The sequence below is a fragment of the Aegilops tauschii genome, chromosome 1, assembly GCF_002575655.3.
Source record: "Aegilops tauschii subsp. strangulata cultivar AL8/78 chromosome 1, Aet v6.0, whole genome shotgun sequence".
NCBI lineage: Eukaryota > Viridiplantae > Streptophyta > Magnoliopsida > Poales > Poaceae > Aegilops > Aegilops tauschii.
The window spans coordinates 266596327-266667820 of record NC_053035.3 but is presented as its reverse complement, the minus strand read 5'-3'; the positions used below and the strand labels follow the sequence as shown (position 1 = coordinate 266667820).

Below are 71494 nucleotides of genomic sequence, written 5' to 3'. Positions count from 1 at the left end.
GCCAAGTAATTGGGATCATCCTCAGCTCCTGAGCCGGCATATGAGCCCGTCGCGAGAACCTTTGGCAACCATCACATTTACTGACCAAGTCCTCCGCATCAGCATGAGCCGTCAGCCAATAAAAACCATGACGAAAAGCCTTGGCCACAAGAGACTTTGAGCCGGCGTGATGGCCACAATCCCCTTCATGAATCTCGCGCAAGATCTCTTGACCCTCCTCAGGAGAGACACAACGCTGGAACGCTCCCGTAACACTGCGGCGATGCAACTCACCATTGATGACCACCATTGACTTAGACCGCCGGGTTATTTGTCTGGCCAACTTTTCATCCTCAGGCAACTCTCCCCGGGTCATGTAAGCCAAATAGGGCGCTGTCCAGTCCGGTATGATATGGAGAGCCGCCACCAGTCGTGCCTCCGGGTCAGGGACAGCCAAATCTTCCTCTGTAGGCAACTTAACAAAAGGGTTATACAGGACGTCCAGAAAAGTATTAGGCGGCACCGGTTTTCGCTGAGAGCCCAGCCGGCTTAAAGCATCAGCTGCCTCGTTCTTCCTGCGATCGATGTGCTCTACTTGGTAACCCTGAAAGTGCCCAGCAATGGCATCAACTTCGCGGCGATAAGCCGCCATGAGAGGGTCCTTGGAATCCCACTTTCCTGATACTTGTTGAGCCACCAAGTCTGAATCGCCGAAGCACCTTACCCGGCTCAAGCTCATCTCTTTAGCCATCCGAAGACCATGGAGCAAGGTCTCGTACTCAGCCGCATTGTTAGTGCAAGGAAACATCAACTCAAGCACATAATGGAACTTGTCACCTTTAGGGGAAGCCAACACGACTCCAGCCCCCGAGCCCTCCAACTGCCTGGACCCATCAAAGTGAATAGTCCAGTATGTGTTATCCGGCTTTTGCTCGGGCACTTGTGACTCTATCCAATCGTTGATGAAATCCACCAAGGCCTGAGATTTAACAGCAGTGCGTGGCATGTATTTCAGACCATGAGGTCCAAGCTCTATAGCCCACTTAGCCACTCTCCATGTGGCCTCTCTGTTTTGAATGATATCACCAAGAGGGGCAGAACTGACCACAGTGATGGGGTGACCCTGGAAATAATGCTTAAGCTTCCGGCATGCCATGAACACCCCATAAACAAGCTTCTGCCAATGCGGGTACCGCTGCTTGGACTCAATGAGCACTTCGCTGACATAATAAACCGGCCGCTGAACCAGATGCTCCTTACCCTCTTCCTTGCGCTCCACCACCACGGCCACACTGACGGCTCGTGTATTAGCAGCCACATACAGCAATAAAGGCTCCTTGTCAACTGGAGCAGCAAGGACTGGGGGCTCGGCCAGCTGCTTCTTCAAATCCTCAAAAGCAGTATTGGCTGCATCATTCCAGACAAAGTTATCAGTTTTCTTCATCAACTGATATAATGGCATGGCCCTCTCACCCAAACGGCTTATAAACCGGCTCAAAGCAGCGATGCGACCCGCCAAGCGCTGAACGTCATTTATACACGCCGGCTTAGCCAGGGAGGTGATGGCCTTGATCTTCTCTGGGTTAGCTTCAATGCCTCTGTCAGAAACCAAGAAACCCAAGAGTTTGCCTGCAGGAACACCAAAAACACACTTGGCCGGGTTAAGCATCATCTTGCAAACCCGGAGATTATCAAAGGTTTCCCTTAAATCATCTATCAGGGTTTCCTCCTTTATGGACTTAACCACAATATCGTCCACATAAGCATGAACATTGCGCCCAATCTGGTTATGAAGACAGTTCTGCACACAACGCTGATAAGTCGCCTGTGCACACTTGAGTCCAAAGGGCATAGACACATAGCAGAAGGCTCCAAAGGGAGTGATGAATGCCGTCTTCTCCTGGTCCTTAACTGCCATTTTAATCTGATGATATCCGGAATAAGCATCCAAGAAACTTAAGCGCGCACAACCTGCCGTAGCATCAATAATTTGATCAATACGGGGAAGGGCAAAAGGATCAGCCGGACACGCCTTGTTTAAGTCCGTGTAGTCCACACACATCCGCCAGGTGCCGTTCTTCTTGAGTACGAGCACCGGGTTAGCTAACCACTCTGGGTGAAAAACTTCAACAATAAACCCGGCCGCCAAGAGCCGGGCCACCTCTTCGCCAATAGCTTTCCGTCTCTCTTCATTAAACCGCCGAAGGAACTGCCTGACCGGCTTGAATTTCGGGTCAACATTGAGAGTGTGCTCGGCGAGTTCTCTAGGTACACCTAGCATGTCAGACGGCTTCCATGCAAAAATGTCCCTATTCTCACGGATGAACTCGATGAGCGCGCTTTCCTATTTTGGATCCAGATTGGCACTGATGCTAAACTGCTGAGATGAATCTCCTGGAACGAAATCAACAAGTTTAGTCTCATCAGCCGACTTAAATTTCATTGCCGGTTCATGCTCCGTAGTTGGCTTTTTCAGAGAGGTCATATCTGTTGGGTCGACGTTGTCTTTGTAAAACTTCAACTCCTCTGTTGCACAAACAGATTCTGCATAAGCTGCATCGCCTTCCTCACACTCTAGAGCCACCTTCCGGCTACCATGAACGGTAATGGTCCCATTGTGACCCGGCATCTTGAGCTGTAAGTACACATAACACGGCCGTGCCATGAACTTGGAGTAAGCCGGCCGCCCAAATATGGCATGGTACGGACTTCTTATTTTGACCACCTCAAAGGTCAATTTTTCCACCCTGTAGTTGTGCTCATCTCCAAAGGCCACTTCCAACTCGATCTTGCCGACTGGATAAGCCGACTTACCAGGTACCACACCATGGAAAATAGTGTTTGACTGGCTGAGGTTCTTATCAACCAACCCCATACGACAGAAAGTCTCATAGTAGAGGATGTTGATGTTGCTGCCTCCATCCATGAGCACCTTAGTGAACTTATATCCTCCCACCTGAGGAGCCACCATCAAGGCCAAGTGACCCGGATTATCCACCCGGGGAGGGTGATCCTCCCTACTCCACACTATAGGCTGCTCAGACCACCGCAAGTAGCGTGGAACCGCTGGCTCAACAGCATTCACAGCCCTCTTATGAAGCTTCTGATCTCGTTTACACAGACTGGTGGTAAACACATGATACTGCCCACCGCTAAGCTGCTTTGGATTGGTCTGATAACCCCCCTGCTGTTGTTGATGACCCTGGCCAGACTGCTGATTAAAGCCCCCTTGATCGTTCTGAGGATTAGAATTTGAGCCGCCGCTCGGGCCATGAAAGCCGCCGGCGCCTGAGCCACCGCCCGGGCCATTGTAATTCTTAAAGGCCTTCATGATTGCACAATCCTTCCATAGATGGGTAGCTGGCTTCTCTCTAGAGCCATGCCTCGGACAAGGCTCATTCAACAGCTGCTCCAGCGTCGGGCCTGACCCGCCGGCTCGGGGAGGGGGCCTCCCCTTGCGTCGCTGGTTATTACCTTGTGAGCTGGCGTTGGCTACAAACTCTAGGCTGCCATCGGCCTTGCGCTTGCCTCCTCCTTGGTTTTCCGGGTTATGCTGAGGACCCTTGCCATTGTCGTTCTTCTTTCCCTTCCCTGTCCTTTCATCATCTGAAGCGGGGTCCTTGGTACCATCAGAATCGGCGTACTTGACAAGAGCCGCCATCAGTGTACCCATATCATTGCAGTCGCGCTTAAGCCGCCCGAGTTTCATCTTCAGGGGCACAAAACGACAATTCTGCTCCAACATTAAGACTGCAGAGCCGGCATCCATCTTATCCGAGGAATGTATTATCTCCTTAACCCGGCGAACCCAATGTGTCGTAGACTCACCCTCCTGCTGCTTGCAGTTAGTCAAATCCACAATTGACATAGACTGCCTACAGGTATCCTTGAAGTTTTGGATGAACCGGGCCTTCAGCTCAGCCAAGACCCAATGGAATTCGGTGGTAGCCCTTTCAACCAAGTGCGGGCAGTCCCATCTAACATCATGGTGAAGTACTTAGCCATGGCCGCTTCACTGACCTCCAGCAGTTCCATGGCCATCTCATAACTCTCGATCCAGGCTGTGGGTTGTAAGTCTGCCGTGTAATTAGGCACCTTCCTAGGGCCTTTGAAGTCCTTGGGTAGACGTTCATTGCGGATAGCTGGCACTAAACAAGGGACACCCCCAGTCCTGGTAGGGATACCCACGTCGACGGAAGTCATCGGATAAGCCGGGGGAGTCTGGTAAGCCGTGAATTGAGGCACCTGCCCCGCCTCTTGCCGCGCTCTGTCTTGGTCTGCTGCGTGAAAGGCTCCGTTATGAGCCGGGCCATGGCCAGGGGGCGGGTCATGGCGTCGGACGTTACTTGAGCCGGTCGCTGAGACCATGTGTCTGCTGTAACTCGGGCTCCGGCCTGGACGAGGGGTCGAGTGGATCCTGTCTCGGCTGTAGGAGTACGCCTCTTGCTGCGCCAGTGCTGTCTGAAGGAGTTCCCTGACCCGGCGGGTTTCAATAGCCGTCGGAGAGTCGCCGTCAATTGGGAGAGCCGCCAGCCGTGCTGCCGCGGCGACCATGTTCTCCAGCGGGTTAGCATAATGACCCGGTGGTATTGGCACGTGCTGAGGCGGGGCAGGGTGCACCTGGGGAGGCCCCATTACTTGCGGCTGAATAGGGGTCCCAGACCCGGGCACTATGATCCCTGGCGGGTTACTAGACCCTGCACCTGGCGTGTTGAAGAGGTTTCGTGGATCGTAAACCGGTGGGAGTCGAGATTGGGCCTTTTGATGCCTCCTTCTCAGGACCTCATTGGACGCGTTTTGATCCATCGTGAGCCGGAAGGACTGCGCCTGAATCAACTAGGTTTGGGCGTCGAGAGCCGCCCTCTCCGCAGCCATTCTGATCCCTTCCGCTGCCAGATCCTCCTTAGCTTTCACTAGATCTAACCTTAACTGTGCCACCTCCGCATCATGCTGAGCTTGATCCGCCGGGTCAACCGCGGCGGTTAACAGGGCCGTCATCTTGTCCGTGAGATCCATTAGCACCTGAGCTGGCGAGGGCACCGGGTTTCCCGCTCCAGCAGCAGGGTTCTGAACAGGCTGCGCACCGGCCATGAAGATTCCAACCCGGCTTGGCGGCTCAAACGGGTCCGGAATACTGTCACCATCGGAACAACCCATGAGCCTGCCATCTTAAATTTGATACAACGAGTTTGACTCATCGGTGGACGACTCGCCGTCAGAGCCGGCGGCCGTCTCATCACCAGATCCAGATCGACCAGAGAGCTCTCCATGGATACATCCCACAAAAGCATGCTTTAAGGCAGGCCGGGCCCGGGCGGGTTGTGCACGCTGAGCCGTCTTGATGAGATCGGCACAGAGATCCGGCTCGGGGCCCGGCTCACCAATCTTGCCGATGAAAACATGAATTCCGCCGAAGGGGACCCGGTACCCGTACTCAATTGAGCCGGCGTCGGGGCCCCAGTTTGCATCGTCGATGTAGAGCTTGCCGCGACGACTCTTGGTCATCCGGCCCACAGCGTATCCCTTGAGCCCTTTGAAGCTGCCCTTCAAGAACTCAAATCCACCGTGCGCTGGCCCCACGGTGGGCGCCAACTGTCGTGGAATTGTCACGGCAGATGTCCTCAAGCTAGGACTTAGTCGTGGAGCCATCGCCGCTAGGAAGCTTAAAGGGGTTAATGGGACAAGGAACACGAGGGTTTATACTGGTTCGGCCCGTTACGGAGAAGGTAAAAGCCTACGTCCAGTTGAGGTGATATTGATTAGGGTTTCGATGACCAGGGAGCTTAACTGCTATGCCTGGCTCTCGATGAGATCTTTTCTGTCCCTAAACCGCTGCCGGGTCGTCCCTTTATATAGGGAGGCTGACGCCCAGCAGCTCTCAGAGTCCCGGCCGGCTCATAAGAGTGTCGGGCTCGGACTCTCAACTATTCTTGCCTTACACTACAAGTTCTACCATAATAATGATTGTAACTACGGGCCTTAAGACATATCCGGGTCTTAAGCCCATCTTTGGTCCACCGTCTTCAAGCTTGGCGCCGGGCTTCTAGCAATGACCATTATGAGTAACCCGGACCCTCCTGGCAGGTGACTCTAAGGTCCATATCCTCAACAGGACGGGTGGACGACGGACCACAAGGAGATGGCAGCCATTGCTGCCGACCGGCTGGCCGGCAGGCAGCCGGAGGACGACGACGTCCTAATGGAGAACATGGTAGTCGACGATCCGGCGCCAACCCCCTCCACCGCGCCATCCTCGCCGGTGCATTGCACCATGACCATCGGCGAGGCCCGTGCCCAATATATGGACAGGGTGAGGCATATGCGTGAGGAGCAGTTCCGGGAGGCGCAGGCCGACGCCGCCTACAACCACCATCTCCTCTAGGAGCACCTGCAGGCGGAGGAGCAGATCGCCGCGGAGCGGGCAGAGCAGGAGGCGCTGCTCGACTCGTACCGCTCCGCCTGCAAGGGCCGCCTCGAGCGCTGGCGGTACCGCATGCGGGTGGCGGACGCTGCGGCCGCCTACAAAGAGGCTAGCAAAGAGGGCGATGAAGCGGGTGAGGTGCTGTTTGGCGAGACCGAGGACGAGGCAGAGGACAATGCCGGCTCCGACGAGTCCCCGCTCCGCTGGCGTCGACGAGGCCCTGCTCCGCCGAGGCCCCGCGGCGCCAACAACGAGGCAGAGGACACCGCCGGCTCCGCCGAGGCCCCGCCCCGCCAACAACGAGGCAGAGGACATCGCCGGCTCAGCCGAGGCCCCACCCTGCCGGCAACGTGGGGGAGGATTTCCACCGCTCTGCTGAGGCGCCGCCCGCCGGCAACGAGACAGAGGACATCGCCGGCTCCGCCGAGGCCCCGCCCCGCTACGGCTAGTTCACAACATAACAAGCTCAAACAAGCATGGCAAAAATGCAAAAGATAACAGGTTCACAGACTTGGTGAAATTACTGGACATGTCTGAAACAGCATCAGGTAGCAATGTTCAGAGTACGAAATCAACATGCTACAGGAACTTAACATGGCAAAACAAGGCATGGCAGTGTTCTACTTAATGCATATGACAAAAGTCCCTTACTGACCATAATCCAAAAAGGACCAGAAGATATGATGGCAAGCATGTAAACATAGCAAGTTTCGTTATCAGGTTTCAGACTTGGCAGAAAACAGAGCATGGCAGAAACAATAATATGAAGGCATGTTGGTGAGCTTGATGCACTCACCACAAAGAAATGCATGACAAAACAATCATACCTACAGCAAGATGGCATGTTTATGAAGCTATCCATGGCAAGAACAAAAGCATAGCATGTATGGATCAACTACAACAAGCTTGGCAAAATTGCATATCATGTTGAGAATCTGCCAGAAATATTTTATAGCAAAAGTAGAGCAAGATTGAGTCATGCTATGGCACACCATAATTGCAAACAAGGGCAGGAATGGATCAACTACAACAATAGCTACAAAACAACCTTAATTAACATCTCCAAAATATGCATGGATCTCTCTGTAGCATCAAGTTTACATGGCAACAAAATAACAGCAGACAAGGACTTAGAGAAATCACCAAGTCCCTGAAATCAGAAACATTACGGGGCCTAGATTGCATGCTTGTGCTAGTCACCACAGAGATCACAAAAATACATGGCATACACCACTGGAAAGATGGTATGGCATACAACAAAACACATGTAGAGCTCATGCCTATAAGATGCACAGATTAAATGATACAAAAATGACAAATCTCCAAGTTCTGTTAAGAACCAGCAGATAACAGCAACTAGCCCTCTTGCAACAGAGATTTGGGCATCAAGATGACCTCTAATGAACATGGTGCAATTTAACAAAATGTAGAGCATCACGAGACGAACAATTTGACATATTACACGCATGAAACGGAGCTATGCACAATGAGTTATGCAATGATGAACAGGGGCATATCATTTGAAAATGCAAAGACTTAGGAATTTTTGGGGGCTCGGGAAAAGTCAACCTGCTACAGTATACCAGATCCAGATCGAGGGAGAGAGCTCGGGCTCGGCTCCGGCCTCGATGGAGGTCACCGGCGACGGGAGGGAAGGAGGAGGCCGGCGACGGGGCACGGGGCGGAGGAGTCGACGGCGGCGGCGGTGGAGGAGGGCGGCGGCGGCGTGGGCGAGCGCGGCGCGAGGCGGCGGCGATGGCCGGCGGCGGGCACGGCGGCGGCGCGGCGAGGAGGCGGGGCAGGCACGGCGCGGAGCGGCGAGGGCAGGCGGCGGCGCACGGGAGCGGGGGAAGCGGCGCGGCGGCGAACGGGCTCGCGGGCCCGCGGCGGGCCTGGCGGGCCGGCGGCGCGGTGGGACGGCGGCGGGGTGACGTGTCGGCGCAGGATTCGTCGGAGGGCGGCGGTGGACGCGTCCGGATCCACCCGGACGTGTCCGGCGGCGGAGAGGGAGCGGCTCTAGGATTTGGTCTGCGTGCGTTTTCGGGAGGGCTCACAATAAATAGGTAGAGGGAGCTAGGAGGCTTCAAATGAGGTGCGGTTTTCGCCCACACGATCGTGATCGAACGACCTACAGCATGGAAGAGAGTTTGGTGGGTTTTGGGCTGTTTTTTAGGGGGTTTTGCTGCAACACACAAATAGACTTTGCGGATGCCCGGTTAACCGTTGGAGTACCAAACGACCTCCAAATGGAACGAAACTTGACCGGTGGTCTCCCGGTGGTATATTAGGGCCACTTGATAAGCCTCGGTCCATTCCGAGAATGTTTGACATCCGCACACGAAAGAAATCAAGAGGGGTGCACCGGAGGAGATGGGAGCGCCGGATTGCAAAACGGACAACGGGGAAAATGCTCGGATGCAAGAGACGAACACGTATGCAAATGCAATGCACATGATGACATGATATGATATGCAAGACATGGACAAAATGCAAAACGAAAAACAAAACCCGACCACGAAGGGAATATCATAACACATAGCCGAAAATGGCAAGAGTCGGAGTTACAAATATGGCAAGTTACATGCGGGGTGTTACACATTACAAGTGTTGTTATTGCTCTATATTTACCCACACTTATATTCTGTCTATTCTGCTTTGTCTTGAACAAATATTATTTGAACTGTGTCTCTATCTTGATTTGGCAACAAAAACTAGAATGATATAGACCATAAAGTGACCATGGTACATAGATATATGTTTGTTTCATGCTATTATCCTGTCCACTTTACTACTGAACTCATTTACCAAAATGAGTTTCATATACAACATGGTAAACATGTGATGTGTCTGCTTGTTTCTCTTTTAGAATGCGGACAAAATATTGGAGAACAGTACCGCATTATCCAATGGTAAAGGAAGTAATGCAGATAAGGTTCAAGATAGTGAGACATCCCTGTTGGTCTCCAAGAAAGCTGATAAAAACTATCTTGACGACAGTGAGGGAACCCAAAAGTCCTGTCTTGATGTAGTGTTCGAGTTACTGGCCACTACTGCTGGCACAAGCTCTGAACTCGCTGCCTGAATCAGTTCGTCTTCTTGAGTCTCAACTTCAAGTTGAAAGACATCGATCAGATGTGCTGCGACAGGAAGCTGAAGGACTGAGGAAGTCCCTGCAGAATTCAGATGCATATTTTCTGGTGTAACAGCAAGCGCTGGAGGATTTAAGCGCCAAACAAGAGAAAGTTAATAAGCTTGCTAAGCATCTTGCTAGCATTATGGGTACCCAGGATATTGTTTCTTGAGATCTTCTGAAGTGGTTTCAGTTCTGGATTTGTTTTGCTGCGGCGTTTATTTGCGCTGGTCACCAACTTTGACAACCAGTGTATATGATATGCTGCTTTGTTCCCTGTATTTGCACTGGTGGCGAACTTTGATGCCCAGTGGATGTAATATGTGTAATAGCCGTGATAGCCTAGCATTAGTTGCTTGCTTATTATTTCCTTGTTGTCTTGTTTATTTGTTTGCTTGTAGTCATTGCAGTTCTTTTTCCGCGGTTAGCTAGTGGCTGCAATAACCTATTTTTTAAAACTAGGCCACAATAACCATGGGATAATATTTACTGTAGTGACACTGGGCCTCCTACTGGCCGTAGAAACAGTGGGCCTTCTACGGGCCGTAGAAACAATGGGCCTTCTACGGGCCGTAGAAACAATGGGCCTTCTGCGGGCCGTATCATCAATGGGCCTTATACGGGCCGTATGATCGATTGGCCAAACATGGGCCAAACAGACCGCATTATGGCCGTAAACGGGCTAGAGTTGGAATCGTCCGTTCATGGGCCGACCATAACGGGCCATCGTTAATAGGCCGTATTTGATGACGCTATGAAAACGGCCCAACGTATTAACGGACCACAAACGGGCCGACTGTAACCACGGGCTGAATTTGGCCCACAAGCAGAAAATGACAGTAACGGGCCGTAAGTAAACGAATGCTGGAAATGAGTCCAAGAATAAATGGGCTCTGAGAAGGCCGAAAGATAACATGGGCTGGAAACGGCCCAACGGAATAACGGGCCGTTAATGGGAATAAAGTGATACACTGTTCATTACGGGCCAGTTTCACCACGGGCCGTTAATAGGCCAAGAGTTACATAGGGCCTCATATGGGCCGAAAGACGTCATGGGCCATACATGGGCCAGAAGTGAAAACGGGCTGGAATCATATTGGATGGCCCAGATGACGCTACTGGGCCTAATTCGGATAGGGCGTAACGGGCCTTGGGTTAGCGGGCTGTAAATGGGCTATATGCGAACAAGCCGTTAACAGGCTTTCCATGGGCCGGCCCGCCACCTTTTGACCAAGTCAAACGGTGCGGCCTTTTCACAGGAATGGGCCTCTCTTGGGCCGTACCACGTGTCGACGTATCATAGGCGCCTTCTGTCCAATGAGTGGATGACATCTGTCCCAACGATGAGCCGACACGTGTTTCCTCCAGCCAATGATGATTTTACACGTGGAAAATCCCCATTGGTCGGGGCTGTTAACGGGTTATCGGATCCAAAACCCGACCCGATAGCTTAACGGCGTTCCGTTACGGTGGATGCCACGTGTCGGTCACCCTTGACGAAAGCACTTATGTGGCACGCAATTTATCGTCATGGAAGTGCACACTTTCGTGATGATAATTTTGGTAATGTCATGGAACACTTCTACGACAGCACAGGTATGACTATCTTGATTCTGTCATAAAATCGTCATGGATGTACATGCATGACAAAAAACGCGGCCTACTGTGACAAACACGTATCATCACGGAAGTGTATTTTTTTACTAGTGAGGGCTTGTGGCCGAACTTGGTGTTCCGATGCTTGAATCGTTCTTGGATGTAGGGGCCATACTCCACCACTTGCACACCACTCGGTGGTGCATGATTCACTTGGGTGATGCAACCGGACCATCAGTTGCATTGGTCATGAATGGTGCTCCAATGATGCCCAAGAGAGCCTCGCGTACGGCTTGATCACACGTCCATGGATTTGTTGTAGTGGTCGGTAATTCTCTCCCAAAACATGGTCTTGGTTTGATCCGTTCCAATCGTTACATCCATGGAAATCACGCATCAAGCATCGCGAGCAATATCCACTATGTTCATCATCAAACCTTCTTCACTATCAATTCCATGATGCTCACCACCAGGAGTGAATAATCCCTTTGTAGGCTTGCTGGACGGTGCTGGAGATGGATGAGATTTGTCATGTAATCCAATCAATTTGGTAGGGCTTGATCCCTAGTATCCACTGTGTTTTGATGTTGCTATGATTTTGCTATGCTTAATGCTTGTCACTAGGGCCCGAGTGCCATGATTTCGTATCTGAACCCTTTATGTTTTCATCAATATATTTGACTTCTCGATCCTATCTACCAGTTGCATGCACTTGTTATTGTTTTGAACCGTAGACTCCAAGGTGACAATAACTGGGATACTCTCCGGGGATGAGCGTAATTCGAGGAGTTGACGTATTCACCATATGTTGATGCTTTGATCTGGTTCTCTGATAAAAGGAGGCCTTAATTACCCTTATATTTCCTTATGGACCCCACGACCACGGGAGGGTAGGACAAAAGATGTCATACAAGTTCTTATTATAAGCACGTATGACTATATACGAAATACATGCCTACATTGAATTGTGAATTGGAGCTATTATGTGTCGCTCTAGGTTGTGACTGTTCATGATGAATGTCATCCATACAAATATCCATAGGTGATCCAATGCCTAGGCTTTGCTCATATTGTCTTTGCTAAGTTACTATTGTTGCTGCTATTGTTACAATCACTACAAAACTGCTACGGTCGGTGCTACTAATACTCTTGCTAATGTTATCACTACTATCAAACTATCACACTACTGTGCTACTAAATACTTTGCTGCAGAGAAATAACTTTCCAGGTGTGGTTGAATTGATAACTCAACTGCTAAGGCTCATAAATATTCTTTGGCCCCCTTGTGTTGAATCAATAAATTTGGGTGAAATACTAACCTCGAAGACTGTTGTGATCCCCTATACTTGTCGGTCATCAAGATGCAATCTGAGTTAGATGTCCGATCGGTGCAACCCGTGCCTGGCATGCCAACATGACAACACTGAAAATTGGCAGTAGTCCTGATCGGTAGGTGCACGAGACCTAAACTACCAGAAGGTATCACACATGGGGGGTCTACCCAGGTCCGTGCCCTATTCATTGAGTAACACCCTACTCCTACTTTGGACTTGATTAATGGGGGAGAAACACCTCACATGAGGGGGTTACAATGTATGTGGAGATGATACTATCAAGACTATGACTATGATGTCAAATGCCTCGAACTACCCATGGCCTCGCCTTAGAAAGGATAAAGAGGCCTTGGGTTACACGGTTTGCTAACCGACCAAAGGTCCAGATTGGACGAGGAGTTCGTGACTTGCACTCCAAGATGAGAACCTTCCAGGAGGAGGGCTTCCTGCGGAATGAGGGTCCCTGGCCACGCCATGGCCTGTTGGGCCCTAAGGTTGGCCCATTGACCGGCTTCTCGACTGACATGCCACCCCCGATATAATACGCAGTCAAACATGTCTATGTTTTCTTCATCGGCATTGTTTGGCGGAGTGGACGACGATGGTTTGTGCTTTGGTATTTTAGCTTCTTTTCTTGTTTAGTGAAGCGCGTCTGTATTCAACTTACTCAGGAAGCCAGTGAAGTTAGGCCTCCCCGCTTATGTGTAGATGGATATAAGATGGTTGTCGAGCCATCCTTGTTGATTTCTTCTTCGAGGGCAACGATCTAATCCTCTATTCATCGTTGTTTGCATCTTCTGGTTTTGACCAACGAATTCCCGCTTGCAGCATGAAAAACGTTACACTAGCTTTGTGTTTTGGAGATTGGGAAGCGACATCGAGCTTTGTGCATGGCGCGTCACCGCCGAGTGCACAAAGAAGATGAAGTTGATATACCCAATCATTTATGTTTTTTTAAGATGGTCTTGTAAGGATTGGGCATTTTTAATACTCCATATGGAATTGACCTTCTCGCAAAAAGAGGACATCACAAGAACTTGATAATCACTTCTTGCAAGAAATGGGGAAGTAGTTATCATAGTGAAAAAATTAACAGAGTCTGCAACAGAGAGCCATTAGCTTATTAAGACCAACTACAGAACATATTATTCATGTTCTTTTTCATAAATAACATGAAATATATTGTTTCGAGAGGCAACACCACTCACTTAAATTGCACATGTTTTTGGGTGTATGACAGTTGGCTGGCCCATATGTCATACACCCAAAGGCAAGTACAATAAGTCACTGAAGCTTGGTCCGTGACCGCAAAAAAAAAAGAAGCTTGGTTCATTGTTTTGATGTCCAAGGAAATTTCTTTTCCTTTAGAGAACTAGTAAATGCGTACGTGCAATGCATGTTGATATCAGGCAGAAAATTAATTGCACATTGATTTCAGGCAGAAAAGTAATTACGCGTTTGATATTAGGTAGGATATGAGTTAGGCGTTAATCATGCTGATAGCCCATATTTGATATGTTATTAATTACACATTAAACATGTTGATCGCTCGTCATTGAAATAATATAGGTCGTTGAATTGACATTGTTTAATAGCTGAGATTTATTTAATCTCACTTTTTTTGAAAGATAGGGGTTTCCCCCCGCCCCAACTTTTATTAAAAAGCAAAGGCGAAACCAACACGACCGGGACAATGTACAGCGCTCGGCAACAGCCAAAGTAGCTGTCACAGAAAGGACATAGCGAACTACCCTATTACAAGGCAAAATAGATGAGTCCAGCCAACGCCTGGAGAACCAAAACAGGTGGACTAAGTTCAGGTAGTTCAGATCATTTCACATCTCCCAAGCTATTCTAAGCAATTCCCCTCTTCGCTGATCCAAAAGCCTTAAGCACCGGAGAAGAAGCGCACCCTGGGCGTCGGAGCACAAGATCTTCCATTGTCTCATCAGCCCACCCACCAGGTCCATGATGCAGCGAATGCTTCGCCATTTTCGCCCCTGAAACACAAATTCATTGCGCAGAAGCCATAAGCCCCACAAGGTAGCAGATGTGGCAATATTGATAGCTTCATATTTCGTTTTCTCTTTCCACAAAGTAGACAAGGACAGAAAAGAAGATGGGGCAGAGATTCCTTCAGCAATTATATTCCAGATTTGACTGGCTACCACACAATCAAAAAATAGATGATTAATCGATCCATTTTCCCCACAGAAAACACAAGTAGGATCTTCCACATGTCTTCTCTTGGCTAGATTATCTCTAGTCAAGCACTTATTTATATGCTAGCCAGGGAAAAACATGGATATTAGGGGGGACTTTGATTTTTCAAATAGCATCTTTAATATCAGAAGATATCCCTCCAAAGTTAATCATTTTGTATAAAGATTTAATTGTGTAAATCCCAGAAGGTTCAAGATTCCATCTAGGAGAGTCTGGAGCAACCCCATGGGTAAAATTACTAACTATCTCACACAACTCATACCATTTTTCCATAATGCTATCATCTACACATCTCCTGAAAGTCAACTGTAGAGTATTGCCATCTCAAACCTGGGCAATGGTGGCATCTTGTTGTTGACAAATGTCAAACAGCTCCCAGAAGCTAGTTTTAAGGGAGTATCCCCCAATCCAGGAATCATGCCAGAAGGCAATGTTCTCACCATTTCCAGGGATCCAATTAATAAAAGTTTTAGCTCCATCAAAAGCCCAGGTTAGGCTTTTCCAAAAAGGAGAGCCTAATCCAGGTTTTCCCCAATAGATATTGGGTTTGTCAGTAGCATATTTGAAGTTAATGATTTTCTTCCAATCACTGTCCCTCCTATCATAGAATCTCCTTCCCCATGAGGCAAGGAGGGCCATGTTGTACTCTCTAAGATTAGGAACCCCTAGACCCCCAAATTCTTTTTTCTGAGCAATCAACCCCCAACTAGCCAGATGGTATTTATGATTGTCACCCACATTGCCCCAAAAGAAGTGAGACATATGTGAGGTAATGACATCAATGGCCCACTTAGGGAACTTCATAACAGACATCAGGTAGGCAGGAATGCTGGCTATGCATATCTGACTTTTTCAATAGATGATGTCCAAGGAAGTGATTATCACAAAGAACACCACTCGGGGATGAATGGGCACAAGCCAGACTTGCTTTCAAGCTTGTTGTGACGTCCATGGTATCTACCACCAGAGCAAAGCATCTTGCAGGGTAGTAGCAGAAGAATGTTTCTTTTGCAACCAGACGGATGTAAAAGCAACATACTAGATGGAATTTGACTTCCATTAATTGTTTCCCTGTCGGCATTTGACTTTAGAATCGGAGTCCCCAAAAGGCAAGCTCGAGAGGTTGAAAGTGAGAGACCGTGATGAAAATTACTTTGACGGTGGCAAACTTGCATGAGATGGAGGGAGACGTGGATTCATTCGCGTGTGCTGTTGAGTATACGGTGCCCACACTACAAACTACAGTTGGCTAGGCACCGAGTATACGGTTAACTATCCAATACAGTACTGGTATTACTATCTGCTCGTTCATATGCTACGACAGAAACCATGCTGCTAATCATCATGCTAGGCCAGGCGACAACCTAGAGATGAATGAAACAAGCTGTTTCGTTCAAAAAACAACTAAATAAAGCAACTGTTTCGTTCGAAAATAAATAAATAAAACAAGCTGTTTATGGAAGCTCATGAAACGCGGCGCGTACGCGTCCTGATCAGTAGCGTCCCATAGACGCCCTTCCAAAAGGGCTTCTGGGCCAGCTACGGAACATTCTCCTCATCTTCATCTGGTTGTTTTTTTTTTTTTTTGCGGGGAATCATCTGGTTGTTGCCAATACACTCAACCGTATCATATCGATGGATCGACCATATCACCCGTCGTCGTGTCTGTCGGTTTTGTCCAGGCACCGTGTTGATTTGGGTATCTTGATCAGTACTTTTATTTTGAAATAATTTGAGTATCATTGAATCTGGGCAATTTCACATCCCGACGAAGAGCATTTAAGGAGGAGATAAGAAACGGATGAGATCCAGCAACCGCATCAGAAATTCGAGTAACAACTAGTGATCCGTCAACCACGTACCTGCTCCAATCACCTCAGCCACACCAGCACGCCAGAATTCTCACCTCACGAAACAAGATAAACCCGGCGAGTCCGAACAGTTTCAAACCACAATACCATTCAAAAAAATCAGCAACAAATAAAATTAAAAAAAAAATCATATCCGCGACTCGTACGCAGCGGCGGCCATCCGAGACGGCCCCGCCTTTCTCCTTTGACCCGCGCGCGCGCCACAGCGATCCCGACCGAATCCCCCCTCCCTCCCGTCCCGCCCCCCACCTTAAAACCCCACGACAATCCACCATCCGATCTCTCTCCCTCTCTCCTACCCTTCTCGCCCACACGCACGAACCAACCGGCGCGACCGAATCAAACCGCGCAACCGTGCGCGCGACTCCTCGTGGGGGCCGGGCGGGCGCGATGCCCCTGGACGGCGGCGGCGGCGGGGCGGCGGTCATGTTCCTGGCGTACGCGGCCCTGGCCGTGGCGGCGCTGCGGGCCGTGCTGTCCTACAAGTCGGCGGCGCACGCGGCCCGCCGGCTGTGGCGGTGGGCGGACGAGTGGGCGCAGGCCTACCAGTACTACGAGGTGCCGCGCTTCGTCGCTGGCGGCAACGACGGGGCCGAGAACCCGCTCTTCCGCAAGGCGGCGGCCTACGTGGCGTCGCTGCCGTCGCTCGAGGACGCGGACGCCGCCTGCGTGCTCTCCTCCGCCAGCAAGAGCAACGACTTCTCGCTGCAGCTCGGCCCGGGCCACACCGCGCACGACGCCTTCCTCGGCGCGCGCCTCGCGTGGACCAACGGCGGGGAGTGCCTGGTCCTCCGCGTGCGCCGCCATGACCGCACGCGCGTGCTGCGCCCCTACCTGCAGCACGTCGAGTCCGTCGCCGACGAGATGGAGCTGCGCCGCCGCGAGCTGCGGTTCTACGCCAACACCGGCGCCGTCGCTCCGCGCTGGGCGTCCGCGCCCTTCACCCACCCGGCCACGCTTGACACGGTGGCCATGGACCCGGAGCTCAAGACCCGCGTCCGCTCCGACCTGGAGAGCTTCGTCAAGGGCCGCGCCTACTACCACCGCCTGGGCCGCGTCTGGCGCCGGAGCTACCTGCTCTATGGACCGCCCGGCACGGGCAAGTCCACGTTCGCCGCGGCGATGGCGAGGTTCCTCGGCTACGACGTCTACGACATCGACCTCTCCCGCGCCGGCACCGACGACCTCCGCGCGCTGCTCCTGGACACCGCCCCGCGGTCGCTCATCCTCGTGGAGGACCTCGACCGGTACCTGCGCGGCGGCGACGGGGAGACGTCGGCGGCGAGGGCCGCCAGGGTGCTGGGCTTCATGGACGGGCTGTCGTCGTGCTGCGGCGAGGAGCGCGTCATGGTGTTCACCATGAGCGGCGGCAAGGAGGGCGTGGACCCGGCCGTGCTGCGGCCCGGGAGGCTGGACGTGCACATCCACTTCACCATGTGCGACTTCGACGGCTTCAAGGCGCTGGCCAGCAACTACCTGGGCCTCAAGGACCACAAGCTTTACCCTCAGGTGGAGGAGGGCTTCCACGCCGGCGCCCGCCTGAGCCCGGCCGAGCTCGGCGAGATCATGCTCGCCAACCGCGGGTCACCGAGCCGCGCGCTCCGCACCGTCATCAGCGCGCTGCAGCACGTGGTGGCGCCGCGGACGAGCTCCGCCGCGCGGCCGCCCAGGCTGACCTCAAGAACGTCCGGGCACCTCGACGAGTCCAACCCGGCGGCGGAAGAGAGCCAGTCGCCGGGGGCCGGGGGCGGCGGGGGGTTCGGGAAGGACGCGCCGATGAGGGAGTTCAAGAAGCTGTACGGGCTGATCAAGATCAGGAGCCGCAAGGAGGGCGGCGTGGTGCCGGTGGACGACACGGCGTCGGCGAACGGGCGGGGCAGCGACGCCAGCACCGAGAAGGACCGGTGATTGATTAATCAAATGGACATTTTTTGGTTTTGCTTTCTGCGTCTTTCACACCTGATCGTGATCTCTTAACTTTTAAGCAATTTTTTTTTCTGTTCTCGATTGTAATTTGGGGGTTGTACATTGTAGTCTAGCTAGTGTAAGGCAATTGCAAAGGATGGCTCAAGTTGGTTGTGCACTCCGAACAAAATTATCAAAAAATAATCCAAAGAAGAAGTTGTACATAGAAGAGAACTGGCTATATATCTCAGTGCACAAATCCCAAATGTACAGAGTCTTAGTATGCTTGTTTTGATGGTCCTACTGTAATACTGTAAGGTCTTGTACTAGCAGAACTCTACGCGCGTTTCCTTTACATTCCAAGCAATGACCTCGAAACCGCCATGAATTCGTAGCCGGGTAGGTTGCCCACCCTAGATCTCTTGCGCGGCCTCAGCCCACATGCGGAAAATTACACGTGAGATACTAATGCCATTCTATAGCATCTCTGAAGGATTTCATAAAAGTATGTGCTCAACAATCAGCACTAGGGTTCTCCAAAAGTTGCTGAATTTCATCAGAGAAAAACAAAGCCTAAACAATGCTCAATTGTGCTCTATTTTCCTTAACCGGGTTGCATATTCGTGAAATCTTACGTGAAGATCCTTGCTTTATTTGTTATGTAACTGACTGAGATTTTGTTATGTCTCAATCAACTGAAATCTATTCATACCTTCTTTTTTAATTTTACTGATCACTGTTTGCATATGAGCCCCTACTAATACAGTCTCAGTTAAGCAGATTTGGTACATAGTACTCACTCAGTTGAATTGCCGTCTGAGCTGGCATGGATAGTATAGTACTCCTCTCTAAATAAATGTAAGACCGTTTAGAGCATCTATTGTCACGCGCCTCAAATCCTCCACATACGTTCGAACGGATGATCCGGTCAGTAACCAATCAAAAAATACCGATTCTGCCGGCCGCCTCAAACTCCCTCAGACTTCCGGGCTGACCGGCACCCCTCATATCCATTTCAAATATGGGACGGATATGGGGAGGCCCGGGCACGTTCGCTACATCGGTCCCGGCCCATGCAGGCTCACCCGACCCCACATATATTCCTTCCCATCCGCTCTTCAGACGAAACCCTAGTCACTTCCCTCCATTCCCCTTCACTCTCCTCCACCACCCAAGCTTTCGTCCGACGATTTTCGGCCTTCTCCGGCATGGCGGGCAGCGGGATCCGACGACCAGTACAGATCCGTCGACCGGGGTGTCGTCCCGTCCGGTTTGGAGGGGACAATGGCCGCTCCCGGGAGGACAACACCCGACTGACGGTGGGATATGTCCGGTACGAGTCCATTGTGTCGACGCATCATGCGCTCGGGTCCTCCGGCGCTGGATCGTTGCGGTCCTCTCGAGAGCCTTCCAATATCCCTTTTCCCATCACCGGTCCGCCGGAGTATGAGTCCTTTCGGGACCGGTGTCCCTACAGTGGGAAGGATAGGATGAGGGTCGTTGGGGCCCGAGTCGCTGCCGAGATGGCGGCAGCGGAGGCGGCTTTATGCGGCGACGCGGGCTACGACAGAAGGAAGCCATCTGCATCTGCATTGTAAAGAAGCGATAGCAGAGGAACACGAGCGCCCTCGCCTCGTGAGCATAATCCGACGGTTTGTGCCATGGCCGGACTGCCCCCAACGAGGATGGCGCGAGTTGGTTGTGCACTCCGAACAAAATTATCAAAAATAATCGAAAGAAGAAGAAGAAGAAGTTGTACACAGAAGAGAACTGGCTACATACACATGCTTATATATCTCAGTGCACAAATCCCAAATGTACAGAGTGTTAGTATGCTTGTGTCGAGTGCGGCATTTCTGCTCACGAGCTCATCTGCACCTCCTAATAAAAAAAATATTTTTTTTTAAAAAAATCCATTTTTTTTGTGGTAGATAAGTTTATGTGTGAGGTTCGCCCCAACTTTCAACTTATTTGGACATCTGGGCAACTCTCAGCAAAAAAGACAAATTTAGGATCGGTAAAAAAGTTTACTGTTCACACATTGTTCTGACCCGATTTGTATTTTTTGAGAGAGCTTCTAAAATGTCCAAATAAGTTGAAACTTGAAACAAACCTCACGTGTAGAATTATCTTATCACACAAAAAAAATTGGATTTTTTGAATTTTTTTAGCATTTGTTTTAAAAAAAATTCTGATCAGGTGCAGATGAGCCTGGGCACCGAATTGGTTTTCGTGTTTCGAGGGTCTAGTGTGTAATACGTACTGTAAAGTCTTGTAGTAGAACCCTACACGTGTTTCCTTTACATTCCAAACAATGACCTCGAAACCGCCATGAATTCGTACGTAGCCCTGGTAGGTTGCCCACCCTAGATCTCATGCTTGGCCTCAGCCCACATGTGGAAACGCGTCCTAATTGCACACTTGGCACTTGGATCGCAGTCGCAGGTGAGATACCAGTGCCACAGCCAGTCCATAGCATGCCTGAAGGATTTCAGGCAAATATGTGCTCGACAATCAGCAGTAGGCTCTCCAGTAGTTGCTGAATTTCATCATCAGAGAAGGAAAAAGATGCTCAATTGTACCATCAATTTAACTAAACAAATCCGCTATGCCCAGCTGGGTTTGCACTATGCGATCCAGCACCAACCAAGGCTTGCCATCAATCCCGCCTTTACGGTTTGTCAGGCCAGGACGAATGGACCACCGTGGATGGTCCCGGGCCTCGCCGGCAGTCCGGCCGGCCGGCCGGCCGGCGGCACCCCCGAGGCAGGGAGGCACTCGCCGCCGATTACGTTGGCAGCTTTTGTGACGCTGAATGTGGCCCCATGGGCTTTGTTTTATGTACCTCGGCATGATTAGACAAGCGAAAAGAAGTGCTGGCCGCAACCAAATCGTCCACTGTGCTTTGATTAGTAGGTCATTTGTATCGGCTGTGGTTGCGACTTTGCCGTCTCGCTGTCTGCTTTCAGTTTCAGGCGTATATAAGAGCAGCTGGTGTCTGTCTCCAGCTTAATCTACTAGAGTGATACCGTATATGCTTACGTATATGTGTGCCGCCCCTCCTGAACGTATGAATACAGTAGCTACGTAGTTGGTACGTATGATTCATGCGAGAAGTACAGTGGTACACTGTTCCCTGAGAAGGAGGAGCCTTTTGTGCGCCGAGCACTGTTCCATCGAGCATCATGCTCAGACGTCTTTATTATGTCAGTGCTGTGTATAGCTGGGAAGCTTTAAACAATGCGTCCAAATAATAAGCCACGAAATAGTAGTGGTAGTAGTATACTCGTGGGAGGCCTTTGATATGGCATCTGGTGATGATTGGGACCTACCGCCGTCTCGTCTCGCAAACCGCGGGATTTCGATGATGATTGCGTTTGGCACGGCCGTGCTGCCTGCCTCCCTTTTTCGGTTTTGTATTTGTATATTGTATTGTGCGGCAGCAAATCCAGCCGGTAGGTTGATGCGTTTGAGGAGGTAGAGGAATTGTATTGATTTCCTTCACAGGATTTGTGCACGGCACAGCTAAGCTCTGGCTAGTTGTGTGGAGTCAGGACCAGCCGCCGCTCGCTGCACAGCACAGGTGTCCTCGTTGCTGTTCCAGCTTTCTTTTCTGCTGGTACGAGTATCCCTGTCCGATGAACTGTGTGGAGGTTGGCAAACGGCTGAGCTGACAGACAGACTCACAAGATGCACGCACGGCGCCATCGGCCAGTTGGACGGCATCCATCGGTGCACCGCATGATGGCAACGTCCCCATTTCTTTTCTCGGTTTATACAGCTTTGTTTTTTGCGGATACGATTTATACAGCTTTCGGAGCATTATCTCTGTGTGCTGGGCTTGAACATTATTGTAGAAGTATATCATAGGATTAATTATGTTTTATAATAAAATCAAATGCAGAAAACTACCACTAGCTGGACGCGTGCCTCCCTCCATCAAGGAAAGAGTTTTGTGCCGCCAAAACTGGAGATCGGCGGCACGGCACTTGATCGCACTCGTCGTCTCGAAGCCGGCATTGTCTGTGCCGTAAAACGCAAGGATTAGACAGAGGGAGTGCTTATCTTTTTAATTAAGAAGAAGAAGAAGAACAGGAGGCTTCTGATGCCGGCCTTTCGGGGAACCCTTCGACATGATGAGCAAACAAAGCCCGATGTCGAAACTCGGAGCACGTGTTCGGTTCATGCATGCTTCCGGTTGGTCTGCGAAAGCGGCCGGACAGCGTCATTAGTTTTGTCTGACGTGATGACGTTTTATTAGAGTGGCTCTTTCTTTGGACTTCTGGATTATCAGAGATCATCATTTTGCTGCTTCCGTGTTCCCTGGTCAAAAGGGAACAAAATATTCCGGGCTCAAGTACTCCCTCTGTCTCAAAATAAATGTCTCAACTTTGTACTAACTTTAAAATTATACTACTTCCTCTGTCTAGGTGAATAAGTCATTCGCGTAGTTCTAGGTCATCAATTTAAGAAATTAAATATGTGTTATATGTCATGAAAATTATATCACTAGATTTCTACATGGATGTAGTTTCTAAATATATTTTTGTCACATATAATACATATTTAGATAGTTAAATCGTCGACCTAGAACTACGTGAACGACATATTCGCCGAGACGGAGGTAGTAAGGTTGAGACACTTATTTTAGGACGGAGGGAGTATTTTTGTGAGTTTCAGGAAAACTGCTCCTTTTTTTCGTGTGAAATTCAATCAAGTCCTACGCAAGTAGGGACATAATGTGGATCCCTACTCAATACAAGATTTGAATGACCAAATTACGTGTATTAATAAACTTTCAAAGGGAACAAACTATTCTAGGCTTCCTTGAGAAGGCAAGTATTTCCGTGGGTCTCATGAAAACTGCTCTTCTTTTGTCGTGTGAAACTCAATTGAGTACTACGCAAGTAGGGGCATATACTGTGGGCCCCTAGTCAACACAAGATTGAAATGACCAAGTTACGCGATTAACATAGCGAAAGATCTGGTTAGAGAATAACCTAATCGTCTAGTAATTCCCCGCGTCGCCCTCCCGCTAGGGCAGCTCAGATGGAAACCCTAGCACCCGCCGCCGGGCACGTCCATCCTCCCCCTCCCCTCCGCTGCCGCTAGAGGAGGTCGCCGGGCGAAGCCCCAGGCGGCTGATGGCGGCGGCGGAGGCTCTCTTCCCTCCCGCGCCTGATCAGGTGAGGCGGGTCACCCATAGCGTCGGGGCGCTCTCCCCCGATCTGCGTCGCGGCGGCACGACGGCATGGTGCTGGGCGGGGGCGGCGGAGCTGCTAGGCTCCGAGGAAGATCTGGTGGCGCCGGTCGTTCGATGGGCTCGCGGGGTCATGGCGGCCTTGGTCGCGGTACCAGCGGCTCGGCCTGTCGGCGGCGACTGGATCCCGGGGCGGCGGCCCTGGAAGGTGGCGGCAGGTGAAGCTCAGGCTTCCCGCGGCGGCATGGTGTGGTGTTGTCCCTATCCAAGGCGGATCTGCATCGCCGATCTCGTGGTTTTGCCGCGGATTGGTTCAGATCAGAGACGGTGATGAGTATGCGGGATCATCTCGGTGGCTCTCGCGGTTTGGCGAGGTGGGGTGAGAGCCTGAAGGAAATATGCCCTAGAGGCAATAATAAAGTTATTATTTATTTCCTTATATCATGATAAATGTTTATTATTCATGTTAGAATTGTATCAACCGAAAACATAATACTTGTGTGAATATATAGACAAACAGAGTGTCACTAGTATGCCTCTACTTGACTAGCTCGTTGATCAAAGATGGTTATGTTTCCTTGCCATTGACATGAGTTGTCATTTGATTAACGGGATCACATCATTAGGAGAATGATGTGATTGACTTGACCCATTCCGTTAGCTTAGCACTCAATCGTTTAGTATGTTGCTATTGCTTTTTTCATGACTTATACATGTTCCTATGACTATGAGATTATGCAACTCCCGTTTACCGGAGGAACACTTTGTGTGCTACCAAACGTCACAACGTAACTGGGTGATTATAAAGGTGCTCTACAGGTGTCTCCGAAGGTACTTGTTGGGTTGGCATATTTCGAGATTACGATTTGTCACTCCGATTGTCGGAGAGGTATCTCTGGGCCCACTTGGTAATGCACATCACTATAAGCCTTGCAAGCATTGTAACTAATGAGTTAGTTGCGGGATGATGTATTACGGAACGAGTAAAGAGACTTGCCGGTAACGAGATTGAACTAGGTATTGAGATACCGACGATCGAATCTCGGGCAAGTAACATACCGATGACAAAGGGAACAACGTATGTTGTTATGTGGTCTGACCGATAAAGATCTTCGTAGAATATGTGGGAGCCAATATGAGCATCCAGGTTCCGCTATTGGTTATTGACCGGAGACGTGTCTCGGTCATGTCTACATAGTTCTCGAACCCGTAGGGTCCGCACGCTTAAAGTTTCGATGACAGTTATAGTATGAGTTTATGAGTTTTGATGTACCAAAGGTTGTTCGGAGTCCCGGATGTGATCACGGACATAACGAGGAGTCTCAAAATGGTCGAGACATGAAGATTGATATATTGGATGACTATATTCGGACACCGGAATGGTTCCGGGGTTATCGGATATATACCAGAGTACCGGGGGGTTACCGGACCCCCCCCCCCGAGGCTATTGGGTCTCATGGGCCCAATTGGTGGAAGAGGAGAGGCGGCCAAGGGGCAGCCGCGCGCCCCTTCCCCCCAAGTCCGAATTGGACAAGGAGGGGGGCGGCGCCCCCCTTTCCTTTCCCCCTCTCTCCTTCCCTCTCCTCTCCTAGTCCAACAAGGAAAAGGGAGGGAGTCCTACTCCCGGTGGGAGTAGGACTCCTCCTGGCGCACCTCCTCCTGGCCGGCCGCACCTCCCCCCTTGCTCCTTTATATACGGGGGCAGGGGGTACCCTAGAGACACTACAATTGATTTGATCTTTTAGCCGTGTGCGGTGCCCCCCTCCACCATAGTCCACCTCGATAATACTGTAGCGTTGCTTAGGCGAAGCCCTGCGTAGGTAGAACATCATCATCGTCACCACGCCGTCGTGCTGACGAAACTCTCCCTCAACACTCGGCTGGATCGGAGTTCGAGGGACGTCATCGGGCTGAACGTGTGCTGAACTCGGAGGTGCCTTGCGTTCGGTACTTGATTGGTCGGATCATGAAGACGTACGATTACATCAACCGCGTTGTGCTAACGTTTCCGCTTTCGGTCTACGAGGGTACGTGGACAACACTCTCCCCTCTCGTTGCTATGCATCACCATGATCTTGCGTGTGCGTAGGAATTTTTTTTGAAATTACTACGTTCCCCAACAGTGGCATCCGAGCCTGGTTTTATGCGTACATGTCATATGCACGAGTAGAACACAAGTGAGTTGTGGGCGATATAAGTCATACTGCTTACCAGCATGTCATACTTTGGTTCGGCGGTATTGTTGGATGAAGCGGCCCGGACTGACATTACGCGTACGCTTACGCGAGACTGGTTCTACCGACGTGCTTTGCACACAGGTGGCTGGCGGGTGTCAGTTTCTCCAACTTTAGTTGGACCGAGTGTGGCTACGCCCGGTCCTTGCGAAGGTTAAAACAGCACCAATTTGACAAACTATCGTTGTGGTTTTGATGCGTAGGTAAGAGCGGTTCTTGCTAAGCCCGTAGCAGCCACGTAAATTTGCAACAACAAAGTAGAGGACGTCTAACTTGTTTTTGCAGGGCATGTTGTGATGTGATATGGTCAAGACATGATGCTAAATTTTATTGTATGAGATGATCATGTTTTGTAACCGAGTTATCGGCAACTGGCAGGAGCCATATGGTTGTCGCTTTATTGTATGCAATGCAATCGCCCTGTAATGCTTTACTTTATCACTAAGCGGTAGCGATAGTCGTAGAAGCATAAGATTGGCGAGACGACAACGATGCTACGATGGAGATCAAGGTGTCGCGCTGGTGACGATGGTGATCATGACGCTGCTTCGGAGATGGAGATCACAAGCACAAGATGATGATGGCCATATCATATCACTTATATTGATTGCATGTGATGTTTATCTTTTATGCATCTTATCTTGCTTTGATTGACAGTAGCATTATAAGATGATCTCTCACTAAATTTCAAGATAAAAGTGTTCTCCCTGAGTATGCACCGTTGCCAAAGTTCGTCGTGCCCAGACACCACGTGATGATCGGGTGTGATAAGATCTACGTCCATCTACAACGGGTGCAAGCCAGTTTTGCACACACAGAATACTCAGGTTAAACTTGACGAGCCTAGCATATGCAGATATGGCCTCGGAACACTGAGACCGAAAGGTCGAGCGTGAATCATATAGTAGATATGATCAACATAATGATGTTCACCATTGAAAGCTACTCCATTTCACGTGATGATCAGTTATGGTTTAGTTGATTTGGATCACGTGATCACTTAGAGGATTAGAGGGATGTCTATCTAAGTGGGAGTTCTTAAGTAATATGATTAATTGAACTTAAATTTATCATGAACTTAGTACCTGATAGTATCTTGCTTGTCTATGTTGATTGTAGATAGATGGCCCGTGCTGTTGTTCCGTTGAATTTTAATGTGTTCCTTGAGAAAGCAAAGTTGAAAGATGATGGTAGCAATTATACGGAATGGGTCCGTAACTTGAGGGTTATCCTCATTGCTGCACAGAAGAATTACATCCTGGAAGCACCGCTAGGTGCCAAACCTGCTGCAGGAGCAACACCAGATGTTATGAACGTATGGCAGAGCAAAGCTGATGACTACTCGATAGTTCAGTGTGCCATGCTTTACGGCTTAGAACCGGGTCTTCAACGACGTTTTGAACGTCATGGAGCATATGAGATGTTCCAGGAGTTGAAGTTAATATTTCAAGCAAATGCCTGGATTGAGAGATATGAAGTCTCCAATAAGTTCTATAGATGTAAGATGGAGGAGAATAGTTCTGTCAGTGAGCATATACTCAAAATGTCTGGGTATAATAATCACTTGATTCAACTGGGAGTTAATCTTCCGGATGATAGCGTCATTGACAGAATTCTTCAATCACTGCCACCAAGCTACAAGAGCTTCGTGATGAACTATAACATGCAAGGGATGGATAAGACGATTCCCGAGCTCTTCGCAATGCTAAAGGTTGCGGAGGTAGAAATCAAGAAGGAGCATCAAGTGTTGATGGTTAATAAGACCACCAGTTTCAAGAAAAAGGGCAAAGGGAAGAAGAAGGGGAACTTCAAGAAGAACAGCAAGCAAGTTGCTGCTCAAGAGAAGAAACCCAAGTTTGGACCTAAGCCTGAGACTGAGTGCTTCTACTGCAAGCAGACTGGTCACTGGAAGCGGAACTGCCCCAAGTATTTGGCGGATAAGAAGGATGGCAAGGTGAACAAAGGGACTACGGATTAAGCGAACACTGGCTAAGGACGAGGTGACGATGCGCGTGGGAAACGGTTCCAAAGTCAATGTGATCGCCGTCGGCACGCTACCTCTACATCTACCTTCGGGATTAGTATTAGACCTAAATAATTGTTATTTGGTGCCAGCGTTGAGCATGAACTTTATATCTGGATCTTGTTTGATGCGAGACGGTTATTCATTTAAATCAGAGAATAATGGTTGTTCTATTTATATGAGTAATATCTTTTATGGTCATGCACCCTTGAAGAGTGGTCTATTTTTGATGAATCTCGATAGTAGTGATACACATATTCATAATGTTGAAGCCAAAAGATGCAGAGTTGATAATGATAGTGCAACTTATTTGTGGCACTGCCGTTTAGGTCATATCGGTGTAAAGCGCATGAAGAAACTCGATAATGATGGACTTTTGGAACCAGTTGATTATGAATAACTTGGTACTTGCGAACCGTGCCTCATGGGCAAGATGACTAAAACGCCGTTCTCCGGAACTATGGAGCGAGCAATAGATTTGTTGGAAATCATACATACAGATGTATGTGGTCCGATGAATGTTGAGGCTCGCGGCGGGTATCGTTATTTTCTCACCTTCACAGATGATTTAAGCAGATATGGGTATATCTACTTAATGAAACATAAGTCTGAAACATTTGAAAAGTTCAAAGAATTTCAGAGTGAAGTTGCAAATCATCGTAACAAGAAAATAAAGTTTCTACGATCTGATCGTGGAGGAGAATATTTGATTTATGAGTTTGGTCTACATTTGAAACAATGCGGAATAGTTTCGCAACTCACGCCACCCGGAACACCACAGCGTAATGGTGTGTCCGAACGTCGTAATCGTACTTTACTAGATATGGTGCGATCTATGATGTCTCTTACTGATTTACCGCTATCATTTTGGGGTTATGCTTTAGAGACGGCTGCATTCACGTTAAATAGGGCACCATCGAAATCCGTTGAGACGACGCCTTATGAACTGTGGTTTGGCAAGAAACCAAAGTTGTCGTTTCTCAAAGTTTGGGGCTGCGATGCTTATGTGAAAAAGCTTCAACCTAATAAGCTCGAACCCAAATCGGAGAAATGTGTCTTCATAGGATACCCAAAGGAGACTGTTGGGTACACCTTCTATCACAGATCCGAAGGCAAGACATTCATTGCTAAGAATGGATCCTTTCTAGAGAAGGAGTTTCTCTTGAAAGAAGTGAGTGGGAGGAAAGTAAAACTTCATGAGGTAACTGTACCTGCTCCCTTATTGGAAAGTAGTTCATCACAGAAACCGGTTCCTGTGATGCCCACACCAATTAGTGAGGAAGTTAATGATGATGATCATGAAACTTCAGATCAAGTTGTTACTGAACCTCGTAGGTCAACCAGAGTAAGATCTGCACCAGAGTGGTACGGTAATCCTGTTCTGTAGGTTATGTTACTAGACCATGAAGAACCTACGAACTATGAAGAAGCGATGGTGAGCCCAGATTCCGCAAAATGGCTTGAGGCCATGAAATCTGAGATGGGATCCATGTATGAGAACAAAGTGTGGACTTTAGTTGACTTGCCCGATGATCGGCAAGCCATTGGGAATAAATGGATCTTTAAGAAGAAGACTGACGCTAACGGTAATGTTACTGTCTATAAAGCTCGACTTGTTGCAAAAGGTTTTCGACAAGTTCAAGGGATTGACTACGATGAGACTTTCTCACCCGTAGCGATGCTTAAGTCTGTCCGAATCATGTTAGCAATTGCCGCATTTTATGATTATGAAATTTGGCAAATGGATGTCAAAACTGCATTCCTGAATGGATTTCCGGAAGAAGAGTTGTATATGATGCAACCAGAAGGTTTTGTCGATCCAAAGGGAGCTAACAAAGTGTGCAAGCTCCAGCGATCCATTTATGGACTGGTGCAAGCCTCTCGGAGTTGGAATAAATGCTTTGATAGTGTGATCAAAGCATTTGGTTTTGTACAGACTTTTGGAGAAGCCTGTATTTACAAGAAAGTGAGTGGGAGCTCTGTAGCATTTCTGATATTATATGTGGATGACATATTGTTGATTGGAAATGATATAGAATTTCTGGATAGCATAAAGGGATACTTGAATAAGAGTTTTTCAATGAAAGACCTCGGTGAAGCTGCTTATATATTGGGCATCAAGATCTATAGAGATAGATCAAGACGCTTAATTGGACTTTCACGAAGCACATACCTTGACAAAGTTTTGAAGAAGTTCAAAATGGATCAAGCAAAGAAAGGGTTCTTGCCTGTGTTACAAGGTGTGAAGTTGAGTAAGACTCAATGCCCGACCACTGCAGAAGATAGAGAGAAAATGAAAAATGTTCCCTATGCTTCAGCCATAGGCTCTATCATGTATGCAATGTTGTGTACCAGACCTGATGTGTGCCTTGCTATAAGTCTAGCAAGGAGGTACCAAAGTAATCCAGGAGTGGATCACTGGACAGCTGTCAAGAACATCCTGAAATACCTGAAAAGGACTAAGGATATGTTTCTCGTTTATGGAGGTGACAAAGAGCTAGTCATAAATGTTTACGTCGATGCAAGATTTGACACTGATCCGGACGATTCTAAAGCGCAAACCGGATACGTGTTTACATTGAACGGTGGAGCTGTCAGTTGGTGCAGTTCTAAACAAAGCGTCGTGGCGGGATCTACGTGTGAAGCGGAGTACATAACTGCTTCGGAAGCAGCAAATGAAGGAGTCTGGATGAAGGAGTTCATATCCGATCTAGGTGTCATACCTAGTGCATCAGGTCCAATGAAAATCTTTTGTGACAATACTGGTGCAATTGCCTTGGCGAAGGAATCCGGATTTCACAAGAGAACCAAGCACATCAAGAGACGCTTCAATTCCATCCGGAATCTAGTCTAGGTGGGAGGCATAGAAATTTGCAAGATACATACAGATCTGAATGTTGCAGACCCGTTGACTAAGCCTCTTCCACGAGCAAAACATGATCAGCACCAAGGCTCCATGGGTGTTAGAATCATTACCGTGTAATCTAGATTATTGACTCTAGTGCAAGTGGGAGACTGAAGGAAATATGCCCTAGAGGCAATAATAAAGTTATTATTTATTTCCTTATATCATGATAAATGTTTATTATTCATGCTAGAATTGTATTAACCGGAAACATAATACTTGTGTGAATACATAGACAAACAGAGTGTCACTAGTATGCCTCTACTTGACTAGCTCATTGATCAAAGATGGTTATGTTTCCTAGCCATTGACATGAGTTGTCATTTGATTAACGGGATCACATCATTAGGAGAATGATGTGATTGACTTGACCCATTCCGTTAGCTTAGCACTCGATCGTTTAGTATGTTGCTATTGCTTTCTTCATGACTTATACATGTTCCTATGACTATGAGATTATGCAACTCCCGTTTACCGGAGGAACACTTTGTGTGCTACCAAACGACACAACGTAACTGGGTGATTATAAAGGTGCTCTACAGGTGTCTCCGAAGGTACTTGTTGGGTTGGCGTATTTCGAGATTAGGATTTGTCACTTCGATTGTCGGAGAGGTATCTCTGGGCCCACTCGGTAATGGACATCACTATAAGCTTTGCAAGCATTGTAACTAATGAGTTAGTTGCGGGATGATGTATTACAGAACGAGTAAAGAGACTTGCTGGTAACGAGATTGAACTAGGTATTGAGATACCGACGATCGAATCTCGGGCAAGTAACATACCGATGACAAAGGGAACAACGTATGTTGTTATGCGGCTGACCGATAAAGATCTTCGTAGAATATGTGGGAGCCAATATGAGCATCCAGGTTCCGCTATTGGTTATTGACCGGAGACGTGTCTCGGTCATGTCTACATAGTTCTCGAACCCGTAGGGTCCGCACGCTTAAAGTTTCGATGACAGTTATATTATGAGTTTATGAGTTTTGATGTACCGAAGGTTGTTCAGAGTCCCGGATGTGATCACGGACATAACGAGGAGTCTCGAAATGGTCGAGACATGAAGATTGATATATTGGATGACTATATTCGGACACCGGAATGGTTCCAGGGGTTATCGGATATATACCGGAGTACCGGGGGGTTACCGGAACCCCCCGGAGGCTATTGGGCCTCATGGGCCCAATTGGTGGAAGAGGAGAGGCGGCCAAGGGGCAGCCGCGCGCCCCTCCCCCCCAAGTCTGAATTGGACAAGGAGGGGGGGCGGCGCCCCCCCCTTTCCTTTCCCCCTCTCTCCTTCCCTCTCCTCTCCTAGTCCAACAAGGAAAAGGGAGGGAGTCCTACTCCCGGTGGGAGTAGGACTCCTCCTGGCGCGCCTCCTCCTGGCCGGCCGCACCTCCCCCCTTGCTCCTTTATATACGGGGGCAGGGGGCACCCTAGAGACACAACAATTGATTTGATCTTTTAGCCGTGTGCGGTGCCCCCCTCCACCATAGTCCACCTCGATAATACTGTAGCGGTGCTTAGGCGAAGCCCTGCGTCGGTAGAACATCATCATCGTCACCACGCCATCGTGCTGACGAAACTCTCCCTCAACACTCGGCTGGATCGGAGTTCGAGGGACGTCATCGGGCTGAACGTGTGCTGAACTCGGAGGTGCCGTGCGTTCGGTACTTGATCGGTCGGATCGTGAAGACGTACGACTACATCAACCGCGTTGTGCTAACGCTTCCGCTTTCAGTCTACGAGGGTACGTGGACAACACTCTCCCCTCTCGTTGCTATGCATCACCATGATCTTGCGTGTGCGTAGGATTTTTTTTTCAAATTACTACGTTCCCCAACAGAGCCCTCCTCCCAGGCTCCAGTGGTGGCGCACTCAGGCAGTGGCCGGTGCGCCAGGGCTCCTACGGTGGCACTGTTGTCGTGGTTGGTCGCCGAATCTAGGCGGCTAGATCTGGGGCTTTGAAGGCGGTCGAGACAGTGCACAGGTTGTCGGGTGGATTTCTTGGGACGGATCCGGGTGAAAACTTGGTCTTCGGTCGTTGGCCGGAGCCGGTGATGACGATGTCCTTATTATCGTTTCCTTCATGAAGGCATCATCGAGGTGAAGCTCCCAACCCCACCCAATACCTCCGGGGGAAACCCTAGATCAGCTGATCGGATGACGACGACATTCATGTGTCGTTACCCCCTTGGGGGCGGCATTCTTGGAGGGGCACTCGGGCTCAAGGGACCAACGGATGGCTTCTTCGGTGGAGCGGTGTTTATTTCTACATATTCATGGCGGCAGTTCTCGGCGGCATGGAGCAGTGGAGGCTTGGCGTCAGATGTGTGGTGATGGACACGCGCAGGAGGTCGACGTTGTCTGGCGTCGAGGAGGCGTCGATGGCGGAGAGGCCTGACAAGGTCGATGCGTCAGTACATGCTTTGAGGATGGATCGAGGAAAGACTGAGGTGACGGCCCTTTGCAGCGTGTGCATGTGGTACTCACCGAGAGTGCGCCGGACCGGAGTGTTACCCAGTCCTGCCTATGTGGCTTGGATGGGGCATCCGGCGTTAGATGTTAAGCTTTTGTGCGATGTCTGTTTGGTATTTGGCCCGGACATTCGGCACCCCTTCATCAAGAGGATAGGAGTAGCGACAGATGTCGTCTAGATAGTGGCCTCGGGCTTACTGTTGTATTTCTTTGTAAGATCTTTGCGACTAATAAATAATATGTCTGCATGCATCTCCCAGATGCAGAGGCCGAGGGTGATTCCTCCTTTTCTAAAAAAATAGAATATATTGCATGCTTAAGCTCCTATTTTTCATGTTTCTCCTCTTTTTTTACGTGTGTGTGTGCGCGCACGTGTGTGTTTATTTTTTATGTATGTTGACGCGGCAAAGTTGACATGTGCTAACGTGAACGAGCACGAGACATATTGGCTGAAAAACCACACCACGCAAACAATTATACCCCCTTCCCTGTGCAAAAAGATAAGCAATTATACCACTCTGGATCAGGTGTTGAAGTAGTTTCTTCGATTTATCTCTACTATTAAAGGGGGATCGAACGTTTCGTGATGGTTCGACCTCGATCGATACCCCCTCCCTTCGTCGCCCGAACTGCCGCACGCACGCAGCAGCCCACCAACTCAGCCCACGTACGAAAAATCACCAACTCACCGCCCGCAAACAAAACAAAAATACACCAACTCAGCCCACGTATTCTACACACGAACGAAGTCCATGGAACCCCACGATCGCCCCCGCAACCCACGAACGAGGACGAGGTCCATCGACCAAACTTCTTCCCCCCGCCAACGAACGCCAGTTCTTCCTGGCGTACTCTTCCTGGTGTACGAGCTCCATCGAGACGCCAGTTCTTCCTCCTGGCGTCGAGACGCCAGTTCTTCCTGGCGTAAGAGCTCCATCCACACGCGAACGCACGCCGCCAAAACAGAAATGCGAGCTGTGGGAGCTGCAGCCTCTGCTGATCGCCTCGCTCGACGGCTGTTTCTGCGTCATCTCCTGAGCCCGCCTACCGTCTTCTTCCTCTCCGACGGCAAAGGACGGATATCGCCCATCACGCCCTAGGTTTGCCATCCTAGACTCCTGTTCAATACTTCATAATGTTAGTACTCAGATTGCATCTTTAACTTTTACTCCAACTACATTAGCACTTATTCCGCAAAGTTACAAAATCTAATGAGTTATGCGACCTGTTCTGTTCGCACGGTTAAGTTCATATATTGGAGACCCTATTCCGTAAAGAATATTGCCCTGTTCCGTAAAGGATATTGCTAAAGTCCTATAGTATGTCATATCATTTTTGTAATGCAAAAGACTGCAGGTTCATTTTAGTAAGAAGAACATGTGTTGAAACTGTCAAACAAATCTAGGAAATTCTGAAATTGCAGTATAAGATTAGGTAACCTCAGACCATGTTTACTTTTACATCATGGGAACAAACATGCCTCGCGACAGGAATAGTGATAGAAGGAAATACTTTCATTTAAGCTCACCTCCAGAATCCTTTATATTCCAGATTGTCTTTTTCGCACCATGTGGAGACAGACATCTTTCTCTCCACTCCTTCCCCTCCACCTTCATTCTTGTCGCCATGTCTGAGCCCTCTTTTAAAAAATTTGAACTTCTACAAAATCTTGCACTTTATAAACTGAAATATACAAACTTCAGCCGTCAACATATAACAATCATTTTAAAACCATATGCGAAGAACATGTCTATGAAAATGAACAAGTGAGTCCAAAAAGCCTGTTAAATGAGTCACCAGAGGTCATATCATTTTATAATTCAATTCATATAATTTTTTAATGCAAAAATACTGCAGGTTTATTTAAGCTTCTATAGGACAGAAAGATGTCACAGGACAGAGAGCATCTCTATGATAAAGGAAAAAAAGGTATGTGTATGCCAATCACATGTCTGCACATAAGGTATTCAATAAGCTTCACAACTTAACTTACATTAATCTTATCAGTTGTCGAATATGAGAGGACACCCAGATCACAACTCACCAATACACACCGACCACCATCTGATTTTTTCATACGCGAACAAACAGGCACTACTAACTACAGTGTTTCGTCTTCCGATGATGATGACAATGTGCCCACGCAACTGCCTATGATGATTCCTATAGCCGGCAATCTCAAGGCCTTTCAGCCAGTGCCGCATGTGAAAACATCAATCGGTATCGCCCTTACACACGACTTTTTTTCAGTTTGCATTTATACATTTGTTAAAACAAAATGGTTCTTCAGGAAATCATTCTCGTGAAGGCACTTACTATGATCACCATGCATCACTTCGAGGAACAGAGAGAAGCATTGATCATAATATTGGTTCAGACATAGCACTTGGACTCGATACTGAAGACACTGTCCCCGAGCACATTGCTTCAAATGATATCATTAAATCAGATAGAAAACAGAAAAAGGCGAGACCAATATATGGCACGGCGAAATAGATTAACACCTGAACAGAGGGAGGAAATCAATGCACGTTGCAGAGAAGCTAGGAAAAAAACAGAGGAGGAGAGGACTGCCCGTCAAAGAGAAGCCAGGCAACGAATGACACCAGAGGAGAAGCAACAGAGTAACACCCTTAGAAGGGCGGCCTACCAAAATATGTCAGTCCATGACAACCAAGAGACAAACACCCGCCGAAGAACACGTCTGCAAAACAAATCACCTAAGGAGAAGCAGAACATGCTAGCTCAGCGCAAGAAGAGACTCGCGGCTAGGCACAACACCCCTTGCGCTGAATCCATCGCAATGCCGCGCCCTGATGCAGGTACCTTAGCTACACCCAACCTGATGTCGAGCACTCATACGTTGGCATTCAGAGAATCCGAAGCTTCAGCTCCTGCCCCTGCCCCCCGGTTTGCGAGTAAGGCTGGGAACAACTTCGAATCAGACGGTAATCCTTCCATCTTTACTCTACTTGTTCTGTCCATGTGCATTGAACCAGTATATAACGGCTCCACAACGGTGCAGGCGAGTACCTTAGTCATACCCTGGATGATAATGATGCCCCCAACGAACTCATAAATCCCTCGCAACAAACCAATGATCACCAAATAGACGACCAGCAGAATCAAGCCCGGGAGCAGAGGCAGGAGAGCAGAGCACAACGTAGGGCTCGGGAGCAAGCTCAAAAACAAAGTATTACAGCAAGCTCACAAACCTTCTGGTATGCTGTAATACTATGTGGGAAAAGCATACCAGAAGGTGAGAAGTCAGCTTTGCTAGATCGTCGTAATGCAAGCTTTCAAAAAAAGCGGAGGCCTCCAGGCCCAGATGCAAGTGCCTTAGATGTGAACAGAGCAGCAACAAGCTCAGAAGCACCGCCCACAGGAGTTGCTTCACCGGCTTCCTCCCCTTCATCAAGCATGCCATCGTACACCATCGGAACCAATGGTAACCCTCTCATGTTTACTCCCCTCCTGGTGTGCACTCACAATAAAAACCATTACTTACCGGCTCAACAATGTTACAGCTGACATGGAGGCCTTCCTTAGCGGCATCATGGACGAGAATGCACTCTCCGGTGACCTCATGGATGATGAGTACTACCTATTTGCCGGTGAAGGTACTCCGAGGCGCCTTTCGCTGCTCATCCCTCTATATTATTGGTTTATGATGTGCATCCCATCGTGACTTGTTATATCTCCACAATGCGAGCAGCATCCAACACTGATAGCACGGACCTCGATGAGCCCGTAGAATCCTCCAACACGGGACCTATCGACCTAGATCCTTTCGACTATGTCTACTCGAACATCCCAGACAGCACACACATCCTGAAGCATGCGGAAAACTGCGAGCATTGCAAGGCCAAGAAGTTCCAGTACGAGACTGACGGCTTCTGCTGTCGAAACGGGGAGATTGAGCTAGCTGAACCCGAGCCTCTCCCAGAGCTGATGAGGTTATGGTCTAGCGCGGATGCAGACTCTCGGCATTTCCGGGAGAGCATTCGGTTCTTCAACGGGCACTTTGCCTTCACTACCCTTGGCGTCAGCCTAGACAACAACTACACAAACATGAAGTCCGGGGTGTACACGTTTCGGGCACATGGCACTATGTACCACAGGGTGCACTCGTTCGGTCCAAGATCTCGCCCTGAACATCTGCAGTTGTACTTCTACGATGACGATCCCAGCTTAAGCCATCGCAAGGAGGCCACCAAGCAATTGGATCAGCACGTTGTCAGCAAGTTAGTGGACGTCCTCAGGGAAAACCCCTACTCCCAACAGTTTAGGAGTTTGGGTGCCCACAAGGAAAACCTCGAGGAGTACCGGATAGACCTCAACATTGACCAGAAGCTAGACCAACGAAGATATAATAGACCCGTGTCATCCGAGGTGGCTGCGATTTGGGTCGAGGGAAGCGATCTAGCAAACAGGTTCAACCGCAGCATTACACTCTATGGGGACAACAACGAGAAGTATAGTATACATGCCACAGATGGCTGTTATGACCCGCTCTCGTATCCCCTCTTTTTTCCAAGGGGGGAGCTTGGTTGGCATCCAAATATCCCTAAGCACAATGTCCCTTGGGAGGTTGCACAACAACCAAGAGGAAACCGTGATAACGATTCAGGTGCGCCTGGTTGGTATGTCTATATGCCAGAAAAAGTTCTCTATCCTTCCATATGGTACCTAACCTTCTTCTTTCACGTCTTTCCACAGAGGGGAACAGCCGGTTGTGTGTCTCTGTCAGGGACTACTACTGTTACCGGCTAAAAACGCGCCCTGCGATATTCAACCCCATACTACACGGAGCACGCCTGTTTCAGCAGTGGGGTGTCGACATGTTCATCAAGATTGAGGGATGTAGGCTGAAGTGGATCAGGGACCACCAGAGAGAGATACGTGCCGATCTATACCAAGGCCTTGTGGATAGCATCGCGGTTGGGGAGATGCGAGCGAGCGCTGTTGGGAAGAGGATCGTCCTGCCAGGGACGCATCAAGGAAGCAACGGAGACATGAAGCGGAGGCAGATGGATGCCATGGCACTGGTGCAGACATATGGGAAGCCTGACATCTTTTTGACTATGACATGCAATCCTAGCTGGGAGGAGATACTGAATGAGCTGCTTCCTGGCCAGACACCCCAGGACCGACCAGATCTTGTCGCACGCGTGTTCAGGGCCAAGCTGGAGACCATGAAAGAGATGTTGTTCAAAAAGCACATCCTTGGTGTTGTGGTAGCGCATGCGTATGTCGTCGAGTTCTAGAAGAGGGGCCTCCCCCATGCACACTTCCTGCTGATCATGAATTCAAATTATAAACTCGTGGTGCCAGAGCAGTATGACCGCGTCATATCTGCAGAGCTCCCGGACAGGCATAAGTATCCAGAGCTCTATGCCATGGTCGTGAAGCATATGATGCACGGCTCATGTGGCAATCTTAATCCCAAAAATGTGTGCATGCAAGACTTGAAGTGCAAGAGCAAGTACCCACGACCGTTCAACCAGAACACCTTACAGGGGAAGGATTCATACCCGGTTTATCGACGGCGGGACGATGGTCGTCAGGCTAAGATCCGCCGTCAAATGCTGGATAACAGATGGGTCGTGCCTTACAACCCGTATCTGTTGCGGATGTTCAACTGCCACATAAATGTCGAGGTGTGCTCCAGCATCAAGGCCGTCAAGTACCTTTACAAATATGTATACAAGGGTCACGATCGAGCTTCATTCAGCATTGACCAGCCTGACAGCAACGGGGTTGTAGACGAGATTAAAAGGTACGTTGATGCGAGATGGGTTACTCCACCGGAGGCGATGTGGAGGATATTCGGCTTCAACCTTTCTGAGAGTTTCCCGTCAGTCCTACAGTTGCCGCTTCATCTCCCTAATATGAATAGTGTCACATTCAAAGCAGGAGAGGACCTGACCGATGTCGTCGCCCGTGATACTGCATCTAAGTCAATGCTGACAGAGTATTTCCTCGCTAATCAGCAGCACGTGTGGGCTCGGGATATCCTGTACAAGGACTTTCCGGGAAGTTTCACATGGCAGAGACAGAAATACTGGAAGCGGAGAGAAAAGCAGCACCAAGTAGGTCGAATCGTGTCAGCCCATCCAGCCGAGGGGGAGCGGTACTTTCTGCGAGTGCTGCTTAACCACGTTCCAGGCAAGACATCCTTCGAGGACCTGCGGACCGTGGATGGAGTGCTATGTGCTAGCTTCCGTGAGGCTGCCGAGAGATTGGGCCTCATTGAGGCCGACAACACACTTGACGAGTGTCTTACAGAGTCAACACAGTTTGCAATGCCAGCCTCACTCAGGAGGCTCTTTGCAACTATCTTGGTATTCTGCGAGCCAGGTGACGTGCGCGGTCTATGGGATAGGCACCTAGACGCGATGTCTGATGGCTACCATCGAACTCACGCGTGCTCAAAGGCAGTGGAGCAGATGGTGTTGCTTGACATCAGGGGCATGCTACAGTCCATGGGCAAAGACATAGCATTGTTCCCTCTTCCGGGCATCGACGAGACCTATGACACTACTGGAGGTGAGGCCAGAGAAGTCACCGAGGAGTCCGCCATCAAGGTTGACGCGAACGACGCTGATTTGGCGTCCTCGCTAAACCCTGAGCAGAGGCTTGCATATGATGAGATACTGGCAGCAGTTGATGCTGGTGATGGTGGTGTATTCTTTGTCGATGGCCCGGGAGGCACCGGGAAGACCTTCCTATACAGGTCACTTCTCGCAAAGGTTCAAGGCGAGGGCAAGATCGCGCTAGCTACAGCGACGTCAGGCGTCGCGGCTTCCATCATGCCTGGAGGAAGGACAGCCCACTCGAGGTTCAAGATCCCACTCAACATTGAAGATAGGGGGTCGTGCAGCTTCACGAAGCAAAGTGGGACGGCCAAGCTCCTGCACATGTCTTCACTCATCCTATGGGACGAGGCCACCATGACAAAGCGGCAAGCGGTTGAGGCACTAGACAATAGCATGCGGGACATCATAGGACGACGGGACCGACCATTCGGGGGAAAGACAGTCGTGTTCGGTGGGGACTTCAGGCAGGTGCTTCCGGTCGTCAGGAAGGGGTCACGGGGTCAGATAATCAATGCGACCCTACGGAGTTCGTACCTTTGGAACGGCATGCGCCAGCTAAGGCTCGTCACCAACATGAGGGCGCATAACGACCCGTGGTACGCAGATTACTTGCTACGGGTAGGTAACGGGACCGAGGAAACTGACGAGGAAGGCAACATAAGGCTCCCCGAAGATATTTGTGTGCCGCCAACAGGAGACGGCGCTGACCTAGAGAAGCTAATCGACCATGTATTTCCTGCTCTGGACGACAACATGGCTGATCCAAATTACATGACATCTCGAGCGATCCTCTCCACCAAGAACGACAACATTGATAAGATAAATACGCGCATGATAGAGTGCTTCCAGGGCGAAGAGAAGATCTACCACAGTTTTGATAGTGCAGAGGATGATCCACACGGCTACTATGCCCCCGAATTCCTTAATAACCTGACTCCCAACGGGCTGCCTCCGCATGCACTCAAACTAAAGATAAATTGCCCTGTTATACTGTTGAGAAACATTGATCCAGCTAATGGGTTGTGTAACGGCACAAGGCTTGTGGTCCGGGGTTTTCAGAGGAACGCCATTGATGCAGAAATCGTGCTAGGACAACATGCTGGTAGGAGGGTGTTCCTTCCTCGGATACCTCTCTGCCCATCCGATGCCGATATATTCCCTTTCAAGTTCAAGAGGAAGCAGTTCCCTATTAGGCTCAGCTTTGCCATGACAATCAACAAGGCGCGAGGGCAGACCATCCCAATTGTGGGGGTGTACCTACCGGACCCGGTTTTCTCTCACGGTCAGCTCTACGTCGCATTGTCTAGAGCCACAGCGAAGAGGAACATTAAGATTCTCGCCATCAAGGACAATGGCAAGGGTAAGGGCAAGGGTAAGGAAGAAAGCAAGAATTCAAAGAAGCGAAAAAGATCTGAGCCCTTATTAACGACCATGAAGAACATAGTGTACAAGGAAGTCCTTAGCACATGAAGTCACCGGATCAAATTATAGCAAGTCAAGGTAAAGTATGTTCATTTCTGCATTACAACCACATAACTATTGTAGATTTTAATGCACACTAACCTGAGTTTGTTGCTGTGTAGTACTCAGGCATAGTCAGTCTTCAGAAACCATGAGTATTCCTTTCGCGACATCTGCCCGTCCTGTACCTGTTTAAGCTGGAAATAACAAGAGACAGCGTGAAATTTCAAACAGATGCAGGAGGAAGATGTTTGGATAGTGACTTGCTAAAGAAGAACAAAAATAATAAGGTGTCGTATTTCTTTCTAATGCATATGTTCTTTAATATGGTCAAAACCTGTGGCATCTAATCTCATATATAGCAATATAAAAACTGACTTAAATTTCAATTGCATAGAATCTCTTGTTAGAAATACATGGACAAGGAACTATGTATCTGATAATTAATGAAGAACCCAAGCTGAGTGAAGCCATCAGTGATCTCCTCATATCTCTACTATCTCAACTATTATGTAGATTTTAATGCACACTAACCTGAGTTTGTTGCTGTGTAGTACTCAGGCATAGTCAGTCTTCAGAAACCATGAGTATTCCTTTCGCGACATCTGCCCGTCCTGTACCTGTTTAAGCTGGAAATAACAAGAGACAGCGTGAAATTTCAAACAGATGCAGGAGGAAGATGTTTGGATAGTGACTTGCTAAAGAAGAACAAAAATACTAAGGTGTCGTATTTCTTTCTAATGCATATGTTCTTTAATATGGTCAAAACCTGTGGCATCTAATCTCATATATAGCAATATAAAAACTGACTTAAATTTCAATTGCATAGAATCTCTTGTTAGAAATACATGGACAAGGAACTATGTATCTGATAATTAATGAAGAACCCAAGCTAAGTGAAGCCATCAGTGATCTCCTCATATCTCTACTATCTCAACTATTAAAGGATGAGTTTTTCTAGGCGACAGATACTTCGATATGAAGAAAAGGAACATAATCTGTTGATCTGCTTTTTTCTGTACCTCTCTGATAAGATTTAGCACGCAGCTGTCCTTAATTTCTAACACGTTCTTAAACATCAATTTCAGGCCTCAAAATTCAATGAAGAAGGTGATTCCAAAGTACCATGTACAGGATTAGAAACATCAACCTTAAGCTATTTGCCAAAAGATGCAGACCAAGCTTTGCATTCGATTTTTACAAATGGTACATTAGTATGACTGTCACCATTGTAGAGTACTGACTTTTATGTCAGGTTACCTTGCATAAATCTGTATGATTCTGACATTGTGTTTGGCTTTGTTGAAATGCATTGTGGGTCTGTACAATTCGAAATTTGGTCAGGATTGGCAGATCGAATCTCTAGGAAGAGGAAGCTAGCCTCCTTGACCACAGTTCTTTGCCTGTTCTACTAAAACCAAGTTTTACTAATTCTGTCCCTAAAAAAACTATAATTTTGGGTACGCTAACAAATTTCATGTGGTTAGCCCTTTAAACGAGTTTATGGGAAACAGAATTGGCAGAAAGTCCGTATCCAATCCAAACAACCCCAAGAAAGGTTTAATCCTCATCTCACTAAATAAACAACCTTATCCTAACCGTATACCGATACTACACATCTAGCTAGCCTTATATATAGGAGAGATTCAATCAACCTCCAGTTTTTTGCTTCACCGGCGGTGCCAATCCAACAGACCTACCAATGCAGAACGCGGAGGGAGAGAGGGGAGTCGACCGTGACAAGGTAAGATTCGTGAGCACCTTCATCCTGATGCACAGGGAGGGGAGCAGAGCTCGGTGGCGAAGAGAAGCCGTCGACGTCGTGGTGCACCACGGAATCCACTCCTGCTCGTACTCCGCCCATCCGGGCGAGCACGGCTTGTTGCAGGGTCTCCTCGGGCTGCACGGCGCGCGCCGGTCGCCGGGCGTTGCCAGCAGAAGATTCCGACCGGCGTGTCGGGGCAGGGGGCGCTGCGCGGTGGATGCCGCCGCCCAGCCTGCGCGCGCGTCCGCGAGAGCCCTGCCCGGCGGATCTCGCCGGACACCAGGGAGTGATGGGAGTGGGTGTGGGATGCTCGCGAGGGCGCAGCCAGGCCGTAAGAATGGTTCGGAGGCGGGGGGATGGGAGGTTGGGCCAGGGATTGGTTCCTCGCCTCGCACCGTCGCGCCCCGTGCGGATGCGCCCCATGACGCGCCGGCGGCTGCACAGGGGAGCTGGGTAGGTGGTAGCTGAAGGGAAAAGGGCTAAGCGGTGAGGAGAGAGTGAGACTGAGAGTCACAGCTGCACTTCCTTGGTTCCTAAATACGAAGTATTTTTTTTTTTTTGAGATTTTAATAAAAGACTACATACAGATGTATAAGACATACTTTAGAGTGTAGAATCACTCATTTCGCTTCCTCTGTAGTCGACGTTTGAACCGAGGTATTTAAGAACGGAAGGAGTAGAACCAAGGTATTTAGACAGTCTGTCACTGCTATCAAATTTCTTAGATGTTTGTCTTTTTAATCTTTTATTTTGCATGTTGCATATGAATTATTATACTATTCCTGAAAAAATATGGCAGAACTATATTTAATTCATATATTTCACTTTGCAGAAAGTGCCACTGACAGATATGGATATTGTTAACCATGAAAAAGAACCTATCAACAAGATCGATGTGCAGATAGAAATAATAGCAAATTCGCGTCATAACAAACCAAGAAGATCAAATACAAATATTACACCACAAGGTATTTACTTTCACAGTGATTATCAACCTTATCATTTCATTGGCCTTTTTTATATGTAACTAATTTGGCTTCATGTTGTCCCATGACAGATTATATTTGCACAGCGGACGATATTTCCATTATTAAATCAATCATGTCCTTACATGAAAAAACGAAGTTGGTGCACATCAATGATGCATTATTAACGAACGCTGAGATGAGATGCCTTACGCATGATGATGTGTTTTTGCATGATGATGTAAGTCAAACCACACAAACTCTCATAATTAAACATCAGTGTCTCAAAATTTAAATGTATTATATCTTTGAAATTATAGGTAATAAATGCATACATATACTGCATAAGTGCCCAGGAGCATCTGCAAAATAGAGCGGATGGAAAGGTACACATAGCAAGCACATCTTTTTACCTGAAAGTGGTTACGTGTTATATAATATTTATTACTTCAGGTATTCCTTCCAATTAACATCAGAAAATGCCACTGGTATCTATCAGTAATCAATGCGAAGAAACGAGAGATACAGGTACTGGACTCGCTTGGAGTTGGAATGGGCCGCAGTGACCTCACTATGACGGTAAATGTCTGCTTATTGTGTTTTCCTCTATACATTACATTCTCTTTGCTCTAATATGTAGTGACAATTTTTCCATTTAATAGTTACAAGGACTTGACAAGCATCTAAAAACCGCATGTGATATGCCGGAGTTTAAGAGAGGTGATAGGTAGCAGGACCTCGATATTATGAATTGGACAGTCGTAGACAAGTTCCAAGAGCCAATCCAAACAGATAGGTATGATGAACACATCTCATAATCTGAACTGAATTATAGAGAAATTTATGATAGAATAGTAAGTCTTGTGAAAACATTATTGATGCAAAAAATATGGTCTTATTTGTTAGCCAAAACATTGAGGTAATAGATATACATTGGACAATAAATGGAGACATGTACAATCAACATTATTACTTGTTTAAATACTTTATTTATATTGAGATGAAAGCCTAAAGAAATATTTTGATATTGTAGCGCGTCATGTGGATTGTTTATGTTAAATTGTATGGAGTATTGGACTGGAGATATTTTGTCTGATAATTTCACTCAGGTATCTCTTTTTTCTTAATAGCAGATTTCATCTCAATGGTGCTTTTTAACAAATTATTTTTAATTACTATATGTAGGAGGACACGAAAGAATTTTGACGAAAATTAGCTGTCATATTGTTGGAGACAGAACTTAATAAGTTAAAAGGAAGTCCAATATATTATCGGACTGACAATGAAGAAAATGTATCTGACAATGAAGAAAATGTATTTGATTCTGATGTTGAGTTTCTGAAGGACCGAAAGCGTAAGCGGCAAGATTCACATGATGGAGCCGAAGACAAAAGCCCCCTTCGGAACCCCATCATGGCCGCGGACCCGCAAGATTTAGTTGATGAACTATGCAACCACATCATGTCAATTAATGATGCTACTTCCTTGGAGTAAGGAGCATGTCTAAGAAGTATAAAGTTTCAATATACACTATTACAATGTTACAATTATTAACTGTTATCTACAGGAAGGAGTGGGTGCGAAGTTCTAAACCCCATCCGATAGGATTAAGTCTTAGAAGGATCCAAGGTATACTCCGCAGGGACCAGCCGTTGGACATTGATTGTTTCAACATGGCTATACGTATACTTGCAAGTGACGATGCCTTACTGAAAAGAGATCCTCCCGTGCGCTTTATGGATCTACAATTTTATGTAAGTCACCGCACATCACAAATTATTATTATCATTGTCACCATCATGTTCCTTAACCATTTTTACCCAGACGGCCGTGATTGAAGCTGCCCTCGCTTCCGCACGAGATTTAGATTCGCGGGTACAGCCAGATATTCAGGCGCTAGCATCATTGCTTCGTAGCTCGACTGAGATAGACCACACCATCTCATCATGCAATTGGGTAAGTTTGGTCTATTTTATATGGTAGTCGTGATTAACATTTGTTCTAAATGAGTGTTACTTGTAGATATTGCTTCCTCATGCATTCCTCGGCTACTTCATCTTGTTCGCAATCGACAAACATGCCCGTCAAGTATCTATTTTGGACCCACTTATTCCGTCCTTATCTTCAGAGAGATATGCATTAAAATTTCAGAGGGTTGCATTCTACCTGAATGATGCACTCGAATTAGCACAACCGGGTTGGAAGTCTGATACATTTTTCTGGCCACGTAAATCACCAATTGATGTTCCGACGAGCGTAGACCGGTAAGTTACTCTGAAAATCAATATGCACATTTTATATTTATTGTCATAACCTCCCAAGATAATGATAGGTGTATTCATCTACAGGGATGAATCTGGTTATTTTGTTTTCAATTTTATGCTCTCATGGCATGGTAACAAATTTGTTCGTCCAATTTGCACGGTGTGTATTCTATATTACACGTTCATAAAAAGTTTGAAGCGAAATTGCATACTAACATCATACATTGCACATGCAGGATGGTTATCAGTTGAGAAAGAATTTGTTGATACACTTGCTCGAGTATCATGCGAATGAAGCTGAAGACAATACCCCGTATGATGTACGAGAAATTCTCAAGTGCCTGAAGTAGGAAGTTAATAAGAGATAATAAACTGGACTTGATCTCTACGCATCGGTAGTCAGACTATAGTTTCATTTTATCAGAATTTATTTGTTCATCTCCATGGATTTGTTTTCCGTATTTGCCATATGTTGTGGCTATTTATTTATAAGCTTTTGCGATGCAATATGTATTGGAGGGGGAAAAAGTTGAGCTTCATCTGAAGACAGATGCACTCATTATCTTATTTTCAATTTTATGCTCTCTGGGATGGTAACAAATATATGCAAAGGCATGTAAATTTCTTTCCCTCTGTTATAAAATCTCGGTCGGTATCTACCGACACAATATTTACTCTTCGAAAAAAAGTCTTGGGCAATATGCACTTAGCCTACGAATCGCCCCCAAAATGCAAAGAAAAAACGAAACAGCTTCACGCACGATACTTGTGCCCGACCTGTGCACGACAAGCAAATCCAGTGACTACTGCTGTTCTCAGTCGTGTAAGCATGTGCGGCTGGATTCCATCGTCGTTTAGCTATCGTGTAATTTTTGTCGTGTGTATAGCACCTCTCAGGAAAAAAAGACTCGGCCTGCGAACCGATTAAAAAAAGTGGAACTGTTTCCTCCCCCGGACGAGAGACCAACAAGCCCGTCCGCCGTCGCATGGCGATACGCGTCCCGGTCCGCCGCTCCAAGCCGATCTGCTTCCCCGTCCGCCGCCGCAGGCCGATCTGCTTCCCCTCCGCCGCGGCACCTCTTTCCCCGCCCACCCCCTTTACCCCCCCTCCCCGATTTCCTCCATGGCAACTAACGGTCAGCTCGAAACTGGCAACCGCCGGTCAGCGTTGCTATGTGATCGTGGAGCTCGTCGATGGTGGAGCTATGGCAGTTATCTCCCCACCCCGCATGATAAAAAGGTGCAAACCTCCCTTGTCTTCAGTTCTCCCTCATTCTCTCTTCCTTTTTACTCGTCGGGCCACCGCTGCCGTCTTCACCTCGCGCCGGCATCAGCAGCGGCAGTGGAGCGGACGACGGCTTCGTGCCTGCCCTCGGTGCGTGGTGAAGGGGCGGTGGCGGTCGACGTGATTCGGCTGGGTGCGCGCGACACCGCGTGTGGCGCTGCTCCGACTCGCGGTGCGTGGACCAGGCCAGACTCGCCGCATTCCGGTCACGACGCGCATCCAGCTCTACTGCAACTGCCGCTTTTTATCATCCACGGTCACCTGCGACATTCCACATACAGGCCAGGTCTAAACAGAGAAGTTACCTGCCACACAACAAGGTAACATACATTCCCGCCAATCAGTTTCTTTGGATGTAATGGAAACAAATAATGCATGAGAGAGATATGGAGCTCAGCTCTTTCCTTTAGCAATCTATGCTTCTCCAAGTAAATCCTTGCATCTTAGAGGCTTGAACCAACGTTGCTTCATTTCTTGATAGCAGTTTTCTTTTAAATATTATACTACCTGAATGCCCGTGGTTCAGTTGTTATATTCATACTATGCATACATAAATTCAGCCATTAAAAAAATTAATCTGAGAGCCAGCATGTGCATACCTTAACAATTATTCATTGATTCTTCCCGCTAAGCTTTATTAGCTGCAAGTGAAATGGTGGGAGAGCACTCGTCGCCATGGCCGAATCTAGCGACAAAAGAACAATTTTCACTTCTCAAAGAGCAATTTTCACTTCTCAAAGATGTTCTTTTACTTTGGCAGCTGCAGGCCACATATATATTAGTAGTCCTGTTGTACAACTTTGATGAATTTTCCTTTTCCAAGTTATTGTTGGTCCAGTTATTGGCCTCTCTAAAAACATTTGTTTTCACATGTCCTTTGCTCCCAGGAAATCTGGTTCAAGCTCTACTGTTGTTTTATAGGAGGAAGTTGGAGGCGGCATTCGAAAATCCAGCAAGTTCTTCTTCTGGGTATGAAAAAAAAAATGACTATAGATTTCGTGGTCTGCCATTGCTTTTCTATTTCTTTGTGTTCTTATTGTATCGGATGGCATGATTGACATCTATTTCAAAAAGTCCATATACTTCAGCAATTGACAGATTTTGCTATCATACAAGTCAATAACAATAGGCATCGATTGCAAACTTTAGAGGTACTATGCATGTGTGTTAGAATTTTATTGATTTGTATCTATCCTTATTGCCACTCTATTGCTTCCAAATTTAAATGTGACATATTTTGTTAAACTGTATTAGATGGCGCCAATTAATCTTAGACGTCAGCGAACATTTGCAAACTTCACAAAAAACCCAGTTGAGCCTAGGTAAGTTTAACATGCTTTCTCATATTTGAAAGAAAAGGAAAACCCTGTTAGCTAATTTAAGCTATTTGTTATAGATTCATAGACTTCGACGGCATCGAATATTCTGATACATTCAGAACTTGTAGCATCTGCGTGAGGGTAGATGTCAAATTCCCGGTTAATCCGAGTGGTGATAAGCTTCACTTCATTCTTATGGACAAAACTGTAAGTCTCAAGCATGTTAGATTGCTAAAATAGACATTTGTTTTATCATCATCTAACATTTCCTAAAACAATTCTAAGGGTGCCAAAATCGAGGCTATAGTTGCCGGAAAAGATTTAGTGAATAGATTCAATATTACATTGCACATGGGTCGTAAGTACATCATTCATGGTGTTACTATGCGGCCTAACTTTGAAGAACTGGAGTGTAGATACATTCAACACACATATGAGTGTTCCTTCAACGCAAGGACATTTGTTGAGTCTCTCTCACTTCAATTTCCAACATATCCCAAGCATTTGATGCCGTTCCAAGAAGTTCAGAGGTGTCCAAGAAACACTTTCGTAGGTATGCATTCAAGCATATAATACTTACTAACATAGAGATAATCTTGGTATATAATTTTGACTAATGATAATTGACCCAGACATAATTGGCATAGTCGTTCATTATGATGGACATGAACGCATTGGGGGATACCCAGGTGCTGAAATACATAGAGAGGTCACCTTCATGGATATGTGGTATGTGTAGTTGGTACATAATAGTTCCAACTCTTTTATACCGAATAATCGAAATTAGTTCAAAAAGTCCTTGACATGGTTACCATTTTAAAAAATTCCACATTGTAGGGGCAAACTTATAGTTTTTGGGATTTGGGGTGGCAACTTGATTCAGAACTCATATAGGTGGTCAACAACTGAAGGCAATAAATCTATTGTCCTTGCCACTATGCTTCGTAAGGATTGCAAATACGGTAATTGAAGCATCTATACCAATACATGTATTGCATATTCTAAGGAAGTGTATTGTTATGTCAACCTAAATATTTTTTTTATCTTGGCAATAGGAAATCTGGAAACTTCAAATTACACCACCCTTGCATTCAACCCGGATCATACTGCAGCACGCGCACTTGATGGTGAGTAGTTATGACTTAATATCAACTAAAAATCAATTACTTACGATTGTTATTAACATATGTAGACAAATTTTAAATATTATTAAATGCAACATTTATAATATATATTTTTGCAGATATTCGCCAGAAAATAATAGGTGGGTTGATTGATATGAAGTTTGTTCAGCAATTTATTGAGTGGAGGTGGGCTTTCCTAGCAAGCGAGTTGTCTACAAAGGATCCCGACACAGGATGTATACAAAGAAAGCTCGGCGCATGTAGTAGAGATAGTAGACATTGGTTATGCCTATTATGCATGATTGTGTGTTTCAATTTGTAAGTGTAGTTATCACGTACTTGGTTTGTATGTACTATGTAGGTGACTGTTTCGTCATATTTGTTTGTGTCTATGGTGTTTTAAGGGATGTGCTAATTTCACGGATGATTTAGTTATTATCTACATTTAAATACAAGTTTGTCCATGTTCATAGATTTTGAATTACCTATGACATTGTTTTTTTGTCAAAATATATTCTATAAAAAGCACTCATTTAAAATATCCAAGTCCATGCTATCACTTTGTCGAGTAATCTTTTCACATCATATACTTCATATTTTGTGTGTCCGTGGCAACGCACGGGCATTCAACTAGTAGAAAGATAAAAGGGACAAAAGTACTCCTTCCGTCTCATGATATAAGACTTTTTTTCAAGCTATGTAAAAAGCACACAAGTTTTGTAGTAAAAAGCGTCTTATATTATGGAACAAATGGAGTATATAATAACTAAAAGATACATCTCGCGTTGCCACGGGCTTTTGGCTTTGTAGAAAGCACACAATAACATACAACATGATTTTTTTTTGAACAAAATGAAATAAATGAGTGCACTATAAACTATAAAGAGAATAAAATATAGAGAAAATATCAAGTCTAGGATCATTAAGAACTCAAGATGCATGTTGAATTATCTTCAACTTACCTCGGATACAATACAAAACATGTTCCTGGATTCTCATTTCCGCAAGTATAAATAAGTCAACAGCAAGAGCATGCATGCAATCCAGCAAAACGCCCATCACATGCTATATCAGAACTAAAGTTTGATTCAGTAGCTCTGTTCAACCCGCCTTAGCTTACCAGTTGTTCGGATGAGTAGCCAATCAATGGAGAAAACAAAATCTACTCTTTTTAAAGATGGCTTTTGTGTTTGGTGTATTTGAGATTGAATCCTATATCTATATGATGCCCACGTGCGTCATATAGTCGATTTTTCGCTGAAGACTCCTCCTGACGGGCCAGTCCACATAACGAGTGTTTCTATCTTTTTTTCTGTTTTTTTCTTTATATTTTCAGGTTTTGGTTTTTCTTCTGTTTTTTGGGATTTAATTTTCTTTATAGTTTTTGCACTATATGGTGAACTTTGTTTTCCAGTATACCATGAACATTTTCGCAAATACACACTGAACTTTTTCTTGTACACAGTGGACATTTTTCAAATACACACTAATTTTATTTTAACATATGATGAACTTTTTTTGCTGTATATATTGAACATTTTTTAAATGATGAACATTTTAAAGTATACGATGAATTTTTTTAATATACACTGAACATTTTTTATATATTTTATGAACTTTTTTATCATATGATGAACGTTTTTTAGTTGCACTGAGCATTTTTTGAAAACATTTTTTTGCGCTTTTAAAATGTTTTAAATTTACAAAAGGTGTTCAGAATTTAAAAAAATGCTCGTATTTTTTTAAAATGTTCACATTTTTCAAACATTATTTAGAAATTTCAAAAATTATTCGTGTTTTTGAGACATATTCATATTTTAAGAAAAAATGTTCAAAAAACACGGTCTGCTATAGTGTCCATTCTCTACCGTGCGTCGGCGATGGATGAGTTCCGCCTCGTGCCATCGCCTGATCGTCGTGTGACCTCGCGCCTTCGCCTCGCCTTATCACTTGCATGTGCAGCAGCAGCCTGGAACAGGAGCTAGAAGAGCGGATGAGTGCTGCTTACAGTCGATCAAAAATTGTTGTTTGTTAATTTGTTGTTTCTACATCTCAAAGGTAACCTTTCTCGTAGTCCTTAGTTCCTAATTTGTTGTTTGTTAATTGAAGTTGACGCCGAGAGTTGTTTTTGATAATCCAATCATTGGATGGGATTAGTGTCCTGAAAATTGCACTCTTAGTGCTTAATTTTGAGACGACGCAAAAATCAAATTCATATGTTTATGGATTGCATTCCCATTGAATCCAATTTGCTCAGTTTGGATTAATGGTTGCTGAGGTATCACCAAAACAGTTTCAGTACCTTTTTTTGTGTGCAAATTTCAGTAGATTTCTTTTTGCAAGAACTAGTCTTTTTTCGGCATAACCAGTTTTTTATTACAACATGGAACAGGTATATAACTTGCTGTCGAACATCCTGATTTGCTTGTTTTCTTGATTTGGTAATAATGTGGATCAAGATTAATAGCCTAGAAATATGTATATGCGTGCATTGGAGATGCTTCTAAATTTATGTAAATATACATAGATTTTTTGGATGCTCGAGAGCCGAGGCAAAATTTATATTTTTTTATGTTTAATGGGTCCCCAAAATGTCAGGACCGGCCCTGCACCGAGGCCCTCGGGGAGGCGTTTGCTGTGAATGCAAATACAACGAAGGGTGGCGTCACAAAAAAGAATCCGATCTTTCGAATAGAAGTCAAATCATCCTAAATTCTGAACAAATCAAAACAGTGATTTTGCTCTCTAGCGGCGCTGCAATGCACGCACCTTCTGTGATGCTATCGTCGCAGCGCAGCTTTTCGTTCCAATATGTCCGTGCTCTGCCATGAGGCCATGATCGATGGGCGCACGGCCGGGTCACGTCGTTCCGTTCCTTTGGATTTGGAGACGAATGCGACGCTGCGGAAGCACAAACGCACCATGTCCAGACGCGTCACGGATCATGCGCCAAACTGAACCGAATCAGACTCCTGCTCCCACGACACGGCCACGGTTGTTGGCGGCAGTGGCGGATCTAGAATCTTACCAACGTGGGGACAAGCATAAAAAAGATGATTGAACGGCACAAAAATTGAGCATAATGTATATAAATATGCACTAGTAAAAGTAAAATTGCAATCTTTTTGTGGGGGCCATGCTCCCACCCCCACCATCCCACCCCTAGATCCGCCGCTGGTTGGCGGGGGATGTGTTCGATTGGTGTAGCGATGTCGTTGAGATGGCAAAGCATCAACGTCGGAAACTTATCCCGGAAGATATAATATTCTGTTGAGCTGAACTACGCCATCAACAAGATGGATGCTATTAGAATGTTAGTTAAACTGTGTGAGTGGTTACTTAGAACGAGAATCAGAAATTCAGAATCAGATCAAACGAACACGTATACAGTGATACACGTCTAAAAATTGAGTTTGTAAGAGTGATGTCCCATCAAAGAAGAAGGAAAAATGGTTAAATAACCATTGCCGATTATAAGATGATGATGCGATTTGGAGGCGTCGACGCTACCATATGGTGCATGCTCTGGAATAGTGATTGATGCTGGCGTATACACTCGTACTGCGACGATGGTGCGAGACGTGCTCGTACGTTGAGAAGTTGTTGAACTGTCCATCGCCCTCACCGCCTAAACCCAACGTAAGTAGAGGTAGAAGCAGACACGATCGAGCATCAAGATTCAAGAGCCGCGAGAGTATACATAAACTACGAACTGGTTCCTTTTGTCTTCTGCGGAAAGTGACTCCAGTAGCTGGAATCTTGCTGAAACTTCCCGGCAAATCGTGATAGTTTATTGGGAATCTTAATCTTATCTGCTGACCTTGCAGGGTCGGGGTACTGCTCTTCTGAGCGGGTAGGAGTAGGTTCGTTGCCGTTGTATCACGGCCGGAAGACGAGACTTGGTTGGAGAAACGGAAACTACGGTCTGATCTCGAGTGAGACGGAATGCCAGCAGAGTGCTTCTGTGCTGTCTTTTTTTTTTTAACACGCTTCTGTGCTGTCTAATCACGAGCGAAACTGAAAGGTTCCTTCAGTTTTCCTTTTCTTTTTTATCTACTTTTCGCCGTTTTATTTTTTCTTCATGAATATTTCTCAAATTTGTAAATTATTTTTTTCTAAATTCGGGAACATAATATAAATTCTTGAATACATTTGCAAATTCATAATGTTTTATTCAAAATCACGAACTTTTTAAAAATAGAATGTTTATATTCATGGACACAATTCTTCAATATATTTCAAAAATTCCTATTTATGAACATTTATCAAGTTACACACATTTTTTTAAAGAAATTGTGAACAATTATAGAACTCATGAACATGTTTTACAATTCATGAATATTTTTCATATTTGTGAAGAAATTTTAAATGTGTGAACATTGTTTAAATTCATGATTTTTTTTAATTGTGAACATTTTCAAAAATTCACAAACAAACAAAATCTTGAATATGTTTTTTGGAAAGTGTTTTACTAGAATGTCGGTTTCGATACTATCACGTGAGACCCACGGTTCAAGAGAAAAAAAAGTTAAACTCTCCTAGGCCTCTATTGCTAGGAAGCTTAGTGTAAGGATAAGGCACATGACCCCGCATAATAATTCACCATGCAATGTTTTTATCAAAATTTTCAAATGTTGACTCATCGTGACATATCTGGCACAAGAAAAGGGAGAACAACGAGTATATTGACATTTTAATTCTAGTGGAAATGTGGAATACACTACAGTGTGCACGACGGAAGGACTTTCTTTTAGGGGATCGACAGAAGGACATGATTTTCGCTCAAAACAAAAGACAGAAGGACACTTTTTTAGGCAAACTCGCAAAGCTTTTTTGATCTATCATGATGTTTTCAGGTACAAAATTGAGATCTCCCGAGTGGCCCCACCAAGCATGGGGGCCTGGAAGGAAATATGCCCTAGAGGCAATAATAAAGTTGTTATTTATATTTCCTTATATCATGATAAATGTTTATTATTCATGCTAGAATTGTATTAACCGGAAACTTAGTACATGTGTGAATACATAGACAAACAGAGCGTCACTAGTATGCCTCTACTTGACGAGCTCGTTGAATCAAAGATGGTTAAGTTTCCTAACCATAGACATGAGTTATTATTTGAATAACGGGATCACATCATTAGAAAATGATGTGATTGACTTGACCCATTCCGTTAGCTTAGCACTTGATCGTTTAGTATGTTGCTATTGCTTTCTTCATGACTTATACATGTTCCTATGACTATGAGATTATGCAACTCCCGAATACCAGAGGAACACTTAGTGTGCTACCAAACGTCACAACATAACTGGGTGATTATAAAGGTGCTCTACAGGTGTCTCCGATGGTACTTGTTGAGTTGGCATAGATCGAGATTAGGATTTATCACTCCGATTGTCGGAGAGGTATCTCTGGGCCCTCTCGGTAATGCACATCACTATAAAGCCTTGCAAGCAATGTGACTAATGAGTTAGTTGCGGGATGATGCATTACGGAACGAGTAAAGAGACTTGCCGGTAACGAGATTGAACTAGGTATTGAGATACCGACGAGCGAATCTCGGGCAAGTAACATACCGATGACAAAGGGAACAACGTATGTTGTTATGCGGTTTGACCAATAAAGATCTTCGTAGAATATGTGGGAGCCAATATGAACATCCACGTTCCGCTATTGTTTATTGACCGGAGACGTGTCTCGGTCATGTCTACATAGTTCTCGAACCCGTAGGGTCCGCACGCTTAACGTTCGGTGACGATCGGTATTACGAGTTTATGTGTTTTGATGTACCGAAGATAGTTCGGAGTCCCGGATGAGATCACGGACATGACGAGGAGTCTCGAAATGGTCGAGACATAAATATTGATATATTGGATGACTATATTCGGACACCGGATGAGTTCCGGGGGTCATCGGATAATTATCGGAGTGCCAGGGGGTTATCGGAACCCCCGGGGGGACTAATGGGCCAACATGGGCCATGTGTGAGAGAGAGGAGGGGGCCATAGGGCTGGTCGTGCCCCCCCTTGAGGAGTCCGAATTGGACAAGGAGGGGGGGGGGCGCCCCCTCTTTCCCTCCCTCTCTCCCTCTCCTTCCTACCCCCTTCCTCCTCCTAGTTGGACTAGGAAAGGGCCGTGTGCGGTGCCCCCCTTCTACCATAATCTACCTCGGTCATATTGTTGCAGTGCTTAGGCGAAGCCCTGCGCCGGTAGCTTCACATCACCGTCATCACGCCGTCGTGCTGACGAAGCTCTCCCTCGACACTCAGCTGGATCAAGAGTTCGTGGGACGTCACCGAGCCGAACGTGTGCAGATCGCGGAGGTGCCATACTTTCGGTACTAGGATCGGTCGGATCATGAAGACGTACGACTACATCAACCGCGTTGTCATAACGCTTCTGCTTACGGTCTACGCGGGTACGTGGACAACACTCTCCCCCCTCGTTGCTATGCATCACCATGATCTTGCGTGTGCGTAGGATTTTTTTGAAATTACTGCGTTCCCCAACAGTGGCATCCGAGCCAGGTCTATGCGTAGATGTTATATGCACGAGTAGAACACAAGTGAGTTATGGGCGATAATAGTCATACTGCTTACCAGCATGTCATACTTTGATTCGGCGGCATTGTTGGATGAAGCGGCCCAGACCGACATTACGCGTACGCTTACGCGAGACTGGTTCTACCGACGTGCTTCCCACACAGGTGGCTGGCGGGTGTCAGTTTCTCCAACTTTAGTTGAATCGAGTGTGGCTACGCCTGGTCCTTGTTGAAGGTTAAAACAACACATACTTGACGAAAAATCGTTGTGGTTTTGATGCGTAGGTAAGAACGGTTCTTGCTCATCCCGTAGCAGCCACATAAAACTTGCAACAACAAAGTAGAGGACGTCTAACTTGTTTTTGCGGGGTATGTTGTGATATGAAATGGTCAAAACATGATGCTAAATTTTATTGTATGAGATGATCATATTTTGTAACGGAGTTATCGGCAACTGGCAGGAGCCATATGGTTGTCGCTTTATTGTATGAAATGCAATCGCCATGTAATTGCTTTACTTTATTACTAAGCGGTAGCGATAGTCGTAGAAGCAATAGTTGGCGAGACGACAACGATGCTTCGATGGAGATCAAGGTGTCAAGCCGGTGATGATGGTGATCATGACGGTGCTTTGGAGATGGAGATCAAAAAAGGCACAAGATGATGATGGCCATATCATATCACTTATATTGATTGCATGTGATGTTTATCCTTTATGCATCTTATTTTGCTTAGTTCGACGGTAGCATTATAAGATGATCTATCACTAAATTTCAAGGTACAAGTGTTCTCCCTGAGTATGCACCGCTGCGAAAGTTTGTCGTGCCGAGACACCACGTGATGATCGGGTGTGATAAGCTCTACGTTCACATACAACGGGTGCAAGACAGTTTTGCACACGCAAAATACTCGGGTTAAACTTGACGAGCCTAGCATATGCAGATATGGCCTCGGAACACTGAGACCGAAAGGTCGAGCGTGAATCATATAGTAGATATGATCAACATAGTAATGTTCACTATTGAAAACTACTCCATCTTCATACGTCTCCAACGTATCTATAATTTTTGATTGTTCCATGCTATTATATTATCCATCTAGGATGTTTTATATGCATTTATATGCTATTTTATATGATTTTTGGAACTAACCTATTAACCTAGAGCCCATTGCCAGTTTCTTTTTTTCCTTGTTTTTGAGTATCGCAGAAAAGGAATACCAAACGGAGTCCAATTGACGTGCCAATTTTTGATGATTTTTTATGGACCAAAAGAAGCCCCCGGAGTAAAAGAGTTAGGCCAGAAGAGTCTCGGGCCGTCCACGAGGGTGGGGGGCGCGCCCTACCCCCCTGGGCGCGACCCCTATCTCGTGAACGACTCGGAGACCCCCCGTGACGTGAGACCTATGCCAAAAATTCCTATAAATACAGAAACCTCCAGAAAATAACCTAGATCGGGAGTTCCGCCCCCACAAGCCTCTGTAGCCACCAAAAACCAATCGGGACCCTGTTCCGGCATCCTGCCGGAGGGGGGATCCCTCACCGGTGGCCATCTTCATCATCCCGGTGCTCTCCATGACGAGGAGGGAGTAGTTCACCCTCGGGGCTGAGGGTATGTACTAGTAGCTATGTGTTTGATCTCTCTCTCTCTCTCATGTTCTTGATTCGGCACAATCTTGATGCATCGCGAGATTTGCTATTATAGTTGGATCTTATGATGTTTCTCCCCCTCTACTCTCTTGTAATGGATTGAGAGTTCCCTTTGAAGTTATCTTATCGGATTGAGTCTTTAAGGATTTGAGAACACTTGATGTATGTCTTGCATGTGCTTATCTGTGGTGACAATGGGATATTCACATGATCTACTTGATGTATGTTTTGGTGATCAACTTGTTGGTTCAGTGACCTTGTGAACTTATGCATAGGGGTTGGCACACGTTTTCGTCTTGACTCTCCGGTAGAAACTTTGGGGCACTCTTTGAAGTTCTTTGTGTTGGTTGAATAGATGAATATGAGATTGTGTGATGCATATCGTATAACCATCCTCGCGGATACTTGAGGTGACATTGGAGTATCTAGGTGACATTAGGGTTTTGGTTGATTTGTGTCTTAAGGTGTTATTCTAGGATGAACTCTATGATAGATCAAACGGAAAGAATAGCTTCGTGTTATTTTACTACAGACTCTTGAATAGATCGATCAGAAAGAATAACTTTGAGGTGGTTTCGTACCCTACAATAATCTCTTCGTTTGTTCTCCGCTATTAGTGACTTTGGAGTGACTCTTTGTTGCATGTTGAGGGATAGTTATATGATCCAATTATGTTATTATTGTTGAGAGAACTTGCACTAGTGAAAGTATGAACCCTAGGCCTTGTTTCCTAGCATTGCAATACCGTTTATGCTCACTTTTATAGCTTGCTACCTTGCTGTTTTTATATTTTCAGATTACAAAAACCTATATCTACCATCCATATTGCACTTGTATCACTATCTCTTCGCCGAACTAGTGCACTTATACAATTTACCATTGTATTGGGTGTGTTGGGGACACAAGAGACTCTTTGTTATTTGGTTGCAGGGTTGTTTGAGAGAGACCATCTTCATCCTACGCCTCCCACGGATTGATAAACCTTAGGTCATCCACTTGAGGGAAATTCGCTATTGTCCTACAAACCTCTGCACTTGGAGGCCCAACAACGTCTACAAGAAGAAGGTTGTGTAGTAGACATCAAGCAATTTCTGGCGCCGTTGCCGGGGAGGTTAGCGCTTGAAGGTATATCTTTAGATCTTGCAATCGAATCTTTTAGTTTCTTGTTTTATCACTAGTTTAGTTTATAAAAGAAAACAAAAAAATGGAATTGAGGGTACCTTATGTGCTTCATCTTTTTAATATCTTTCGTGAAAATAAGGATTCCGATAATTGTGCTCAAGTGCTAGAAGAAGAATGCATGCATTAGAATGTTTGGCACTAAATATTTGAATGATGAGCATGATTGCAATGTTGTTAGTATGAATTCCTTGAATATCCATGATGCTAATGATATGCAAAGCCACAAGCTTGGGGAATCTATGTATGATGAAGATGATATTTTTTGTCCCCCAAGTTTTGATGAGCAAATTTATTATGATGATAGCATGCCTCCTATCTATGATGATTATTGTGATGAAATTTATGCTATAAAGAGTAATGATATCCATGAAACTTGTCATCATGATTTTAATGCTCAAATTGATTATGTGAATAAAGTATCACATGATAGTTATTTTGTTGAGTTTGCTCCCACTACTATTCATGAGAAGAAATTTGCTTATGTGGAGAGTAATAAAAATTCTATGCTTGTAGATCATGAAAATAATACTTGATGTGATGGTTATATTGTTGAATTCATTCATGATGCTACTGAAAATTATTATGAGGGAGGAATATATGCTTGTAGGAATTGCAATAATATCAAGTTTCCTCTCTATGTGCTTAAAATCTTGAAGTTATTCTTGTTTTGCTTTTCTATGCTAGTTGATTCTTGTTCCCATAAGTTGTTTGCTCACAAAATCCCTATGCATACTAAGTGGGTTAGACTTAAATGTGCTAGTCATATTCTTCATGATGCTCTCTTTATGTTTTAATTCTTATCTTTTATGTGGGCATCATTGAAATCATCATGCCTAGCTAGGGGCGTTAAACGTTAGCGCTTGTTGGGAGGCAACCAAATTTTATTTTTATTCTTTGCCTTTTGCTCCTGTTTAGTAATAAATAATTCATCTAGCCTCTGTTTACATGTGGTTTTATTGTTTTAATTAGTGTTTGTGCCAAGTAGAACCTTTGGGAAGACTTGGGTGAAGTCTTTGCGATCTTGCTGTAAAAAACAGAAACTTTTGCGCTCACGAGATTAGCTGCCATTTTTTACTGCAGAGTGCTTTTAGGTTGATTCTTTCTGCAGATGATTAATAGACAAATTCCTTAGGTTCACCAATTTATTTAAGAATTTTTGGAGTTCCATAAGTATTCGAACAAATCAGATTGCTACAGACTGTTCTGTTTTTGACAGATTCTGTTTTCTATGAGTTGTTTGCTTATTTTGATGAATCTATGAGTAGTATCGGAGGGTATGAAACATATAGAAGTTGGAATACAGTATATATTACACCAATATGAATTTATAATGAGTTCACAACAGTACCAAAAGTGGTGATTTTATTTCCTTATACTAACGGAGCTTACGAGTTTTCTGTTGAGTTTTGTGTTGTGAAGTTTTCAAGTTTTGGGTAAAGATTCGATGGACTATGGAATAAGGAGTGGAAAGAGCCTAAGCTTTGGGATGCCCAAGGCACCACAAGGTAATATTCAAGGAAAACCAAGAGCCTAAGCTTGGGGATGCCCCGGAAGGCATCGCCTCTTTCGTCTTCGTTCATCGGTAACTTTACTTGGAGCTATATTTTTATTCACCACATAATATGTGTTTTGCTTGGAGCGTCATTTTATTTTCTTTTGTTTTGCTTGATGTTTGAATAAAATACCAAGATCTGAAATTCTTAAATGTTAGAGAGTCTTCACATAGTTGCATAATTATTCAACTACTCATTTATCTTCACTTATATCTTTCGGAGTAGTTTGTCATTTGCTCTAGTGCTTCACTTATATCTTTTTAGAGCACGGCGGTGGTTATATTTTGAAGAAATAGATGAACTCTCATGCTTCACTTATATTATTTTGAGAGTATTAAACAGCATGTTAATTTGCTTAGGTTATGAATTTAGTCCTAATATGATAGGCATCCAAGAGGGATATAATAAAAACTTTCATATAAAGTGCATTGAATACTATGAGAAGTTTGATTCTTTATGATTGTTTTGAGATATGAAGATGGTGATATTAGAGTCATGCTAGTGGAGTAGTTGTGAATTTGAGAAATACTTGTGTTAAAGTTTGTGATTCCCGTAGCATGCACGTATGGTGAACCGTTATGTGATGAAGTCGGAGCATGATTTATTTTTTGACTGTCTTCCTTATGAGTGGCGGTCGGGGACGAGCGATGGTCTTTTCCTACCAATCTATCCCCCTAGGAGCATGCGCGTAGTACTTTGTTTCGATAACTAATAGATTTTTGCAATAAGTATGTGAGTTCTTTATGACTAATGTCGAGTCCATGGATTATACGCAGTCTCACCCTTCCACCATTGCTAGCCTCTCTTGTGCCGCGCAACTTTTGCTGGTACCATAAACCCACCATTTACCTTCCTCAAAACAGCCACCATACCTACCTATTATGGCATTTCCATAGCCATTCCGAGATATATTGCCATGCAACTTTCCACCGTTCTGTTTATTATGACACGCTCCATCATTGTCATATTGCTTTGCATGATCATGTAATTGACATCGTATTTGTGGCAAAGCCACTGTTCATAATTCTTTCATACATGTCACTCTTGATTCATTGCCCATCCCGGTACACCGCCGGAGGCACTCATATAGAGTCATATTTTGTTCTAGTATCGAGTTGTAATCCTTGAGTTGTAAATAAATAGAAGTGTGATGATCATCATTATTAGAGCATTGTCCCGTGTGAGAAAAAAAAGAGAAAGGCCAAATAAAAAAAGAGAAGGCCCCCAAAAAAAGAAAGGCCAAACAAAAAAAGAGAAGGCCCAAAAAATGAGAGAAAAAGAGAGAAGGGGCAATGTTACTATCCTTTTTCCACACTTGTGCTTCAAAGTAGCACCATGATCTTCATGATAGAGAGTCTCTTATTTTGTCATTTTCATATACTAGTGGGAATTTTCGTTATAGAACTTGGCTTGTATATTCCAACGATGGGCTTCCTCAAAACGCCCTAGGTCTTCGTGAGCAAGCAAGTTAGATGCACACCCACTTAGTTTCTTTTGTTGAGCTTTGATACATCTATAGCTCTAGTGCATCCGTTGCATGGCAATCCCTACTCCTCGCATTGACATCAACTGATGGGCATCTCCATAGCCCGTCGATTAGCCGCGTCGATGTGAGACTTTCTCCTTTTTTGTCTTCTCCACACAACCTCCATTATCATATTCTATTCCACCCATAGTGCTATGTCCATGGCTCGCGCTCATATATTGCGTGAAAGTTGAAGAAGTTTGAGAATGCTAAAGTATGAAAAAATTTCTTGGCTTGTCATCGGGGTTGTGCATGATGGGAGCATTTTGTGTGACAAAAATGAAGCATGGCCAAACTATATGATTTTGTAGGAATGAGCTTTCTTTGGCTATGTTATTTTGAGAAGACATAATTGCTTGGTTAGTATGCTTGAAGTATTATTATTTTTATGTCAATATTAAACTTTTGTCTTGGATCTTTCGGATCTGAACATTCATGCCACAATAAAGAAGATTACATTGATAAATATGTTAGGTAGCATTCCACATCAAAAATTCTGTTTTTATCACATCTCACGTGATGATCGGACATGGTTTAGTTGATTTGGATCACGTCATCACTTAGATGATTAGAGGGATGTCTATCTAAGTGGGAGTTCTTAAGTAATTTGATTAATTGAACTTTAATTTATCATGAACTTAGTACCTGATAGTATTTTGCATGTCTATGTTGTTGTAGATAGATGGCCCGTGCTGTTGTTCCGTTGAATTTTAATGCGTTCCTAGAGAAAGCTAAGTTGAAAGATGATGGTAGCAACTACACGGACTGGGTCCGTAACTTGAGGATTATCCTCATTGCTGCACAGAAGAATTACGTCCCGGAAGCACCGCTAGGTGCCAAACCCGCTGCAGGAGCAACGCCAGATGTTATGAACGTCTGGCAGAGCAAAGCTGACGACTACTCGATAGTTCAGTGTGACATGCTTTCGGCTTAGAACCGGGACTTCAAACGACGTTTTGAATGTCATGGAGCATATGAGATGTTCCGGGAGTTGAAGTTAATCTTTCAAGCAAATGCCCGGATTTGAGAGATATGAAGTCTCCAATAAGTTCTGCAGCTGCAAAATGGAGGAGAATAGTTCTGTCAGTGAGCATATACTCAAAATGTATGGGTATAACAATCACTTGATTCAACTGGGAGTTAATCTTCCTGATGATAGTGTCATTGACAGAATTCTTCAATCACTGCCACCAAGCTACAAGAGCTTCGTGATGAACTATAATATGCAAGGGATGGATAAGACAATTCCCGAGCTCTTCGCAATGCTAAAGGCTCTGGAGGTAGAAATCAAGAAAGAGCATCAAGTGTTGATGGTCAACAAGACCACCAGTTTCAAGAAAAAGGGTAAAGGGAAGAAGGGGAACTTCAAGAAGAACGGCAAGCAAGTTGCTTGCTCAAGTGAAGAAGCCCAAGTCTGGACCTAAGCCTGAGACTGAGTGCTTCTACTGCAAAGGGACTGTTCACTGGAAGCGGAACTGCCCCAAGTATTTGGCGGATAAGAAGGATGGCAAGGTGAACAAAGGTATATGTGATATACATGTTATTGATGTGTACCTTACTAATGCTCACAGTAGTACCTGGGTATTTGATACTAGTTCTGTTGCTAATATTTGCAACTCGAAACAGGGACTACGGATTAAGCGAAGATTGGCTAAGGACGAGGTGACGATGCGCGTGGGAAATGGTTCCAAAGTCGATGTGATCGCAGTCGGCACGCTACCTCTACATCTACCTTCGGGATTAGTTTTAGACCTGAATAATTGTTATTTGGTGCCAGCGTTGAGCATGAACATTATATATGGATCTTGTTTGATGCGAGACGGTTATTGTAGAGAAAAGGCATACGCCCGACTTTATAAATAAAGCCATGAGGCAGGTAGCAACCACACATAAGTTCGCATCAAACAACCAACCAGACCCCAACCATGGGTCAAACGAAAGAGTTAAACCATAAGTACATGGCTCCCTAGCCAGTACACGGCGCACAGGCCAGACAAGAACTACCCAAAAGAGACTAGCCAGCCACGCCCACTTCAGCTAAGCATCCTTCTCTTGTCTACATAGATTAGACGCCGAGGCCCGAACTTTGGAGATTAGCATAGACATCGCTTCCTGGTCGTCCACCTTAGTCAATTATTTCCACTGCTGCAAGAGAGCACACGATTTAAATAAGCAGTCAGCAGGTTTAGCCGGAAACACATGTTCAATGGTAAATTTGTTCCTAGTCGTCCAAAGGGACCAGCACAAAGCACCCAGGCCCACCCAAAAGATACGTCTGGTAACGCCAGACAAATTACTCGCTAGGGTCCGAAGCTCGGAGAAGGAAGCAGGGGCCCAGGGAAAATTAAGCCATTCTCTAATGCAGCTCCAAATGAGCTTAGCCAAGACACAGTGGAAGAAAATATCTGCCGTATACTCCAAGTCACCACACAGAGCACAAAATTGAGATCCCGGCCCGTTCCTCTTATGAATCTGGTCAGCCGAAGGCAACCAGCCCCTAAAGGCTTGCCAAAGGAAAATCTTAACTTTAGGAGGGATCCGGGCCTTCCAAATCCGAGAGAAACGGTTAGTAGGGGTGCCACCAATAAGTTTAGAGTACAGCAATTTAACAGAGAAGCGCCCAGAGGCAGTGTGCGACCAAATCACCGAGTCCAAATTCGCCGAGAGCGAGGGGAAGAAGGCAGTAAGACACTGCCAATCTTCAAACTCTTCAGGTGACAAGGTTCGGCGAAAGGCCAGGTTCCAACCATGGGCAGCCAACTCCGCGATAGAGATATTCGGGTCAGGGCAATAAGAAAATAAGGTGGGGAAGGTCAGAGAGAGCGGTGACTCTCCACACCACCAGTCCAGCCAGAATCTGGAGGAACCATCCCCAACTATAAATTTAACATGAGCCTGGAACAAAGGCCTAACTTTAACCAAGGCCTTCCAAAACTGAGAACCACCATGAGAATTAGCAAACATCGGGCTAGAGGAAGGAAAATATTTAGCCTTAAGAATGGAGAGCCAAAGGGGCTGATCCCCAGCACTCATAATCTTCCACCACCATTTAACCATCAGACATTGGTTCATGATGGAAGTATTAATAATACCCAACCCTCCAAGGTTTTTGGGTCTACACATCAGTTTCCATTTAACAAAACGATATTTACGATGATTATCCGCAACATTCCAATAAAAAGCCCCTCGGTGTTTGTCAAAACCAGCATGACTCCCACCCGACAATAAGTAGAAGCCCATCAAGAACATGGGGAGGGAAGACAGACAAGCATTGATCAAAGCTACTTTACCCGCGTTGGTATTATATCGCCCACGCCAGGGTAGGACCCTGTTGCCCACCTTAGTTACCATCGGGGCAAATTATTTTGCATGAAGTACATCCGGGGATATGGGAAGGCCCAGATATTTGAAAGGAAAGGACCCTAGATTACAATTAAGAAGATGTGCCACACGCACAGCTTCAGTGTTATCCACACCAGTAACAGTAACCTCGCTCTTCGCGAAGTTGATCTTAAGACCCGACATAGCTTCGAAGCAAAGGAGAATGAATTTGAGGTTAGCAAGGCAGGAGTCATTCAACTCGACCATAATAATAGTATCGTCCACATATTGAAGGTGAGAAACCCCTTCAGGTAGAAGATTAGAACTGACCGAAGAAATGTGCCCATGAGTAGCAGCCCTGGAGAGAATACGGGACAGAGCACCCGCCACAAAATTGAACAAGATGGGAGAGGCAGGATCGCCTTGCCCTAGGCCCCTGCCATTGGCGAAAAAATTACTAACCTGACCATTAGCATAAATGGCAGTATGGCCTCCCAAGACCAACTGAATGATTCTATGAACAAAGGGCCCCTCGAAAAAGGCCAGCTCACCGAGTCGTATGCCTTCTCAAAATCGAGCTTTAGAATCACGGCTTTAGACTTACGGGTCTTGAGGTCATGCACAATTTCATGTAAGCAAAGGATCCCATCCAAGATGAATCGACCTTTAATAAAGGCAGATTGAAAGGGGCTGATGGTACGGTGAGCAATGGGGGAAATGCGCGTGGCGAGCCCTTTGGCAGGGAATTTAGCGAAATTATTGATGAGGGCAATAGGGCGAAACTGCGATATCAGGTCAGCACCTTTGACTTTAGGAATGAGAGATATGACAACATAATTAAGGCGCGAAATGTCCACTGTCCCCAGCCAGAAACCTTGGATGATTTTACAAACGAGCACCCGCAACTGCGGCCAGAATTTCTTAAAGAAGGGAATTGAGAATCCATCTGGCCCCGAGGCAGCGTTCGGGTTCTCCAAGCTAATCACCTTCCAGATCTCCTCATCAGATAAAGGCACCATTAAGTCCGCGTTTTCATCAGAAGATATCTTACTACCCGCATCCCAAAAATCAGAAGAGAAGGAAAGGCCAGAATCCTGTTTGGGACCAAGAAGATCGGAAAAGAACCCAACAATGTGATTCATAATGAGAGATTGGTCCGAAGTCCTGACACCATCAATGATAAGACTATCAATGAAACATCTCCGACGCCTACCATTGGCGATCGCAAAGAAATAAGCCGTCATAGCATCACCTTTTAAGGTCCAGTTAAGGGAGCCTCGCTGGCGCTAGTAAATTTCCGATTGCTGATGCAACAGCATCAGGGCATCTTCCAAGGAGTAACGAGTGGCCCATTGAGAAGCAGAAAGCCTAGAGAGATCCGCAGACTGGTCCAGATCCCGGAGTTGGGATTCAAGGGCATCTTTTTCCCTACGCTGGTTGGCTGCCCTATTACGGGACCAGCCTCTTAAGAATTTGCGCAACTCATAGGAACACTTGTGCCGGTCATCCATGGGGCCAAAAGAACGACGAGGGGTATTAAGAAAGTTAGAGATCTTGGAGGCTAGAATATCACAAAATCCATCCACAATAAGCTAAGAAGCATCAAATTGGAAACGAGAAGACGACAAAGATGAATTAAGGCCCGAATCCACGACGAGGGGAACATGATCAGATCCGACCGCAGGTCTAGCTTTCAACGAAGCACGAGGGAAGAGCGAATCCCATCTATCATAGACAAAGACCCGATCCAGCACCGATCGGACAGTATTTGACTGATGATTTAACCAAGTGAACCGCGCCCCCACCCTAGGGAGCTCACGGATCGCACAATTACTAATGAACTCATTAAAGGAATTGGCAAGGGGCCAAGAGAAATTAGGACTGTTTTTATCCGCCGGGGAACGTAAAAGATTGAAATCACCACCAATCAATAAAGGAATATTACGAGATTCAATCTTATTAGAAAGCTCATCAAGAAACATAGGGGCAAGAGAGTGATCAGCAGGGCCATAAACCACTAGATATTCCCATAACGTGTTTAGCTGATGATGGTGAACCACAACGCTAGCCCAAAAAATGCCGTGATCAAAAGTAACGAGATCAAACACACCCCGTTTAGACCCAATCAAGATGCCCCCAGAGTGACCCGAGGCAGGAAGATAATGCCAGTCAAATCTATCATGCGTGCAACCGCAGACAGCTCAGAGGGAGAGAAGGATTCCTTAAACGTTTCAACAAGCCCTAAAATGTCAATGTGATCACCGCAAACCAAGTCATGAATCTGGTCTCGTCGCCCCCTAGCGGCGAAACCTCTTACATTCCAGAAAAGAGCTTTCATTTATAAGAAAGGTTTTTAATACGAAGACTAGAGCTGCACGGGGCCAGACAGGGCTTAGATCGCTTGGACTGGCCTCTCTTCACTTGGGTGGGGGTGCAGGCGACTGGCCACAACCATTTGCCACTCCAGCATCCCCCGACAGACCCTAGGCCGCAACAGGGCCCGTGGAGACCGCGGCCTCCTTGGCCTTGGCAATAGCCGCCTGGGCCACTTCATTTGCCCTAATGACAGAGAGAAAACGAGAAGGAGACCCCAGCCCCGGGTCGACAGACACACCAATATCCGACATAATATGTAACAAGTGATCATCCGAAAGAGCAGGAAAAACGAGTCAAAGTGGGGAGTGGACAGTCGTACCTGAAGAAGGAAGATCCCTGGCTGCAGCGCGCCTCTCAGCCCTCACTGCCACAGACTTGCCAGAGTCACGCACGCGATGTCCCTTGCGTGCCGTGGACGCAGGCGAGCGCAGCACCGGAGAATGCACCAAAGGCAAAGCCGGACCCTGGCCTGACCCCGACGCAGTACCCATGTCCTTGTCCAAACAACGTGTCAGACCCGCCATAGATTGTTTGGAGCCAGAAGAAGCCCTGCTCTTAGCTGAGAACTTCCGAACCGAGGATTTCTTCTTCTTCTTAGACGTAGGACCAGCGGATCGAGGGGGGATGCAGGAAGATCTTCAATCCCAAAAAAGGAAGGTGATTGCGGACGAGCAGGAAGGTTGGAGCAGACGCCCGAGATGGGCGTGCCTTTGCTAGCAGCATTCCCAAGAGGGGGCATATCATCCTTCTGAGCATTAGCAACCGGGGCATTAGCCTTAAACAGCTCCTGTTCTTAAGGCTCCATTCCATCCCATTCAGACTGGGTAAAACGGGGATCAGTACCACCACTCGGATTTTGCCCACCAGCCAAACCATCCCCCTGCTTATCATCATGGTCAACCGACTTGGGAGGGGGAGGCGGAGGAGGGGCCTGGAAAGCATCAGCACCTTCGACCCAAACCCATAAGCGCACACCCTGAGGAGACGGGAACACATCCACAAGACCATGCACACAGACAGGATCAATGCACCAGATACTAAGGTGAACCGGGCCAACCTTGCCCAAAGATTCAGCATCAACCTCAACGGGCTTGCCAATGAGATTCCCAAATGCCATCATGAACTCAGCAGAACGCAGACCCACTGGCACATCATCTACTAGCACCCACGTCTTGGACAGAGGACCAACCGACTTCGCACCACAAGTGGCCACCTTAACAAAGACAACCAACTGGTTTAGAGGGAGAGTGAAGCTCGTACATGAAGAAATCATCCTCAGACACTCCTTGGATGGGAAGACCACCGCAAACTCGAATCCGAAAGCTGGCGCACCTGCCAATCCCATCCCCCTTCATCCCAAATCTTTAGCCCATCCAATAGAGTCTGCGGAGAGATCTTTTGGCCACGGACGGTGATGATAGCCGCATTAGAGAGTGAGGGAGCAGCCACACCCACAGGAACATCAGGGTCGAGGGCAAAGAAGGAGCATCCTAGCAGACCAATCCCAAACTGCATGAAGGAAGGATTCTTGGTACGGTTGCGACAATCAACGGTCAAGTGTCCATCGGAGCGGCATATGAGACAAAAGGGAGGATTGGTGCATCTGGACTGGAAGTGGCCCAGTCGGTGAAAGGCGAAGCAAGTCAGGGATGGAGAGGGGTTTGAAGCAACTGGATGTTGGCGGGGAGGGGGAGGCGGGGGCGGAAGACCAACACCAAGGCCAGCGGAAGAGGCGCCCGGACTAGGAGGGGGAGCACGACGATCTCTGACTTGCGCAGAGGAGGAGCCGGGGCCAAAGCGCTGGCCAGGACGGGAAGCAGCACCAGCCACAAAGGAGCGAGGAGGCGGCCGTGGCGGAGGCACCGGACCCCTGGCCGGAGCCAGACGCGGAGCCGACGAGGAAGAGCCGCCACCAGCCGAAGCGGCAGCGGCCTCCCATGGATCCGGACCCGACGCCGCCACGCCACCAGATCTGGGCAGCGCCGACCAGATCTGGCGGCCGACCGCTCCTGCTCATCGCGCTGGAGCCACTCCGGGCCAGCCGCCCAAGCCTCATGCTAGCGCGACACCTCGCGCGCCACGCGCCCAGCCTCCAACTTGGAACGCAGCTCGGCCTCATACGCCAGATCCGCTCCAGGGCCCGGCGAATCTTCACGACCACGCTTGCTGCCTGAGAGGGCCTCAGTGGAAGACCGCCTGGACTTTTCCATGGAGAGGACTTCCACGAAGGACAGAAGGAGAGGAGGGGGGAGAGGTGGATCTGAGGAAATGGCGAATAGGGCGACGCGCTCTACGGATGTCAGCGGCGGAAGCCGGAAACCCTAGGAGGGGGAAGAGAACCACGCTGCACCCAGAAATTGCCAAGGCTAGCCAGGCCCAACTGGGCCGGGTCAAGACATTAGGCCGGGGAAGGGGGAGCAGGTGGGGCAGTGGCCACGACCAACTGCCCCGGGGCCACCGAAGGAATGGGTGGAAAAGCAACGAACGAGGACAAGGCCGGAGGCCCAGACGGCCCAGCCCGAGCCGACCCAGGAGCCTCCAGGCCCACCAGACCCTGGGGTCCCACCCCCCACCACAGACCGCGGCCGATCTAGGGTTTGCCCGACGCCCAGCACCGCACCCACCGACGCATCCGCCGCCTCCGGCAACGGCCCCGGCCGGAGAAGAGGAGAAAGGCCGGCGCCGATGGACGGGGACCCCAGACCAACAGCAACCACCGCATCGACGGAGGGAAACGAGCCCAGGAGACCACGATCAGGGGACGGAGCCGGGCACCTACCCGCCTTGCGCCGACGCCGACCAACATGCATCCAACCAGAAGACCCAGACGGCGCCACCACTGGCCTACCCCGGCCCCCAGGAGCGAACTTCCGAGCATGGCCCGGTGCAGGGGCGGCCTGCACCACCGACGCTGCGACGGGCCCCTCTAAATCAGAGGACGAATCCTCTGCATCCCCCAATGCCCAGAAACGGGACCCAGAAAAGGCCGACGAACCCAGCGAGAGCACTGGACGGACCACCGCGGACACGGATCCAGGGAGACCCCCCAAGCACCAGGCGGTGAGGGGGTCGCGGGGGGGGGGGGGAGGGAAAGGAAACAAGCTACGATGGGGAGCCATGGGCGGAGGCGAGATCTGGGGAAGAGGGAGGCGGGGAACGGGGAAGAGAGGGGAGAGGGGAGAGGGAGACATCGTGTGGGGGCAACCCGAGACGGTTATTCATTTAAATCAGAGAATAATGGTTGTTCTATTTATATGAGTAATATC

General features: G+C 46.8%; 3 protein-coding genes and 2 long non-coding RNA genes across 11 annotated transcripts; 3 read left to right on the top strand and 2 right to left on the bottom strand.

Annotated features, from left to right (window-relative positions):
• The first annotated feature begins 16245 nt into the window (after window positions 1-16245).
• Window positions 16246-18688, top strand: LOC109778019 (AAA-ATPase At2g46620). Its single transcript, XM_020336579.4, has one exon. The coding sequence runs from the start codon at window positions 16945-16947 to the stop codon at window positions 18460-18462; it is 1518 nt and encodes a 505-aa protein (XP_020192168.1). The 5' UTR covers window positions 16246-16944; the 3' UTR covers window positions 18463-18688.
• Window positions 18689-33788: 15100 nt separating this feature from the next.
• LOC123497780 (uncharacterized) lies at window positions 33789-43639 on the bottom strand. Of its 2 annotated transcripts, none has more exons than XR_006671530.2 (5): window positions 43121-43639; window positions 41894-41988; window positions 41462-41556; window positions 34828-34982; window positions 33789-34417 (listed from the first exon to the last, which is right to left on the bottom strand). It is a non-coding gene; the product is annotated as an uncharacterized lncRNA (long non-coding RNA). The 2 variants fall into 2 exon arrangements; XR_006671529.2 differs by having other exon boundaries at window positions 34828-35724; window positions 43121-43624.
• Window positions 38996-41454, top strand: LOC141021059 (uncharacterized). The gene has a single exon (XM_073495986.1). It carries the CDS (start codon window positions 39116-39118, stop codon window positions 41366-41368), a length of 2253 nt encoding a protein of 750 aa, XP_073352087.1. The 5' UTR covers window positions 38996-39115; the 3' UTR covers window positions 41369-41454.
• A 27-nt stretch (window positions 43640-43666) lies between the features above and the next one.
• On the top strand, window positions 43667-50562 carry LOC109778010 (replication protein A 70 kDa DNA-binding subunit A). 6 transcript variants are annotated; one of them, XM_073496003.1, is made up of 16 exons: window positions 43667-44092; window positions 44182-44330; window positions 44410-44475; window positions 44543-44668; window positions 44752-44885; window positions 45123-45198; window positions 45275-45579; window positions 45657-45843; window positions 45914-46045; window positions 46112-46353; window positions 46438-46513; window positions 46590-47958; window positions 48526-48789; window positions 48893-48960; window positions 49035-49510; window positions 49590-49608. In XM_073496003.1, exons 7-12 carry the CDS (start codon window positions 45503-45505, stop codon window positions 46701-46703), a joined length of 828 nt encoding a protein of 275 aa, XP_073352104.1. In that variant the 5' UTR covers window positions 43667-44092; window positions 44182-44330; window positions 44410-44475; window positions 44543-44668; window positions 44752-44885; window positions 45123-45198; window positions 45275-45502; the 3' UTR covers window positions 46704-47958; window positions 48526-48789; window positions 48893-48960; window positions 49035-49510; window positions 49590-49608. The 6 variants fall into 6 exon arrangements, with proteins under 6 accessions (XP_073352104.1, XP_073352102.1, XP_073352091.1 ...); XM_073496001.1 differs by lacking the exon at window positions 49590-49608 and having other exon boundaries at window positions 48526-48960; window positions 49035-49164; window positions 49243-49261; XM_073495996.1 differs by lacking the exons at window positions 43667-44092; window positions 44182-44330; window positions 44410-44475; ... (6 more) ...; window positions 46112-46353; window positions 46438-46513 and adding exons at window positions 49795-49919; window positions 50013-50084; window positions 50201-50562 and having other exon boundaries at window positions 46964-47593; window positions 47688-47958; window positions 48526-48607; ... (2 more) ...; window positions 49243-49510; window positions 49590-49686.
• LOC141021069 (uncharacterized) lies at window positions 46947-48519 on the bottom strand. The gene is made up of 2 exons (XR_012181078.1): window positions 48238-48519; window positions 46947-48145 (listed from the first exon to the last, which is right to left on the bottom strand). It is a non-coding gene; the product is annotated as an uncharacterized lncRNA (long non-coding RNA).
• Window positions 50563-71494: the final 20932 nt, after the last annotated feature.

What these genes read in the sequence shown, in the direction of transcription:
- LOC109778019 (XM_020336579.4), top strand. Translation starts at nt 16,945, where the DNA reads ATGCCCCTGGACGGCGGCGGCGGCGGGGCGGCGGTCATGTTCCTGGCG.
- LOC141021059 (XM_073495986.1), top strand. Translation starts at nt 39,116, where the DNA reads ATGTGGAGGATATTCGGCTTCAACCTTTCTGAGAGTTTCCCGTCAGTC.
- LOC109778010 (XM_073495990.1), top strand. Translation starts at nt 48,893, where the DNA reads ATGGCGCCAATTAATCTTAGACGTCAGCGAACATTTGCAAACTTCACA. An exon ending in AAAAACCCAGTTGAGCCTAG is followed by an intron (nt 48,961 to 49,034) that starts GTAAGTTTAACA and finishes TATTTGTTATAG; the next exon opens with ATTCATAGACTTCGACGGCA. An exon ending in TGCAGCACGCGCACTTGATG is followed by an intron (nt 50,085 to 50,200) that starts GTGAGTAGTTAT and finishes ATATTTTTGCAG; the next exon opens with ATATTCGCCAGAAAATAATA.